This window comes from Gymnoscopelus braueri (assembly GCF_963280865.1).
Source record: "Gymnoscopelus braueri genome assembly, chromosome: 17".
In the NCBI taxonomy this organism is placed as follows: domain Eukaryota; kingdom Metazoa; phylum Chordata; class Actinopteri; order Myctophiformes; family Myctophidae; genus Gymnoscopelus; species Gymnoscopelus braueri.
In genome coordinates this window covers 4,520,869-4,592,957 of record NC_137617.1, presented here as the reverse complement: position 1 = coordinate 4,592,957, position 72,089 = coordinate 4,520,869, and the positions used below count along the sequence as shown (strand labels likewise).

Genomic DNA, 72,089 nt, shown 5'->3' with positions numbered 1-72,089 from the left:
CAGGTTGAGAACCACTTGAAACATGGGCATGTCGGCTTTTTGGTTGCCAGATTGTGGGAGAGGAATAAGCAACCAGGTCTGTGAAAACGAGCCCAAAAGAAGCGACTAGCCGACTATAGGCCACATGAGCACTTCAATAGCACTTCAATGAGCATGAAGTGGAACGGGGCCACATGAGCACTTAAATTTTCATCTGAAAATAGCCGATTTACAAGCTCACAACCGCAATCACAATGATTTATAAGCATCTTTACAGAACAACAAGCCCAGCGTGGCTTATAATAAGCAGACCTGGCAACTACACACAGCTGTTTGCCAGTACACACAGCAGATCGCGTGCATGTGACGTGCACACCCTTGTCTCAGCCGCGCTCACTCTGATGATTACAGGCAGACTTGTCAGAATGTGCTGCTGAGTGGTTCAGATTGTCCTCTTTTCGTCTTTAGTGACTAGATCACATCATTTTTCAACTTTTCTGTGGTCTAGATGGATGATATTCACTGACGATGTGCATAAGGAGTCAATCTAATGTGAAAGACGAAAAGGGGAGAATTCTCCTCTCTTGGCGAAAAGTGCATCCCCCGAGCGTGTGCACGTCCGAGCGTGTGCACATCTGAGCGCGTGCATGTGACGAGCACACGCTTGTTTCAGCTGCGCTCTGATCATTACAGGCAGACTTGTCAGAATGTGCTGCTGATCAAACCTTCGTTTTGATCGGAGCTGAGTGGTTCAGATTTTCCCCTTTTCGTCTTTAGTGGTTTGTAATAACTCATTTTATGTTATCACGTGACTAGATCACATAATTGTTCAACTTTTCTGTGGTCTAGATGGATGATATTCACTGACGATGTGCATAAGGAGTCAATCTAATGTAAAACACAAAAAAGACTAAAAGGGGAGAATTCTCCCCTTTGGCGGATAACGCCATTGAATGAAAAGGGGAGAATTCTCCCCTTTGGCGGTGAGTGTGTAAAGAGAGAGAAACAGGGACACTATGGCACCTGTACAAGTGTGGTCCAAGTATAAGTGCTACTTAGCTGACATCACTAACACAAAAAAAACAAGATCAACGGAGAACTTCCAAAAGAAGGTAATATTAACTGTTATTGTATCATATATAATTATACAATTGTTTATTCATTTAGATTAAAGAATGCCTATTCATAGATGTGCTGGGAAATGTTGTACAAAAGAACAATAACTAGAAAAAGTGCTCCTCGGAGCACAGGTCTCCGCCAGGTCAGGTAGGCTATTGTGGCCTCCTGGTGGCACTATAATAGGGCAATGTTTAAAGGGTGCCATTTGTTCTTAGGCCTTGCACGACAATCGGACACTGCATTCATTTGAGGCATTTTGTGCAAAAAAAATGTTTTGCTAAATTAAACCTGCTGGTGGCATTATAACAGGCCAATGTTAAAAGGGTCGCATTTGTTCCTCAACATAGTGTGAATGTGCGTGCAAAGTTTGACCGCAATCGGACGGTGCGTTCATGATTTGCGGAAGCCACTACTGCAAACTTTAGATGTCAATCTTAGCCAATGAGGATGGAATATGAAAAATCAAACACACGACTATAGAGATCATATGTACCGATTTGCGTGAAATTTGGATAAAATTGGAAGGAGTGATATAAAAAAAAATGTTATACATCTCCTCCTGGTGGTGCTATAAAAGGCAAATGTAAAAAATGCAGGGCAAAGGTTTTTCCTTGACCTCTAGGGAGTGCGCATACAAAGTTTTACACAGATCGGTGCAGTTATAGGTAAAAACATGAATCGGCCTGTTATAGCGCCACCATGAGGCTGATTAGAAAATTTTCAAGTGGCATTTCTTCCTCGGCATAGTGGAAATATGCGTGCAAAATTTCACGGAAATTGCATGCTGTGTTCATGATTTGAGGCATTTCGTTAAAACCGTACCGATTTGCGAGATTTTTGGACAAAATCTGTAGGAGTACTGTCAAAAAATATGTTTTGCACAAATCGTCCTCCTGGTCGCGCTATAAATGGCCCATGTGAAAAATTTGTGGCAGAAGTTCGGAATTGGCATCCAGGGAGTGTGTTTGCACAGTTTCACTGCGATCAAGCCAACGGTGGAGGAGATTAGCTGGTGACAGACGGACACACACACACGGACACACGGACACACGGACGGACGGACGGAGTGTAAAACATACTCTCTCGCCATGCCTTTCGGCCTGGCGGAGACAATAATCTATCTAAATGATGTATCGATGTTATAACATAGTAAACATTATGTCTTAAAATGTTCTTTTTCTTTTGTTTTTGTTAGACAAAATTCAGAGTACGTAAACTCTACAAGCAGTACATTCACAACAGTGATGTTGTAGTCCCTATAAGGACAAAACACAGAAGAGAAGTAAGTATAGCTATAGATTTAGATAGATTGAATCGCTACAGAATATTGTTTTTATGAATATGAAGAAAATATCTATCTCTATATGGTTAGGTTACACAAGGTGTTCTGGACATGCTTGCTAAGTTAATACATTTCTGCCTAGACAAATGCAATTCCCAAAATTAACATTTCTATGAAATGACTATGAAATTGTTGGTGATAACAACTGTATTGTAGTGTCAAAGTCCAATACGTTTTGGGCACTACTGGTTGCCGACGGCTAGGGTTTGTTTCGACGTGTGCTCAAAAGACTGTTGTCCAAACCGTCCGTAAAGTTCATACATAAACACTTTATTTCTTAGTAGCTTAGTCGTGCCAATCACTTTAGCATACCAATTCATAAATAAGATTAAACTTAAATGCACGGTGGCTAAACCAACAGCCCTGTTTACACAGTCAAAAAACTGTTTGCCTCCCATCAGCAACACCTGCCCTTGATTTCAGACCTGGTTAAATACCTTGGCAACCTTGGCCTTGACCGCACCCTGCGGTGACGTCATCAAATAGAAAACATGCTCAAATGGCTCTTACATGTATCTACAGCCTCTTGAGCTGACACTCACTTCAGAACATTGATAATGCATTAAACATTCTGTAGCCTAATTGATCCCTGCTCAGAAGTGTGTGTGTGTGTGTGTGTGTGTGTGTGTGTGTGTGTGTGTGTGTGTGTGTGTGTGTGTGTGTGTGTGTGTGTGTGTGTGACACCTATCTCCCAGTGTAGTTAGTTTATTATAATTATTATAATTTAGTTAATGTAATACATGCTTAAGATTAAGCGACTAACTTGATAAACATTATACCAAAATCAGACTGGTCCAGGCGATGGAGATGATGCTATGGTAGAAGGACAACAGACTACAGAGGGACAGGGTGCAAAAAAACCGAATCAAAGGTAAGATTACAATGACTCACCTGTCAGGTGTTATCAGTGCATTTTTATTTGATTTTTTTTATCGGTGCTTTAAGAACACACTCAGTCTGTAATGATCATTTGTTTTATAGTTTGTTGACTACTAACAATGTTTGTAATGGACAATACATATAATATATAATAAAATAGTTGTTGTAGCAATTACTGACAATCTGACTCACTGACATGATTAAGATTTCAACATTGAATCCTGCCTACCCTATCTGAGTACATGGTCACATTTCCTTACTTTAATACTTGCTTTAGATTAAGCGACTAACTTGATAACCATTTTATACCAACATGCAGACTGGGCCAGGCGATGGAGATGGACAACAGACTATACAGGGACAGGGGGCAGAAAAACCTAACCCAATTCTGTCACAGGTGAGACAACAATGACTCACCGGTCAGGTGTTAACTGTGCATATGCATTTATTTCCTTCATGTAACATGCTTTAGATTAAGCGACTAACTTGATAAACATTTTATAACATCAGACTGGGCCAGACGATGGAGATGATGCTATGGAAGGACACCATGGGCCAGGTGATGGAGATGATGCTATGGTAGAAGGACACCAGACTATGTGCAGGGACAGGGTGGAGAAAGACATCAACCAAATCTGCCACAGGTAATTGATTACAATGACTCACCTGTCATGTGTTTTCAGTGCATAGAGATTTTGTGTATTGCTTTCAATATTTGCATTAGATTAAGCGACTAACTTGATAAACATTTTATACCAACATCAGACTGGGCCAGGCGATGGAGATGATGCTATGGAAATACACGAGACTGGGACAGGTGATGGAGATGATGCTATGGTAGAAAGACACCATACTGTGCAGGGACATGGGGAAGAAGAAATACCCAACCAAAATTCACAGGTGAGATAAAATAATCTTTACGAAATATTTGTGAAATTACCAGGAGCTCTTAAATAATTAATTTCTTGTTTAGAATCCTAGGCTTGATGCTATTAGTGGTTTAAAAACTCTTCATTGTAAATACAACTTTTTCAATTAATGTTTTCATTTTTACTTCAGAGGGTCTTTCGTCAGTAGACTATTCACTGTTTAGGGCAAATTGAAATTGTATTTCTTGTTTTCCCAAAACTTGAAGCTATATATTTACAACACTGACTATGTTCTAATGAAATGTAATCTCAAATTCGCAACAGATCTGTTTGATCAATATATATAAGAACCTTGACAAATACCGTTGTTGCTGAAGAATATAGTTTTTGCTGAAAAATATAGTTTTTGCTGAAAAATATTTTTTTTGTCCAGAAAATATGGTGTAGGGCTAATGAAATAGATGTGAATATGCAAGAGTAAACACATTACCCTTTGACCATAATGTGACTGATTGACAATGTCATGACATTTTGATCCACTATTAGAACACCATATTGTATCTGTCATCATGCATGGTTGCATGATTGTTATTTTAGGGGGACTCTTTATTGTTGTACACACACACACACGCACACGCACACACGCACACGCACACGCACACACAGTTTACTGTTGACACACGATTAATCCTAATTCCTTTAGTTAAAATAAGTTATTCAGTCAGGCAAACAAAAACATAACTCATGTATTCAACTGTATGAAAGGTTGCGGAAATGGTTTAGTTTAAGTCATACTGTAGGTGCAGGCAGCTGGATTCCAAGTTCACAGTTATAATGCACAAAATGATATTAATATATAATCAATATATTTAGGAAATCATCAAAATTTAGCCAATGCTATTCGTCTTTTACTTTAATCATATAGTATAAAGTTTATTCCAGCTAGAAACCACTCTACTGTTAGTTGATACCGAATGTACTGTACTAACATGTTTAGAATGCTGACAAGAATATAATATTAACTTTAAAATGCACTATTGAAAACATTTTGGCATGATTATTAATCTAGATCTCCTGTTCTCTTTAGGATGGAAATGATGGAGATGATCTTTTGTACCCTGGAGCACCAATCACCAAAGGTTAAAGTCTGCTCCTTCTGATGTCCTATTTCCTGAGGCAACTTGACCGGGATTGCTCTGGATCATCTGCTACAGATCTTTAATGAACATTTTCCCGGATTGATGCCAGCCACCTCGTATCTCTTCCATAAATCGTATGGTCAATATGGAGAATATGAGCCACATTTTTACTGCCATCATTGTTCAAACTTTATTGGAACTAAGGAATGTGGTTTGACACAGTGTGCTCTATGTCAATCCGCATTTATCGTCACAGATCAAATCTATTCTCGAAACTCTCACAATCTCGAAGCATACATCAGTTCCAGGTGTCATATGTGACATACAATGTGGAGGAGAGTACAGGAAGCTGAAAGACAGTGGTGAAATTGGTGATGATGACATCAGTCTGCTCTGGAACTGTGATGGCATTCCAGTTTTTAAAAGCTCCACTTGCCAAATATGGCCTATTCAGTGCCAGATTATTGAGTTACAGCCTGCAGAACGTAAAAACTAAATTGTAAATGTATTTAAATACATTTAAAAATAATTGTACTTAAGGTAAGTACATTACTAATGTTGTAAATTGTACTTTTAAAAAGTATACTAAAATGATGATTATTATTTTCATTTTAGTGTACTTTTTAAAAGTAAAATGTTATAACATTTTTAATGTACTTACCTTAAGTAATTTTTGTTTTAATATATTGAATTACATTTTTAATATAGTCTAATTTAAGTGCACTTTTATCTAGCATACTAAAAGTGTATTACAAATAGTAGAACAATAAGTGTACTTTACATAGATACACTTATTTGTCACTAAAAATATATTTTTATTTAGTGTACTTTATTAAAGTACACTCTTAAAATACTTGTATTATACTTACATTTAAGTACACTAGCCTCAACTATATTTAAATACATTTCTAATAGAGTGTATATAAAGCACACTTTATTAAAGTATACAAAAGGTGTATTTAAAATGACTTGAAAGTAAGTGTACTATACTGTAGTACACTAAAATAGCAATTAAAATGTTCTACTATTTAGTATACTTTTTAAAAAGGCACTTATAAGTTAGTTGAAATGTACTTTCTATAAAGTACACTTTGAATAAGTACATTTAAATTATACTTTTAATATTGTAAAAAAAAAAAAGTATATTTATTTTTAGTACATTAAAGTTGAATTTTATTAGATCTAATTTAAAATATAGTTTTTAAAAGTATATCTTTAATATACTTTAGGGTGTGTGTGTTTAAGTACAAATGTTGGATAGTACATGTTTAATAGTTTTTGTAAACTTTAAGTATATTTTTAATGTATTAAAGTATGCTACTTTTTTACCTGGGTGTCTATTACAAAGTTTTTGAAAGAAAAACAAGATTGGAGGTGCCTGATATTAACACCAATACAGTATTGTTGACATCACTGTGGACCCCTTGGAGGAGGGGGGGGGGGGGTTCACCTTGCCTGGACAAACTCCGCAACAACGTCTGCCCTTCAAGTTCCCCTCGATTATGGATTAATACTTGATTGAAGACACCCAAGGTCATAATGTATTTTTTTTGCTGAATGGCTTTTCATTGATTGTCCCTACAAGAAGCTTTTTTTCACAGCTGCGTCAGCCACGACAACCACGTTAGCGTTAGCTACATGCTACGGTAAAAGTGTGTTAGCGTTGGCCACTAATCACTCAAATACAACGAACGCTATCACAGTAGTGGACATAAACATTGGTTACATTAGTAGCAGGCTGCAGTGACCTAAAAGTCTTGACAATATGAATGACAGGGCGATTTATTAGAGAAATGAGGGTGATTGTGCTGTCCAGCTCAGCTCGCCCAACTATCACGGAGCCCTGTTGTTGCTGCGTCTGACTGTAATGGCGACAGCAAGCTCTCTGCGATGCCATTGTCTGGAAACTGGCCTCAGGATGACACTACCAATGAGAGTGAGCGCTTTCGTTGTTGCTAAGATACGGTGTATGGCACATAGCGTCTCTGCCCCATAGCTTGTGGATATCTGTCACATGATTGGCGTAGCCTGCGTTGCCAGGTCTGCCTTTTGTATAAGCGATTTTGGTCTTATTTGGGCGCGCATCTGGGCTCGTTTGCATAGACCACGGCAGTGCTTGTTTCTTTCCCGTGGCAAAGGTGCTCAGTTTGGTGAAACGAACCATCCGGAAGTAAATTGTGAGATGAAATATATAGCACTTTATGATTATTAGAGAAGGACACACATGTGAAGGTGGAAAATTAAATGTAGGAGATTATATAGTTTTGCATGAGCGATTTTTGTAGCAAGTTGGGAGAGAATTGGGCCACTCCTGTGGGCGGGGGGTTGATTAGAAAAATTGGCGTTTGAAAAGGGGACAGCTCTCTGATTGAGGTGTGAGATGTTATCTGCTGCTATGCTATGGGGTGCTATCTTCCTTGTTAAGATTTGGAATATTGTTGCGACTTGCTGTTGTGCACTATGCAATATACTGTGAGAAGCGGGTGATGCCGTAACGCTCCTGTATAATGAAGTCTGTCAGTGTGTGTGTGTGCGCTCACTTGCTACGAATGACACTGACAAGTCAAAAGTTGACACGGAAACCAGTAGATTATGGTGCTTTTAAAGGCTGGGAGAGTGTTGTTACTGTTTTAGTATCGTTTGAGTTATAGTTTATATTTGGGAATGTGAGTAGCAGTAGGCTAGTGTGTGTGTTTGGAGGGGTACTGTGTGTGTGTGTGTGTGTGTGTGTGTGTGTGTGTGTGTGTGTGTGTGTGTGTGTGTGTGTGTGTGTGTGTGTGTGTGTGTGTGTGTGTGTGTGTGTGTGTGTGTGTGTGTGTGTGTGTGTGTGTGTGTGTGTGTAACGACGGGTCCCCGTTACTAGAACTAATTCATATTCAAACACAGCTCTGCATAGGTATTGTATAGGTAAAGAAAGACACAGATTGTACCAAATGCATTTATTGAAGTTATGGGAGGTGGGGGCAGTGTGTTTCACTCTGAAGGTGCGGAGGTGCTGATTTCATCATACACCTATGAAAGAACAGAAAGGCCACATTAGTAGGACTCCACAGTAGTAGCATACTTTGAAATTGACAAGTATAATGGGAAGGTGAATCTCTGATGTCTAAACTTACCTCTGTCTGTTCTCCCCCCTTCCCAGTGTGGTGTTCGGGCCAAGGAGTTCCCTCCGGCAACACACACCCTATTTATTAGTTCCGGGAGGGTGATACCAAGTGGGAAGTGGAGAGAGGGGAGATCGGCATCCACTGTAATTAATTGAACCATATATGGGGTGGGTATATTTAGAGGGCTCATTGGGAATTGTAAATATGTATTGAGGGTGCATATACAGTAGTCTAGTGTTTTAAGGACAATTGTATTGTATGTTTATAGGTGTGGGAATATTTTGGAGTTGCCTGGGGAATGGTAGGAGCTAGCCAGGTAATAGGGACCCACCTATAAAAGGCAGTCAGTCTATGGTATGTGAGATGAGTTGACAGGTTGTGCCAAATACTTGTCAATGAAATTTGTAAAAAAGATTTAAAAAATAAAGACTTCATGATTGAAGGTCGCTACTGGACTGGTCTCCACTGATTTGCTGCCTTGGCCGCTCGAGCAATCTTACAGTGTGTGTGTGTGTGTGTGTGTTTGTGTCTGTGTCTGTGTCTGTGTCTGTGTCTGTGTCTGTGTGCGTGTGCGTGTGCGTGTGTGTGCGTGTGCGTGCGTGTGTGTGCGTGTGTGGACCCCGTAAGAATATTCAGTATTTTGCCTGGAAGCACCTGTTAATCTCAAAGACAAAATTGAAGGCAAAAGTATTAATTGAATGAATTACACTTGCGCGCGCATACGGCCCACCCACTCCTGGCCAGGCCCAACCAATACTTCAGTTCTGGCTGCGCCACTGCCTCACAATCTCAGTCTCACTGCCACTGTCAGCCTCATATATGTATGTGTGCTGGATGGTCTAGTAGATGTGTGCTTTATGTCTACTAGACACACTGTCAATTCACATTACGTGAATAAAGGTAATTTAATCTTTGAACAGCAGTGAATTGCTATTGATTACATTCTAATTGAGTCCCCTTCGTTTCGCTCTTAATGCTCATCCCTTTAGTCAGTATGAGTAGAAGTGAAGACAGATCGACTCACAGGGTAAAAGGAATTTCAGGACAGAAATAGATTAACTTTGATTATTTAATTAGCTTTGATTTTAGCGTACCATGCTCCAGCACGTGATCCAGCCAGTATTTTTATGCTTCACAAACTAATGTATCTCTCATTTGTTGCCAGAATACTCCCACAGGTTTTGACACCTAGTATAATAAAACTGACACTTTGAGGACGAAGCCGAGGGCTGTTTTCAAAGCATCAGAGATATCCATTATGGTCTCATTAAAAATATGCTACAAATGCAAGGCAAACACACCTACTGGACAGCTGTAAATGTGCCTAGACAGAACAAATGTGTATATGAGACAACGAAATTGGAAAGACCCATATACTATTTGTCTCACTATCTGAAAATAGAAATAGAATAAACACAAATCTCTCCAGGCAGACATCACACCCCCAACAGTGAAGCTGACAGCAGATATATGCTTACTGCCTGTGGTGAAATTCAACATGGCTACAGCGATCTGTCCCATCTTACTATCACATAAGAGGATAAAGACGATAAAGTGATGGATGAAAGAATTGGCGACTGAAGAAGTGAAGATGAAGGCTGGGTGAGTCTCTGAATCTTAAAGAGAGACACGTCAAGGTGTAGAGCATCAGTTTCACTCAGCGCTCATCCCCAATGATGGCCAATAATGATGTTTTTCCACGCTCGCCAAATCATGCTGATGGGGAACAAAATAATCTTGCAAGTGACTAAGCAGCTGACTAACCTGACTCTGCCAGATGGGGGCGGTATTGAGTAACTAGTTTCTCAAGACAGCATACATCTGAGATCGCTCAAGGGGTTGCGCTAACGTCGAACCGCTCCCGTTGCGAACCAATCAGCGTGAGCTAAGGGCGGGATATGTGCGAAAACGGATGTGACGCCATATAAAGGCGGCTGTTGTGTTGTAGTTTTTTCACTCGTCAACATGGCCGCTACCATAATGTAGCCGACGTCTGGACAACCTCTCAACAGCTGGGAGCCAGGCCGGTGGCGTCAGCAAACCTTCAACAACAACAAGGGGCTAAACAAAGCCGTTTGAAGTTGTCCCACCACCATCCACTTCTGATAAGACAACAGAACAGGAAAGGGGGGGAGAAAGCCAGGCCAACCAAATGGCCACACACACACACACACACACACACACACACACACACACACACAGACAACTTCCCCCCTCTCTCTCTCTCACACTCTTTCTCCCTCTTTTTGAGCGCATCAATCATGAATCATGTTTTCACCACAAAGAAGACATTACACGTGACCTCATGGAGAGACATGTGGACAATAATGGACAATAATGTGAAAATGTAGTACTATGCTGTATTTCCAGATGCTTGGTGTGTAGAAGTGACCTGGGCATGAACCAAGGGGCCCATGGCTGATCTCGGTCATAAAATCCACTGAAGGGTCTGCTTCCCCCCCCTGTGACTCAGAGTCAGCAATCCCACAGCAGATAAAGAATTAGCATAGTAAGGACATTTGACCACATGAAAGGGTTTTAGGGTATATAGATCCCACACAGACCACACTCTTAGCTCAAAGCCGCCAAGGGATGAACCACCCCCTGGCTCTCCCATCACCAACCAACCAGCCTTCCTAGGGCTCTTCAACACGGAACCACCAAGGAGGAGGTCGAGGTCCAGGCCGCTGCAACCCGCAGCCGCGGCAGGAGCAGAGACTGATCAGAAGGTCTACGCTCCACTCATCTCCATCGCACACGCACCCGAGCCGTGAAGTGCGCCCTTCTCCAAGAGGACATCACCGCGGTCAACTCGGCGACCCGGCCTCCGCCACCGTCGACGCCAACTCAGTATTGCCTTTACACTGAGATTCCCGAACTCTGAGACCACTCGCTAGAACCAGTGCCAAGTTGGGCTTAGAGCGCGGCTGTGTACCTTTCTCCCGAACCCAGAGTCTCCGGACTCAGGCCCTCTCCGGGTCTAAAGGTGTGTTGAACCATTTTGATTTGTGCATTAATCTTAAGGCGACGTTACTGTGTTTACAAGAGAATATCTGTTATAGTCGAGCCTAGCTCAGAAGGTGTCACAATAATGCATTCCCAAAGCGATTCCTTCTTTTACTCTCTGTGACTTTTTCTCTCTGCTGTTTTCTTATCTCCCCACATTAACTACATACACAACATAAGTTTCTGTTTCCCAAGCGTTGCTTTATAAATACTTGTAACGATGAAGTCTGAATAAACCCAATTTTATTGTAACAAGGAAAGTAATGATGTTTGGTGTCTTTTGTCCAACCAGTTAAAGATTATCTCTCTCTGATTAAACTGACATTTATATAAACCTGTCCAAGAACTCACGTTACATTACAGTGACGTAAGTTTCAATAATAATATATATATATATATATATATCTATATGTATGTATTATTATATTGTAATTGATTCATAAATTATATTTATATGGTTTATGAGATAATTACGTCCTGTGTTCATATGCTGCGATATCATCCAGTGTGTGACTCACTACAATAAGCAACACCGATATGACGATTGATGCTGCAATAACAACAGTTATTTCTCAACTGGACAATATTTCTTCGTTGAAAGAAGAGCAAACAATAGCATTGAAGGCTTTTCTGCGTGGAAAAGATGTATTTGCTCTCCTCCCGACTGGCTTCGGCAAGAGTTTAATTTACCAACTAGCTCCACTGGTAGTGAAAGTACTGGGGGACGAAGCCGAAGCCTATATTGATCGTGGTTTCTCCTTTAACTGCACTCGTAGCAGATCAAATCAAAGAGGCTACGAATCTGGGACTCTATGCTGGGCAACTTGTAGATAATGCAGCACACGCCGCCATCCTCGACGGCCGATGTCAGCTGGTCTTTGGTGGCCCGGAATTGTGGTTACTGGAGGATAAATGGCGTGATATGCTTTCCTCAAAAGTGTATCGTGAAAACCTACTGGGCATTGTCGTCGATGAAGTTCACGTCGCATACAAATGGTAAGCTAAACGCCGTTAAATGGCTGTATAGTGTAATTGTTACACTACACATTACACTGTAATGTTAAACTGTAAAACAGAGCAGCGTGTTTATAAATACGGTTACAGTAGTTCCAAGACGAAGTGTTGTAACATTTGTTTTATTTAGGTCAAACATTCTATTATAAACAATAAGCTAACACACACAAACAGACCAAATGTTAAACACAGATCTTACTGTAACTGTATTGCTGTAATGCAACTATGCACGTTACTGTTGCTGCTACCTAGACTCAATGTAGGATTTATTTTTCTTTCAACCAGGGGACTGGGAGCAAACGGGAAGCCTGCCTTCAGAGAAGCCTTTTCCAGGCTGAATGAACTAAGATCCCTAGTCAAAGAAGGTGAGTTTTGAAACACAGTAATGCTACATGATTAAATACATGATTAATTAATATCAATACAGAAAAGGGGCATTGATTGTGTTTGGAAGGGGGGCTGCATTGTGCTGCTACCTGAGGGGGGGGGGGGGTGATGTTGGGGGGGCTGTTTCTTTTGTGTGTGCATTGGGCTGGCAACCTGGTTGGGTTAATCCCCCTATTTTTAATGTTAGGGGGAGGGGTGTGTTGTGCTGGCAACTTGGGGAGGCTAACCCCACTCTTTAGCCAGGTTAGGGGGAGGGGTGTATACACTACAGAAGCAGGTCATAGAAGTTGGTGCTGTCCAAGTGTAGTTATTTGTCATGTAAAGAAAATGCAGTATGATATCTGGAAATGTCAGTCTTTACCTGAAGCTACCCGATAACATAAATAACCTAATTATTTTGCCTTTATAACGCTCTAGAAAGTGTAGCCTACAGGAATTCTTCATTAATGCTTGTTTGCTGATACATGTGCACTTATTGTCTTTCAGGTTTACCTGTGTTAGCGTTGACAGCATCTGCTGATAACAAGAACAGAGGCCGTGTGACCAGGATGCTGAATATGGAGGAGGCAACTCTCGTGACTGTTAGCCCAAACCGGAGAAACATCAGGCTGGGACTGAGTCGGGTTCCTGCCGATAACTTGAACTGTATGGACTGGGTAGTAAAGGAGGTCAAAGATAAGGGTCTATCAATGTCTCCCATCATAATCTATTGCAGAACACTGAAGTCAGTTGGCAGAGTGTTCACCTATCTTAAAGCAGAATTGGGAGAAGATGCTTGGGTTAACAGAGACCGGGATCAGAAGTCTGAGAACCACCTTTTAGGAATCTTCCACAGAAACACACTGTCAAAGTACAAAGACAGAGTTTTGGCCTCCTTTAGTGGAGAGGGAGAGGGGAGCTGCAGAGTGGCTGTTGCAACCATAGCTCTTGGGATGGGCTTGAATTTCCCTAATGTTTCTCATGTTGTAATGTATGGTTTGCCAGAGGATGTTGAAGACATTGTTCAACAAGCTGGAAGGGCTGGCAGAAATGGGTTACAGTCACATGCAATTTTGCTTGCTATAAAAAAAACTGAAAGGGCTGCTCCAGAAGTGAAAGAACTGATACACACTGGCACTAAGAGCTGCTTTAGAAAAGCACTGTACAGTCATTTTGAAAACCAGCCCACAAGTGTAGAGCCAGGGCATGTCTGCTGCAGCTATTGCCACTCTGTATGTTCATGTGCAGGTGAAAATTGTGACGAGCCTATCCCCAAACATGAGGTAATAGAACAAGATGTTGGCATGCAAGGGAAATGTAGAGTGGTAACACAAGAGGACAAATCTCTTATCCGGGAAATGTTAGAGGAGTATATGAGTTGTTTAGAAAAAGACACAGCACATGTCTACACTAGCAAGTCAGCATGTACTGGTTTCAGTGCTGAGCTCATAGATGCAGTAGTAGAACGCTGCACACACATATTTGACTTGTCTTACATTCTTAGAAACCTTCCAGTATTCAGAAAAAAACGAGAGAAATTCTGCTAATCATCAATGAAGTCTTTGGTGACATTGAGGATGTAGAGCCTTCTTCTCAAGAGGATAGCTTCACTGAGCCAGACATCGATTATACAGGGTATTTTGATGAAGATGATGAGGACTTTGAGATGGGAACACAGCACAGCAGCTCAGAGTCGTCTGACGAATAAGCAGTTGACCATTAAAGGCCCTTATAAGACTCAGATTGGTTGTCAACTAAAGCTGTGGAATATTTAGTTGACTGAATGCTCATGATTAAAATTGTTTTGTATGTAATTTGAACATAAGTGATTAAAAGTTTGTCGCTGCAAAAAATCTGTTGTTTATTTTCCAGGTATGCAAATATATCACTTTTAGATTGATAATAACCTTTTATCACAAGACTGGTACTGTATGTCCCTGCTTTCCCCCATGTTCAAATTGATTGTTTCAAATCATTAGGCTAGAGGCATTGATCAGTTTGCCATTTTACACATGGGATTCAACTTTGATACTGTAGAAACATGTTATGACGTAGTTTTAGAAAGTAAACATGAACAAGTGAGGCAAATGAAAATATTTATTTATAAAAAACTAAATGCCATAGTTGCGCATATTCAGGTAGGGGAAAATCCCAACAATATATATATAACAGGATTATAAAAACACAACATGCGTAGCCTATATTCAATAGGATCCCAACTAGTCATATCCTTTTCAAGTACCCTTCGTTAAAAAGTGCAAATTCGATATACATATTTTCTTACATCCTGCAATGTGTGTGAAAGTAATGAGAAAAATAAAGATGCCATGTAATGACAGGCTGTGGCTGCTGGGTTGAAGGACAGCTAGAACTCTAGGCCAAGAGCATTCGGTGGCATCTGTACTGATGTGCCGTGGCAGACCTGTCACTCTTGGTTCAATAAAACCCTAAAGTCTAGTTTATAGACGACATACACAGAAATTACCGTTCACATGCGCAAGGCATCTTTATTGACAAACAAGGGAGATTCCCTCTATACTATGTGAATAAAAGAACAGCAAATTAATATTAAAACAATACGACCTGATATATCACGAAGGCAATTCGCTCCACATCTAAGTCTGCATGCAAACAAGCGTTCGGTTGAGCGCCTGGAGAATTCTCAAGTTCTTATCTATTACATTCAGTATATCAACGCTGTGGCTATCAAGGCCTGTCTTCTGACTGCACTCTATAAAGTAAAGGTTGACGGCCCAAGGTTCCACAATGGACCATCAACCCCTCCTTGGGTACGAATTTAGTACCCACAACAACACAAGATTAAAATCTAAACAGTACTTTATAGCAATTATCATCTAGCATAACATATTGCATGTTTTAAAAAAATCAGGTCCCATTTTTCCTATTTGAGTCATGTGAGCCGAGGAAAACCCTTTTCTTTGAAGGGGAAACTCTGAACTAGGCTGGGGCAGTCCCAAACCTACCATCTGGACATGAGCTCTTAATGGGGACAATCACACAACATTTGTCATTTGATTCCAATAAGTGTATTACTAAACTTAGGGTCCCTCAGTGGGGCACTCCCACTGAGTTTTCCTTTAGAAGCAAGTATTCTAACATGTGTATTATTATTTTCTCTTGTAAAATGTATGCATTTTTGTTTCTTCTTCTCCAATTCCTCTGGTTGAGGTGGTCACTTTTCCGAGCCCGGAGGAGGAGGTTCCGACAGAGCCCAAGACTAGGCCCCCCCCCTCCCCCAACCCATCCAGTGCCATTAACAAATGTACTTGGCACTGAATGAGCTAAGAGACGGAGGTCCCACTCCTGAGCCCCCGGGTCCGTACCCTCCTGGGGCCTGAGACCGGAGCCCCCCGTATTATACACAGGGGCCCCAACCCCCAAGCGCCAGTCAGATCCGTACCCTCCTTGAGGTCAAAAGTCGGGGCGTAGATATCGTGCAGGGGTGTTCTTCGTCAAGTTCAGCATGGGGGCCCAGGTGGCAATAATGTTTCTGTGGTGTTGATGGGATTCCTCTGTATCTGCTCTCTTATCACTTGTCATGTGCGAAGGGCAACACAGCCTATATTTAATGTGCCTAAAGCTGCCAGGGAGGTCGCTACGATCAGATTACGTCCCCCAACAGTACTGCGGCTGCAGAGGGAGAGAAAAGGGGGGGGGGGGGAGACACAAGGGTGCAGGTGTGAGGGAAAAAGAGAAAAACCAATAAAATGGTCATGTTTGTCAATGGAAGACAAAGGCTTTATTCAAGCTGAATATGTTATTAGATGAGGGTAAGTCTATCCACTGAGGTAGTACGGGATTAGTGAATAAAGTGTAAACACGTTTTACTGTTATGATTACATGGATGTTGACATCAAAACTGAACCTTTGATGCAAATATTGTTCAGACGGCATAGTGAAAACAAGGCAACACACAGGGCAGTATGAATAGTGTTGAAATATGAATTGCATACCCCATAGCTGAGTGGTTACTGAGCCCGCCTGGGAAGCCAGAGCCCTTGGTTGACCCAGCCGTAGAGCCGTTACTGCTGTGAAGCTGCAGAGTTGTGCTGGATTGGAGCAGACACTCTTGGGGGAACCATTATGGACGTCGCTACTGCGTATGATTCCAGGCCAGGCAATGTGTCGATGTGTGTTTCCTTGAGCAAGACTCTTAACCCCTAATTGCTCCTAGTTGTTCTAGGATGTGTAAAAAGCAGAGGATGAATTTCACCTTTGTGCATATATATACATATAATTATGTGACAAAAATAACACCCCAATGGAGTGGGGACTATACCAGTATTCAATTTTATCTATGCGTGCAAGAGGTGAAACGTTATTTTCGGGATGTTGAAGGAGACTTAGCTCTTGTGTGTTCTTGCCTTGGTAGGACAGGAGAATCATTTTTGCACAGGGCTCAGCGCAGGCCAGCTCTGGACCAGGGGGTGATGACATCGAGGTGCAGCGTGGGTCCTGTGAAGTGTCGGTTTTGAAAAGGTGGAGCAAAACATTTGGAAAATAGTTAACAAGGCTGTTTGATTCAGAATATGTACAGTATATATAAAAAGAGAACACTTTCATTTTTTTTTTACCCCAACTTGTTCATGTTGGAAAACTGTTCCATGATCTCTCTGGTAGAAAGTTGGTTTTGAAAAGGTGGAGCGGGAGGGAGAGAAAATGAATTCTCTGTTCGCGGTGGTGTCTGCGTCACACACTTTATGTAATCTTAAGTAAGTCTCTGAGTCTGTGAACCTTATGCTGTCATTGTTCAAATAGGGACACCCTTCCACTCCTTCAACTTCGACCTCATCCAACCCCACACCTCGCTGTGCTTCACTTTTGAAAGCAGGTTTCTGTTGAACTTGGGGAAGGCTGTGAACTGTCTGCCTGGTTGGTTTTTGAACAGCTCGGCCTCTCTGAGAACCTCAACAAGTGCTATAATGTCGTCAGTCTGGTCACGGGCATGATGGATGCCGCTGGACTTTGAAACGTCCAGCTCAGTGTCTGTGATGTCCATCATGTCCTTCAGAACCCCAATGGACTTGCTGATCCTGTCTGCTGCTTTCTCTGTCATGTTTGGGCCTGTGCGCTTCAGGAACGATTTCAAGAAATTGTTAAGGTGTTCCAGATGCAAATCAAGAGAAATATTCTTGCCCATCCCTCCGCTCCCATTCCAGAACCTGTTCCAGGTCAGACTGTGTGCTAGGCGAGGGGAGAGAGTGGCGTTGACCTGCACGGTCAGCAGGAGTGTACTGTAGGAGTATTGGGTATGGCCATAGGCCTTGTAGAATAGCAATGCTACAGAGTACATCCTCAGTAACCTCTCTCCATCTCCCTCCTTCACTGCATCCTGCATGTTGGACAGCATGAAGCCAAAGCTGAGTCTTGCTTCTGTGTGCTGTTGTTTGTGGTCCACGGAACTAGGCATGACTGGATCTGGCACACCCACTGTAGGTACAGTTAAGCCGTGAATTTTATGCTCGTGGTTCTCCCTGGCCTTGCTGTACTTGTATGTTTTGGGACAACTTGGCATGCGGCATTGGAGCTCCTTCCCCGGTGGAGGACGATCACTGGCACATTGTCTGATACCTTTCACAGTGTCTGAGATGTCATTAAACATGACAAACCGGTCCACAATTTGGGTCACGGCTTTATGCAACCAGGTCCTTTTCACATCTGGTGACCCAGACCTGATGTCCTTGGGGATGAAGTCCTCTGGCACATCTGTTGAGACATATTTAAAAGAACAAGAATTACTATAACGTAGTCGTGGAAGCAATAGAAAAGACAAAAGAGCCATGACATTTAAACTACAATTCCAAAAAGAAATTGAGATGCCCAGGAAATTTGCATCAGCCAAGTGCTGGTGAAATGGGTAAGTTGACGATAGATTTCAAACACAAAAATGATAAAATCTACTATTATAAAATCTAGTGTCTGGCGAATAGGAGTTCTATCTGACATGTGTTCACATAAAAAAAGAATAGATATCCTAGTCAAACATTTTCACATTCATAATTGAAATGTTTTGAAAGAATATATAATAATGTGGACAACTACTATGTGACCATAATTAGTGACAATCAATTGTGTACCTGTGACATTGTTCAGTCCAAAGTGCTCCATTGTGGCAGCCAGGAAAAGAGCAGCAGTGTCCTTTTGCACCATCTCTTTATATGCGTTGAACGCAGCATGTGGACCTTTTTTTGCATTGCTGCAACTGCAAAAATATGAGAAGTAAAAAAAGAGGAAGGAGGCAAAGAATAATAACTGCTGATGATGATGATATGTAGGGGACCACCAGACAAAATCGTGGTGGCAGGAGTTACTTAACAGGACACACATATATTAGTAAAGTATTACATAATAATACAAGAATTAGTTAATTACTTGTATACCGCTTTGCAAGAATTCAAAGCCGCTATACAGTACAAAATAAGGAGACAATGTTAGTCAAACAGTCGACAAAACATGAGACGGACAGACAGACATCAGTGGATGGGAGAGGAGTTAGACTTGGGGGTATAGAAAAGGCAAGTTTAGGTGGATCTGGGGGACTGGGAGGGTAAGATGGGTTAAAAGTTGTCAGTGAAGTAGGTGAGGGGCTTTATAGTCGATTGAAAGGTTGAAATCACATGAACACAAACACACATAAACATATACAGACAATACAAACACAAACCCGGGTCATCGCTCATCAAGTCAGAAATCATCAGTCGTCAGTTGTCAGTAGTCAGCCCCCCCCCCCCTCCCCCCAGCAGTACCAAGCCTGAATTCATGTTGGCTGGACTGGATTTCCCCTGGCGGTAGAACAGAGCACAGTAAGTCGTAATGATGAAGTACCAAGCCGGAATTCATGGTGGCTGGAGTTCATCAGTGACAAGAACATCGCTGCAAAAGATTTGGAAAATAGTTAACAAGGCTCTTAGAATCAGAATATGTATACGGTATATAAAAACAGAACAGAAGACTTTGAACATTTCTTTTTTACCTCAACCTGTTCATATTTGAAAACAGTGTCCCATGATCTCTGGCTGAATCCTCCTTGTAAAAGACCAGATGATAGATCTAAAATCCAAATCATTTTGTAGTACAGTAAGCAAACAATTTCATTTAGGAGGAAATTATTTTCATGATAATTAGCATGATAGCATAGATAAGTCAAGTTAGTCCAAACTTTGTTTTCAGGGGAAGTGGTACAGTAATTGGCTGCTAGTCCATACTGTTGTGAATAAACAGTTTGAGGTCAAACATTGAGTGAGTTCACCCACCTCAAACAGGTTCCGGATTGCATGCCAATCCTCAAACTTGAAGACAAGGCCTTCCAGTCTGTCTTCCCTGCTCTCTCCTTCTGCAAAGGACAACTGGATGTTCCGACTGTTCCCCTCTGTCAGTCTGTCTCCACCTACAAACACACTTTCCAGTCCATGTGGGTCCTTTGGCACATACCTACATGACACATCAAATAGACTTACTAGCTTTATCAAAACCCTTCCCTTCAGATGCATATGCAAGTAAAAATATATATTTTCCTTAGTTCAAAACTAAATAAGGCCTGTGGGGCACATGCAGCATGTAATAAAGCCCCTGCACTCAACAATATTGGTGTCTATGACATGCAAAGTTGGGCAATTGTGCGATGTCAATCCGGTAATTCCATGATGTGATTGCGATGACTAGTGTTAGAAGAAAATCACTAATTTGGCAAGTTCAAGTGTCACTTTTTGATAAGCAATGGCCGCTGAAATGCACAAACACTGACTCTTTTTTTTGCATGCCGTGGAATTGACAAACTGCACGAATACAAACATTGTGTTTCATACATTCCAAGACAAGCCATACTTACTCATTCTGGAGGTGCTGTAAAACGTCAACCAAGTCCCCAGTTTTGTTCTCATCTTTGAACAGAAGTCCAAGAGGATGCTATGAAGGAAGAATATATGGATTATAATAGCATAATGTTTTTAGTTTATAACCTATGCCAGTAAACAAGTTATTACTTGCTCAACTTAAAAAGTTAACTCAATGGTACAACTGACAGTTGTAGTGTACGTAATTTAATACTTACGTGAGTGGAGGCCTCTGACATTGTGTCTGAATATTGGTGAGGGATGTGACTAGCCACTACAGAAGATAATGGCTTGAAAGCCTCCAGGTACTTGGTCAGAATGCGGCTCCCTAGGACAACAAACTCTCGTCGCATATGGGCTTGGATCTCAGGACCAGGAAGGGAGTTCCCAATGTCATAGTCCATAATTGGCTGAGTTGGCTTGTCCCTGCTGAGATGGGTTATGGACACTCTGTCTTCTACAGCCATGTGGTGAACCCAGTGGATAGATTTGTTCGCTTGGCTAGTAGACTGCTGGTGTGGGCGGATGAAGAAATCCAGATTGTCAAATATGATGGAATATGTGGATGGTGGTGTTGGTTGTGATGGTCCTAGCGGCAAGACACTGCCGGATAGATTTGTGCCATCGCCAGTCCCTTGATCAGTCTGTGAAGTGCCGCTGGGGAGTACAGCACCTCCCTGTGCATCGATGGTGTTCTCCATGGTGCTTTGGGTGGTTTCATCTGTATAACACACACACACACACACACACACAGACAAAAAATGTTAACACATAAAAGGACTCATAAAATTAAAGGTTAAAACACTAATGCAGCGACAAAATAAACAACGATCAACAAAAAGAATGGCCCTTCTAACCTGACACGACAGACAGATCAAAGCTGAGGATAGCTTCATCAAGCTTCTGGATCGCTGTGTCACTCAGTGGGCTGATTTCAGGAGTTCCATCTGCAGCCATAGCACCTCCACCTTCAGCAGTGTCTGTGAGGCTGACTTGATCAACTCTGTCGGCAGTGTCTGGGTTCCCGAAGATTTCACTGGCTACTTGCAGTATGTGAAATTCTTCGCCGCAGGTGTTTGCCAATTCGGTAAGCTTTTTCACAGCGTTGGTGTGTGTTGTGGTTATACCCAGTTTGCTAAGCCTTTTAAAAACTGCCTTCTTTGCCCCTCCATACTGTAGAACACTGTCCACATAATAAGCAAAGGCTGATAATCGTGGTTCCCTTCCTCTCAGAGCTATTGCAGCAGCAGCACAGGTGACATGGGGAGACTGTTTGGTGAGTTGATTAAATATAGAAAATATGAATGGTGACATAGACTGGAGATCTGACAGCAACTTGGCGAATGAAAATTCCTTCAAATCATCTGCCAATGACCACCACAACATAAAACCCTGGGATGGACTACACATTTTTTTGCTCTCATCCTCTATTAATTGTAGGACATTGTTCTTAAGTTCTCCAAACAGTTCTTGGTGTCTGACAATCAGATTGGCTGCTGTTGTCCAATTTTCCTTGGTGAGGTGTTCGACAATCCCTGCGGTGTTGTTGTCACACACTATTGTTCTACCCCTGATAGTAACCTGAAAGAAAAACAAAGGGGTTTATTATTAAATAATCATAAGTGTGACTATGCATTTTTAAATATAATGGATCATGATTATTGGCCTAATACGTGCTCACTTAAAAGGAATTATAATCCTTTTTTGTTACTCTTAATGCACTGAGACAGAAAACTGCTACAAACCATGACAACAAAGCTGAACAGAGGCAAACATAAATATTTGCTACTATGCACAGATATATAGATATATATATATACAGTACAGTATATAAAAATCCAGTATCAGTATATAAACTGTGCAAATAAGACAATATTGCAGCATGCAAAGATGCTGGAATAAATATGCAATTTATTTGTGTTCAATTAGTTTAAATTATACACAAAAGAGGTAGGTGGTAAGTTAAGGTAAGTCCCACTGTGTATTAGAATGTCGATTGGTTAGGGAGAATGGCTGTTTGGTGTTACAGGTTTATTTCACATGTATTGTTTCTGACACCATGTGACTCATTTAAGTCTGTTTATCCAACACCCTTCCCTAACATCTGCCTGTTTAACAACCACCCTCCCCCCTCTGTAGGTAAGGTTGGAGGGAGGATGGGCTGTGAGATGTTAAGGGAGATTAGACCCTGCCAGATAACAAAGATAAATGATGTCACATTATAGTAGTACGAGCCAAATATTATCTCCATGGAGAGGGAATATTAGCTAATGACAGCCTGCCTAGTCACATTTCCTTTGAAAAGTCATTAACCAGTGTAGTATATTTTAAAAGTTGTGAGTTACCAGGCCTGCTTGGAAGAGATTTGTGAAGTAAGTGAGAACAGACAGTGAAGCAGGATTTGGGGGACAGCCCCCCAGCCTGCTGTAAAATGAGACCCTTTCTAATTTCTTGCCCTGAGCCAAGTGTGCTTATCAGATCAACAGAAGAAAGGCCCTTTGTCCCTATTGTCAAGATAGAACAGACTTCCAGCCTTCTAGAGCAGTGGTTCTCAACCTGTGGGTCGGGACCCCCAGGGCTGTCCCCACATGATTTTGGGGGGGTCCCCAAACGACAGTGCAAGTGACAATTTATAACTTTCAAGACTTTTTAATACCTATTTTTGTTTTACCATTACTGCATCAAAAGTATTCAACAAACTATACTATAAAAACTGGTCAAACATTGGCCAAATTGTCAAATTATATAAGAAAGACGCAAAACATTGAAAATAGCCGATCTACAAGATCACAAGTTATGAGCTTGTAGATCAGCTATTTTCACAATATTTATCTGGGGGGTCCCCAGTTCAAATATGATTATTTTGGGGGGTCACGGCCTGAAAAGGTTGAGAAGCACTGTTCTATAGAGTCATACATTTTAAGATGGTTCTATTTTTAAATGAACGGATACAGAATGAGATGAGAATATGAATACATGAAAACCCAGTGTATTAGTGTACACTGGATACTCAGCAGATGTATACAATTTTAACTGGCAATGCAGCTGGATTAGCGCAAGTTGGCAGCATTAGGTTAGACACAATTAGAAATAGTTTCACAATATGAACTGACCTCCAATAGGCTTCGCCGTACGGGCATCCCAGTTGTTGGTTTAGACAGCCGACGAGATGGGGTCGTTGTCGGGGAGTCAGCTGGAGCAGTCGTTGTAGGGGTGCGAGATGGAGTGAGAGCTTTTTTACTCTTCCGTGGTGTTTTAGAAGGCGTAGGTTCCCTGTACCGTTTATCTGTCCTCGCGGATCCAGATGCCTCAGGTGACGTCGGTGTTTCTACTGTAGCGGTAGCCGTTTCTAGAGGTCTTCTGTCCTTGTCCTCTTTTTCCCAGCGCCTTAAAATGGAAAAATCGTCTTCCATTCTTTGAAGCAAGCGAAGACATGACCTACACATCCGACACGATACGGAGGGGTCTTTAAACAGTGTTAAACCTAACGCTATCAGGCGTTCGTTAATACTTGTTTCGTCAGGCTTAGTAGGCCTATCAAATATCTTCCTTGTATTCGTTAAAATACCTTTTATGCGCAGATTCGTGTTACAAAAACGGCAAAAATCTCCGAGCTCCATGATAACTTTTTTTTGGCAACTTCTTGAGAGTTCTTGTTGTGGTGGGTGAAATACTGGACTACGATGTTGACTTCCTGGTGTCGCGCCTACCATACGTCACGTAGACACGTCAATATGATTGGTTGTGTTTGCACGCCCACACGGTGATAGACAGACGGTCCCATCCAATCATCTACCAAGTATCTTGAAAAAAAGGAACAGCCCCTTCATCGAATTGGCTCCCGAGAGCCCAGATCCAAATAAGCTGAGAAACAAATGTGACGAAAGCTTCTTTGGATCTGGAAGCGTCAGGTTAGCAGCTGACAGCATTGTCAACACAACCAGTGGTGTTGCTGACTCACATGGTACTTGCTATATTTTCACTTCCAGATGCATGTTCGGCTGACATGGACTAAAAATGTGGGGAACTAAGGAAAGAAACATTATTCTGGATTTTGTTTTAAAGGTAGTGATGTATATTTCTGGTCGAAAGAGTGGCTGTATTAGTCTCCTGGAGAAGGGTTCAAGAAGGGAAGCTCCAGTCCAAGGTTTTCAGTTAGGTATCATTTTATTCCACCCAACAGGCAAACTGTCAGGTTAAGGTCTGATTCTGCAGCGCGCAGTCATCACATACAAGCATGTCATTTTATACTCTGTCTACCTTCTGCTCACAAGGGGAGGGGTCAGGTAGCTAAACCCAGCCCCTAATCCCAGTGGGCCTATCACATCAAATACAGGAATACTTGAGGAGTCGTGGCCGAGCCCCCCCCCCGCTTTCTGATTTGCATGAGTTTACAAAGTACCAACTTGTATTATGTCCAATTATCAAACTTTACTTTTGCACAAAACCTTGTTTAGTAACCCTTGTTCAAAATCTCTTAAGCTTTATAATAAGACCACACACATTATACATTCACAATTGCATGAGTGATTTAGACAGAAAGAGATGATTAAATAGCCTGACCTTATTCCTTAGATTCAAGAAGAAAAGTTACGTACAATTAGCTGGTTTCTCCTCCAACCACTTTTCACCACGGTTCATTCTTGTGTATTTACTACAAAATAAGCATTTAGTGTGAAATCAGAATAATTACAAGACTTCAATCTGAGTCTGCATGACTTTCTAGAAACAGAGATTTCTTGGAGAGAGAGAGAAAGAACAGCTGCATTCACCTTAGCCCTCTCCCTTGCATAAAGACAATAGTACTGTAATCAGCTCAAACCAAAACAAAAGAATGGCTCTGTTGGCCTCCAGGGGGGCGAGCTTCAAACAGTCTGTATACAATAGGACAATAGGTCTCCCTTGTAGGTGTAAACACAAGTTTCTTTGGTTAATCAAATCAAGGCGCTGTCTCTGTACCTTCACCTGCGAGTGTCAACACCGGAATTCTAAAGATTTACTCCTCTAAAACAAGACACAAAGGGTCTACCAGACAGCCTGTTCCATCTTTACATGTCAATGCAGAGACATGCATCTGGTATTCTCGGGGGTTTGACAATCCTGGGTATTTTCCACAAGCTCAGATCCGCCTAATTCTGTATCCCAGTTATGGAATATGATTAATTATATGGAACTTATGTTTGAACGGATACTTCAGTAGCACTTGTACTGATACAATGACTAGTTAATAAAACATCAACTGATGCACAAACTTGGACACATCATCAGTGTTGTTTCCTGGAGTCACCGGGTGTTTCGGGTCTTGCAACAGACACCTTCCTCCAGGCGACCCGACCGGGGCTGATCAGACCCCGGCCTGTGTCCAAGTGGCATGCTACTGCCCCCACTGTCTCTTAGGGGTTAGAGACAGTGCTGATTAGGGATTAGGGTTAGCCTGTATCTGGGTGGAGAATGGATGTTTTTGAAAGAATGGGTTGATACAAAACTACAAATAGAAGAATTAAGATAGTAGTGTGATGAAAAGTGCTGAAACATGGTACGTTGACGCTGACAAACTTTCACATCATTGTGTGTGTTACAGGACATTTGAACAACTCAAGTCTGACAACTTGTCACATTTAACACCAATCTGTCATCAGTTGTGGGTTTTTAGTCCTAGAGGTGCTGGGCACATCATAAGAGTCTGTGAAGACTGGGAATCATACAGCTTCACACATTATAAGACTCAAAAAGTATTCTGCAGCAGAAGTTTTACCATATCCCTCCCTTTTCTTGCAATAAACATCATGTCCATGTACAGTATTTGACTAGAGTTTAACTTTTTGGGGCAATTGATAGTACACTGGTAGAATTAATTCACTGTTCAATTGAAATTGTCTTTATTGACAATGCTGTTGCAGATTGATTTTCACTATTGTGTCCTACTGTTACACTCAGCAATGTTTTCATTATTTAACTAGAAAAAGTGCTCCTCGGAGCCAGGTCAGGTAGGTTATTATGGCCTCATGGTGGCGCTATAATAGGCTAATGTGAAAAGGGTGCCATTTCTTCTTAGGCCTTGCATGGCAATCGGACACTGCATTCATGGGTTGAGGCATTTTGTTCCAAACATGTGGTATGCTAAATTAGACCTGCTGGTAGCGCTATAACAGGCCAATGTGAAAAGGGTGGCATTTCTGCCTCGGCCTCGTGGGATTGTGCGTGCAAAATTTCATGGAAATCGCACACTGCATTCATGATTTGAGGAATTTTGATCAAAACAGACCTATCCTGCAAACTCCGGAAGCCAATGTTAGCCAGGTAGGATGGCATATGAAATATCGGACACATCCATCTTGATCACACGACTATAGAGATAATGTGTACCAATTTGCGTGATTTTTGGACAGAATCTGAAGGAGTAAGAGCAAAAAATTTGTTTGACAAAACTCAGCCTCCTGGTGGCGCTTTAAAAGGCATAATGTGAAAAATGCAGGGCAAAAGTTTTTCCTTGGCCTCTAAGGAGTGTGCGTGCAAAGTTTCACGCAGATCGGTGCAGTTATAGCTAAAACGTGAATAGGCCTGTTATAGCGCCACCATGAGGCTGATTTGAAAGTTTTCAAGTGGCATTTATTCCTGGGCCAAGTGGGAATCTCTGTGGAACATTTTACGGAAATTGCATGCTGCGTTCATGATTTGAAACATTTTGTTCAAAATTAACCAATCCTGCAAACTTTGGATGCCAATCTTAGCCAATCAGGATGGAATATGGAAAATCGGACAGATCTCTGTTGATCACATGGCTATAAAGATACTGTGTACCGATGTGTGTGTTTTTTGGAGAAAATCTGTAGGAGTAATATCAAAACATTTGTTTTGCAAAAGTCGGCCTCATGGTGGCGCTATGACAGGCTGATCTGAAAAATGTGGGGCAGAGGTTCTGCTGTGGCATCCAGGGATTGTGTGTGCGCAGTTTCACAGCGACCGGGCCAATGGTGGCGGAGACACGGACGGACGGACAGGAGGCAAAACATACTCTCTCGCCATGCCTTTCGGCCTGACGGAGACAATGATTGCTCACAGTCTCCCGTCATTTTTTAAGGCTCTTGTTAAAGTCTGTCTTTACACTCATTTGATTGCCTTGTGGGTTAACTCCTTGCTGGTGATATTTTCCAGTCCTCTCTCTGGACACTAAAACAGTGGCTTATGTCAAGGACCCCCAAATTGAATGTATTTTGCCACGGGACAGATCTGAACAGATTGTGTGCCAGGGATCCTCAGAAGAGATTTGGGTTTAAACACTCTAAATCCTTCAAAATGTTTCACGCTCTTTCACGATGATGTTTTTTAATCTACAAGCTCACAATGCATGGCATCATGATGTGTGAGCTTGCAGATCAGCTAAATAGCCTAAGTAATTTATACCAAGGGACTCCCTGGAACCCCTTCATGTGTGAAGTTGTTCCATTCAGCTCATTGGATAATGTACAGGTCCACAGTGAGAATGATGAACAGTAACCTCATTCATTTATAAAAAATATATATTTGAAAACTAAATTATTAAATAATAGTGCACTAACTGGCGGCACAGCCAGACACCAACTTACTGTGATTTTATCATGAATACCGTGAAAATTCTTCATACAAGAAATGAGAAAACTAATAATTAAGAATCAATCAAGAAGGGTTTATTTGTCACTCACTTGGTACAATAAGTGTAATATTGATCATGTTCAGCAAAGACAGTGATAACACAACAATGCAATATAACAACTAGGTGTAGCCTATTGAAGTGAAAAAATACCATTATATATAAGGAAACAATAGCCAATACGTAGTTACAAAAGCAGGTATGCTAAACCTATTTAAGACAGGTATGGTATCTATAACAGCAATCAAGAATATACAAGAAGTCAAAAGGCATACACATATAAAACAATGTGTACTGTCTTCAACACCAGACACCACCATACCTGTAATGTTATAATCATTACTTTGAAAACTACATGCACTACAATGTATGTTAACACATTATTAAATAGTGGTCTTTAAGAGACAAGAAGGTGGCTGCACACACTGGTAGCCAAAGTGCCAATATTTTATTATAGGACGCAAAGAACAGAGACCTTTGTTTTTTTGCGTCCTATAATACAATATTGGCTACCACTGTGCAGCCACCTTCTTGTCTCTTGAAGACCACTATTTAGTTTATTCTGCTGTGGGCCACCACCTCAAGAACTTGAGTGTGAGTAGCATTCTCGTGCACAGTGTTAAAACATTAGTATCACTAGTAACACTAGTATCTACACATCTATAACGGCAATGCTAATATACTAGTAGCAGGTTCATAACAGCTCAGCGGTCTTAATAAACAACTGCTTAAAAGAACAACAATGGGTCATCATGTTGCATGTTTCTGATCCTTTCTAAAGAAGTGCTTGTCACACAGTTCACAAAATGTTATCTTTGATGTGTGCACGCATTTTAGGCTGCTTAAGCGTGTAAAATTAATTCCACATTGACCAAAATTAGGATTTTAATCCTGTGTGAATTCTCTGGTGTCTATTTAACGAAGATTGTGTCGTAAAGTTGCCCCCACACAGTTATGGTCTTTCCAGTGTGAATTCTTCGGTGTCGTTTGAGGCTGCCCATTTGAGAAAAGTGTTGTCCACACTGGTCACATCCATAGGGTTTCTCTCCAGTGTGAATTCTCTGGTGTCTTTCCAGGCTGCCCATTCGAGAGAAGTGTTGTCCACACTGATCACATCCATAGGATTTCTCTCCAGTGTGAATTTTCTCGTGTGTTTTAAGGTTGAACATCGTAGAAAAGTGTTGTCCACACTGTTCACAGCTATAGGGTTTCTCTCCAGTGTGAATTATTTGGTGTCGTTTAAGGCTGGATATTTGAGAGAAGTGTTGTCCACACTGGTCACATCCATAGGGTTTCTCTCCAGTGTGCCTTCTCTGGTGTATTTTAAGGGTGGATATATTAGAGAAGTGTTGTCCACACTGATCACAGCAGCGTTGTTTTGGTTTAGCCAAGCTTCTTTGTTCATTCACTGCTGGTAGCACAGGAAAGCCAGACTGATGATTCAACACTGGTTTGCAGAAAGACAAAGGAAATATGGTTGAGATGTGGGAATATAGTACAAATGTACTTATTTACATTAAGCTGTTCCCTAGAAATTTGGAAGTTAACCAACCATGGTAATATATATATACAAGCTACAAGCTGAGTAGAAACCACAGGACCAAGGAGCCAAAGCAGCAATAAAGAGCAGAAATAATCTACAGCAAAGCTACAGGTCAAATTCAATTGAAACACAAATTATAGGTTTGAGACACAAAGTATAAGATTGAGACAAGTGAGACTGCTTAATTTAAAACTTGAAAAGTAAAGTAATAAAAGTACAACAGAGCAGGGTAATTAAAACTAGAAAGGAGGTAGAGAAAGTAACATACCATTTTCTTTGGGTCCCTCCTGTTCAGCAGAACTGTCCCTGGTTGGGTTGAGAGAGTTCATCTTCCACTGAATTCTGGAGTCCACAGTCAGATCTGATAAGAAATGATTGATATCCTGGAGGAGTTGTGGATAAATTACAACTACAAACTCTTCTTATACTAGAGAGCCTGGGGCGGAGCCAGTAACTGCTTTGAATGATTGGACAAAGAGAACAATACAAGCATCTCTCCACCAATCACACCCCAACATACTTCTACATGCTCCACCTTCTAGACATTTTGTTACAAGAGAACCAAGAGCATCCATGTGTGGATGAATTGATTTGTAATCTTCATGTAATTCAAATATGTCTTAATTCATATACGATGTATATAAAATACATGAATATGACACCCTGTATTTATAAATGCATATAGTATGAAATGCATGTAAAGTAAACAGACAATCAGTATCTTCAGACTTCAACAATGTTGTATTCACTTAATAATGAATATATGAGTGAATATGAAATAATTCTCTCGTCTGAGTCAGGTCTTAAGATGGGATGTACAATGTTCTGCTTATTAACCCTTGTGTCAAGATGAGAGGTCAAGGTGCAACAGCTGAGAAATTGGATGTTTTATGATCAAGGTTCAAATTTGCATGTGTGTGTCAAAGTTGTTTTCATTGAAGTATATTTGAGTTTGTTCTAAACCCTGGTGGTGGTGGGCTGCTTTGTGAATATAAAGTGATTAATTTAGTTACCATAAACACATTACATAAATAGTTCACCTAAAACTAAGTTCACCTTTTTCAGTAACAGTCATCACTGCTAACCATTTCTCATGTCCTGCTTTCATTTACATTTCAATCTTGCTATTCAAGCAGAGCCATTAAGATAGATATGCCATTAAAGTTCCTAGTTTACACGATTGCTCCAAATTCCTTAAGAACAATACAACCTGTTATGGTGAAGGAATAACTGCTTGCTATATTCTGTTCATAGTCTTCATTGTACATCACAGCATCTTCATTTATGTGGCAAACATCTTGTGTTCTCTAGAATTACGAGAGGTCTTTAGAAATATCTCCCTCACCCACTTCACACCTACACTGCAACATTCCTTTTGTCCTGTGAATGATTTCTTAGCTGTCTTTAGAAAATGACCTATATCCATGCAAATGTGATCATTGATTACAGTTAGATGTGTCACTATCTCACCAGGTGGCCCTGGTGTGTGAACAACTGACAGGAATGATTTGACCCCAAATCAAGGAAGGGGAGACATCTGAGAGCTTCATGCTCAAACACAATAAACCGCACAGTAAGCTGCATCTTGACTTTAAATGTTTATTTCAAACAAGTCAAAAGACACAGTCTACATAAACAGTCCATTGTGAGTGTATAGAGGGTCCACTGTTATAGTTTTGAAGTAGTCACCGTATAGTAGTGGTAGTACTAGTAGCTATCACTAATCATTCCATTGTTCAAGTTCAGTATTACTCTATGGCCAAGTTCTTGACCACAGCAATTAATCACGCATAACGGTCACTACAGTGGACAGCTATTAAAATGTCATTTTCTATTATAAGAATAGGTTTTGATGTCAGAGTTGCATACTAGCCTATACAGGGGACGCTAGAGCATCACCTCAATACTGCCATCCAGTGGCCAGGTGTTGTAACTGCAACATAATTTTTTCAACATCCAAGATGGCTGACAGAAATGTAAACAAGCCCAACAGCTCAGGAATATCTATCCATTCCTTCTAAAGTAGGAGACCCCTGCAGGTAAAAAAAATATTATTACATCAAGTAACATCTAATAAGCACTATAGTTGTGAAAAATTCCAAGTATTGATTTTATATTGGGAGGAAATTATGATTGATCATCTGTCCACTAAATTGGACTGCATGCATCACTGGCTCTATTTCAACTACAATTCATACTTTTGCTGCCACAGTTTGCTCTTGAAAATGCTTCATCTGCAGTTACCTTTCTGGATATAAATCAATGTATTCATGTTATTAGAAAGTAACCTGCATTGTTTGTATCAAAAATAATATTTTATGCATATTTTTTTACATTATAGGAGTACATTTGTGTCTATTTATATGTTGTAGAGGTCATGTGCAGCTTATTATAGACCTAGGCCTACAGGATAGTGGAGTAACTATTATATGACTAAAGTGAGGATGATGATAGTGGCCAGTGGTGATCAGTGGCTGCCAGAAAAAGAAGGATAAGCAAATATGATTAGCAGTGACAGTGAAGCTGTATGATGATGATGATAATAATATAATAATAATAATACGGGTAATAATAATAATAATAATAATAATAATAATAATAACCTATTTGAACCTACAAGGGAAATTCAGTTTTGACCCAAGTGGTCAGACTTCAGCAAAAACCTAACTGTGTGATGGGTGATGGTTGATTGAAGTAGTCTCACCTGGCCTGAGTCAAACTAATTGGACTCACAGTGCCCAACTCTGAGTCCAATTAGTCCAATTAGTTTGACTCAGGCCAGGTCAGCCATCCCCCATCCCACACAAACAAAAACAATCCCCATGGAGCTATTTGAATTGATTACAGTTGTAATAAAACTGTTGCAGTAGGTTATCAGCAGTCATTACTGTTGGAACACATAACATGTTGCCTATCCAATCATTTTGGCATATAATCCTTTTTGCTAAAATGCACAGAGAAAGAAATTGTGTGTGTGTGTGTGTGTGTGTGTGTGTGTGTGTGTGTGTGTGTGTGTGTGTGTGTGTGTGTGTGTGTGTGTGTGTGTGTGTGTGTGTGTGTGTGTGTGTGTGTGTGTGTGTTTGCATCATCAGGCTATTATTGTGGGTAGCCTACTTGTGTTGTTGTGGAGTGGAGCTCTTGCTATAACAAAGTATAGGCATATAGTAGTGTCATTACTGTAACCTGGTATCTGGAATGTGATGCTGTTGCTGCAGGGTGAACTATATAGGTAGCTTATAGTATAATAGATTTCTTAGCCCCCCACCCAAAATCACCACCAACCGCCACCATTATTTTGATGAACATTTTCTACAAAAATAACAGAGGACATTGTGAGTAACTCTCCCAACACTCTCTTTCAGATGTATTTCAGTAATACAGTCTCTTCAGTTTTACTGACCTATATCCTGTACTATATCGCTTCACCAAGTCCATCTTGTATGAACATTGTGAAACACATTGCCGTGTCCAAGGCACCCCTGAGACCAGGTTTGCCCCTGGAAACCACTGGCCCCAGCATACAGACACAAAACAATGCAAACAGATGCCATGATGTTGCATGCACAGGAACATCCAAGTACATCTGCATAAAATGCTTGCAGGCTTTGTGCCCTAGGTGCTTAGTCAATTTAGTTTGACTCAGGCCAGGTGCGACTACTTCAATCTAGCCTGCACTAGTCTGGCCATGCCAGGCTAACTTCAATCAGCCATCACCCATCACACAGTTTGGTTTTCACTAGACAGTAAGCACTCATGTTGGTGTTCAATTTAGAGTTATTTTGGTTTTCACTTGACAGTAGAAACACTATTATTTTTTTGTGTTTGTTGAGCCGAGGAGTCAAGAGAAAGTTAATAAATAGTATTAGAATATGTTAGAAATGTGAAAAATGTAGTTTTACAGCATTACAAATATATTTGATTTGATATTATTAGATTTTTATAATTGTATTCATTGGTTGTATTTTATCCTTATTCTTTTCAGTTAAAAACACAAATGCATGCTGTCCTCCTGAGTGGACAGGTCAATAACTCCTTAAAAAAATGTTGTTTAAAAAAAGATTAAGTGCAGTTGTTATATTTATGTCTAAAGACACATAAAAACACTTAGTAACATTTTTTTTTCTCAGGTTATCATAATTCATGCGTGAAAGGGTTAAGGCATGGACTCCATCAATAGCATAGTGAAGATGTACAAGGTCACTGTGCTTTCCTTCTTTCCCCCTAAGACACTTGAGATTTGAGAACTAAATATAAAATATAATCCATAAATTATCCCATAAACATACAAGTCTATCCGTGTCTTATTGATGGTCATGTATAGTTTTTGGGCGGTGTAGCCGCCCCTATAAGTGGGGTTGGGACACCTCATTAGTATTAGTTTCCTGCACTGTGATTGGCCCACTTGGCCCACTTTCCTGTACTGTGATTGGCTGACTCTATTTGCTGACTCTATTCAGCACTGTGATTGGCTAGCGAGACACATGATGACATTAATAACCTATAAATAGGATTATGCACTTCCAAAAAATGATTTTTTTTGGAAGTGAGCTTCCATCACTATGATGACCACTGTGATGACCACACCGCCCACTTCACACTGGGTGGTGAAACCGCCCCTATAAGTGAGATTTGGAAAAATGTACAAATATCTTGGGCAGTGAAACCGCCCCTAAAAGTGAGGTTTGGAAATTCGTACAATTATCCTGCGCTGTGATTGGCCAATCACAATCTATTCAGGACTGTGATTGGCCAGTGTCACATGACACATGTGCATAGCCCTATGCAACCATAACTTAAAAAAAACCATACATTTGTTTTTTTTAAAGTTATGGTTTTGTCCATCATAAAGAGTGTTTCAATAAATGTATTTATCTTTTGTACATGATTGATCGACTCCATTCAGTATTGTGATTAGCTAGCAAGACACATGCTGTGATTGGCTAGTGATACATATGACGAAACTAATCTTAAAACCACTGTGATGTAACACTAGTATATTACTTAGATACTGTCCATTTCGTGAGAACAGTAAAGTAGAAGTCAAAGATCACTATGGCTGAAATGAGAAAAGGGAAAACCGATATTGAGAAGAAAATAGAAAGTCTTCCTAGAAGTGGCTCTTTAAGATCAAAGCATATATCAGAAAAGGTTAAAGATGGAATTGTGACAAAGCATAGATCTGTCCAAGGTTACAGAAGAATTTCAGGCAAACCTAAGATTTCTAAGAACACAGTTACCAACATAATCCATAAATGTAAGAGACGTTGGTGAGAAACGTAAAGAAGAACCCAAAAAAGGAAAAGCAAAAGGATAAAATGATAATGGTAAGATCAAAGGGTATTCCAGAAGAGCTCAAAGACAGAATTGTGGCAAAGCACAGATCTGGCCAAACTTACAAAATAATTGCCGCTGCAGTTAAGATTTCCTGGAACACAGTAGCCAAGATAATCGGTAAATGGAAGATGTTTGAGAAAAGCAAGAATGCTATCAAGAATGCAAACAATGTTATTGCCAAAAAGATTTTGTTTCAAAAGATATTTAGACTTCCCACTTCATTAATGCCAGCTACACAAGACAGACTTATTACTATTCCCATAGAAGACAATGATGTAATGAACACTCTGCACACTCTTCCGAGAACTCCATCTCAGGCAGGAATAACTACCATTGATGTCAAGATGTTAAGTGGCTCTTTCAGATCAAAGCATATATATTGGTTGACTCCATTCAGTATTGTGGTTAGCTAGGAAGACACCGCCCACTTCACACAGGGTGTGATTTTTAATAAACAGATGATGAATCATTAAAATTGCATTATATAGTTCCGTCCCTCAGTCACATTCAACCATGTTACACAAGTCATTCCCCCCTCTGTAAAAAGTATGAACTGTCCATTTAGTGACATTAAAACTAGTGGCATTCTTCAAGTCTTCTGAACAAGATGCTACAGAAAGAGGAGAGTTCCCACCTTCTTTTACAACTATGTATAGTCATTCATGCTCTCATAGTGTGGTTGAGGCTTAAAGGTTCTATGACATTCATTTTCCTTTTTCTTTATTTTTAATGTTTTTTGGGGGGTTTTATGACCTCAATTACACCCCAAAAAACTGAACTTTGAACATTCAGTGGATTTTCTGTGGTCTGGGGTCTTCTGAATAATTAGGCTGAAAAGTAATCTGAGATTGGCCCTTGGATAGTGAAGACACAGGCCATTAATCCCGCCCACTCTCCTCCTCGCCCCTCCCCTATCCTTTCCTTGGGGGGGGGGGGGGGGGGGGGGGGCGGAGCAGAGGTGATTATTGACAGGCAAAATCCCTGAATAGCGACACCCGCAGGCAAAGATTTATTTTTTCATTGCAGTTGAAAATGCTTTAGAAATGTGAGAGAAAAACACCTGCAATGAGTGGAATTTTCAGTTAAAACTTTTTATACACGTTTGAAGGACCATGACAAAGACTTTTAATGTGTTGTAAAACTGCTTGTCATGAAACCTTTAACAGCTCAACTCTATTACATGAAATAAAGGTAGAACACTATTATTTGTGAAAAATATGTTTTCATCAATATAATCTGATTTATTAATCTCATGCAAGTCCTGCTGTCATTTACATGTGAAATAAACGACTAGTAGTGTCCTAATTTATAACAGTACATATTTTTTTCTACAGAATGTATCCCCCCCAACTGCCTGCACAAATAAAAAATAAGTTGCTATGTGAATGCATGAAGGTTTAATGCAAAGATGTGCTGCCTTATGGACACTGTAGCCCCCCTTAAGTTATCTTAAGCCTTTCGTACATTGATTCACCCACCCTGGGTTAACGACGTGACTGGAAGGACATGTAGATGTGCTGAACGTAAATGGAAAGCTTATAAATTATGGAGCAGTTTTGCTGCCATGAAATAGCTTGTGTTGTATACTTGTAAAGTAAACACATATATTTCTCACATCTCATTGCTGCAAACCCTCAACACACCAAATTACTATTCCCTCCCATTTCCAATGAAGTCATTTCTATTGAGAGATGTGAGACATTCCGGTCCTTCTTTATAGACTGTAGCATCAGAGACCACATCATGGTCTTTATTGTTTTATAATTATTACTTTGAAAACTCTTGATACAAATAAGAAAGTACTACAAAATAATAAAGAATCGGTAAGGTGAGGTTTATTTGTCACTCATGTACAAGAACTACACATTTGGTGGGACAAGTTCCACAAAGACAATTTGCAATTTGACACGGTCTAAGTTGAAGTTGTAGTTAAAAAACATACACTGATACAATGACTAGTTAATAAAACATCAACTGATGCACAAACTTGGACACATCATCAGTGTTGTTTCCTGGAGTCACCGGGTGTTTCGGGTCTTGCAACAGACACCTTCCTCCAGGCGACCCGACCGGGGCTGATCAGACCCCGGCCTGTGTCCAAGTGGCACACTGTCCCCACTGTCTCTTAGGGGTTAGAGACAGTGCTGATTAGGGATTAGGGTTAGCCTGTATCTGGGTGGAGAATGGATGTTTTTGAAAGAATGGGTTGATACAAAACTACAAATATAAGAATTAAGATAGTAGTGTGATGAAAAGTGCTGAAACATGGTACGTTGACGCTGACAAACTTTCACATCATTGTGTGTGTTACAGGATATTTGAACAACTCAAGTCTGACAACTTGTCACATTTAACACCAATCTGTCATCAGTTGTGGGTTTTTAGTCCTAGAGGTGCTGGGCACATCATAAGAGTCTGTGAAGACTGGGAATCATACAGCTTCACACATTATAAGACTCAAAAAGTATTCTGCAGCAGAAGTTTTACCATATCCCTCCCTTTTCTTGCAATAAACATCATGTCCATGTACAGTATTTGACTAGAGTTTAACTTTTTGGGGCAATTGATAGTACACTGGTAGAATTAATTCACTGTTCAATTGAAATTGTCTTTATTGACAACGCTGTTGCAGATTGATTTTCACTATTGTGTCCTACTGTTACACTCAGCAATGTTTTCATTATTTAACTAGAAAAAGTGCTCCTCGGAGCCAGGTCAGGTAGGTTATTATGGCATGGTATATCATGGTGGCGCTATAATAGGCTAATGTGAAAAGGGTGCCATTTCTTCTTAGGCCTTGCACGGCAATCGGACACTGCATTCATGGGTTGAGGAATTTTGTTCCAAACATGTGGTATGCTAAATTAGACCTGCTGGTAGCGCTATAACAGGCCAATGTGAAAAGGGTGGCATTTCTGCCTCGGCCTCGTGGGATTGTGCGTGCAAAATTTCATGGAAATCGCACACTGCATTCATGATTTGAGGAATTTTGATCAAAACAGACCTATCCTGCAAACTTTGGAAGCCAATGTTAGCCAGGTAGGATGGCATATGAAATATCGGACACATCCATCTTGATCACACGACTATAGAGATAATGTGTACCAATTTGCGTGATTTTTGGACAGAATCTGAAGGAGTAAGAGCAAAAAATGTGTTTGACAAAAGTCAGCCTCCTGGTGGCGCTCTAAAAGGCATAATGTGAAAAATGCAGGGCAAAAGTTTTTCCTTGGCCTCTAAGGAGTGTGCGTGCAAAGTTTCACGCAGATCGGTGCAGTTATAGCTAAAACGTGAATAGGCCTGTTATAGCGCCACCATGAGGCTGATTTGAAAGTTTTCAAGTGGCATTTCTTCCTGGGCCAAGTGGGAATCTCTGTGGAACATTTTACGGAAATTGCATGCTGCGTTCATGATTTGAAGCATTTTGTTCAAAATTAACCAATCCTGCAAACTTTGGAAGCCAATCTTAGCCAATCAGGATGGAATATGGAAAATCGTACTCTCTCGCCATGCCTTTCGGCCTGACGGAGACAATGATTGCTCACAGTCTCCCGTCATTTTTTAAGGCTCTTGTTAAAGTCTGTCTTTACACTCATTTGATTGCCTTGTGGGTTAACTCCTTGCTGGTGATATTTTCCAGTCCTCTCTCTGGACACTAAAACAGTGATGATTCATGTCAAGGACCCCCAAATTGAATGTATTTTGCCACGGGACAGATCTGAACAGATTGTGTGCCAGGGATCCCCAGAAGAGATTTGGGTTTAAACACTCTAAAGCCTTCAAAATGTTTCACGCTCTTTCACGATGATGTTTTTTAATCTACAAGCTCACAATGCATGGCATCATGATGTGTGAGCTTGTAGATCAGCTAAATAGCCTAAGTAATTTATACCAAGGGACTCCCTGGAACCCCTTCATGTGTGAAGTTGTTCCATTCAGCTCATTGGATAATGTACAGGTCCACAGTGAGAATGATGAACAGTAACCTCATTCATTTATAAAAAAAATATATTTGAAAACTAAATTATTAAATAATAGTGCACTAACTGGCGGCACAGCCAGACACCAACTTACTGTGATTTTATCATGAATACCGTGAAAATTCTTCATATAAGAAATGAGAAAACTAATAATTAAGAATCAATCAAGAAGGGTTTATTTGTCACTCACTTGGTACAATAAGTGTAATATTGATCATGTTCAGCAAAGACAGTGATAACACAACAATGCAATATAACAACTAGGTGTAGCCTATTGAAGTGAAAAAATACCATTATATATAAGGAAACAATAGCCAATACATAGTTACAAAAGCAGGTATGCTAAACCTATTTAAGACAGGTATGGTATCTATAACAGCAATCAAGAATATACAAGAAGTCAAAAGGCATACACGTATAAAACAATGTGTACTGTCTTCAACACCAGACACCACCATACCTGTAATGTTATAATCATTACTTTGAAAACTACATGCACTACAATGTGTGTTAACACATTATTAAATAGTGGTCTTTAAGAGACAAGAAGGTGGCTGCACACACTGGTAGCCAAAGTGCCAATATTTTATTATAGGACGCAAAGAACAGAGACCTTTGTTTTTTTTGCGTCCTATAATAAAATATTGGCTACCACTGTGCAGCCACCTTCTTGTCTCTTGAAGACCACTATTTAGTTTATTCTGCTGTGGGCCACCACTACAAGGACTTTAGTGTGAGTAGCATTCTCGTGCACAGTGTTAAAACATTAGTATCACTAGTAACACTAGTATCTACACATCTATACCGGCAATGCTAATATACTAGTAGCAGGTTCATAACAGCTCAGCGGTCTTAATAAACAACTGCTTAACACATCGGGTGCCAAACACGGTCTGAACCGTGTTTGCGCAGAGTAGCGGTCCGGTGCCGAACACGGTCCAGACCGTGAAATATGTCTTTTTGTTTTTTTCGTTTTTCTCCACACGGGCGGGGCTAGAGCAGCTCTGGGAGTACCCATTGTGATCTTGAGAAGGATAGGCCAGATAGATCACCGGAAAAACAAAAACATGGCTCCCATCCACTTCCTGTCTATTTCCTTCTTTAAAACACCTATATCTCCGAATCCGTTTCCGGTGGGGAAAACCGGTCATGCGCGATGCGCGATCCCCCCCCATTGTAACTCGCGAGTGAAATGTTATCGTTCCAGGCTGTAGCCAGGGTCATCGCGCAACATGAATGGATGTTTTTTTTTACATGGATTTGCTCCTCGTGGAGTCTAGAGCTTTAAACAGCAAAGCGCAGTCAATGGGGAGAATGCTGGCACCCAACGTAAGTTGTTATGAAAAAATGCTGGCACCCAAAGAACAACAATGGGTCATCATGTTGCATGTTTCTGATCCTTTCTAAAGAAGTGCTTGTCACACAGTTCACAAAATGTTATCTTTGATGTGTGCACGCATTTTAGGCTGCTTAAGCGTGTAAAATTAATTCCACATTGACCAAAATTAGGATTTTAATCCTGTGTGAATTCTCTGGTGTCTATTTAACGAAGATTGTGTCGTAAAGTTGCCCCCACACAGTTATGGTCTTTCCAGTGTGAATTCTTCGGTGTCGTTTGAGGCTGCCCATTTGAGAAAAGTGTTGTCCACACTGGTCACATCCATAGGGTTTCTCTCCAGTGTGAATTCTCTGGTGTCTTTCCAGGCTGCCCATTCGAGAGAAGTGTTGTCCACACTGATCACATCCATAGGATTTCTCTCCAGTGTGAATTTTCTCGTGTGTTTTAAGGTTGAACGTCGTAGAAAAGTGTTGTCCACACTGTTCACAGCTATAGGGTTTCTCTCCAGTGTGAATTATTTGGTGTCGTTTAAGGCTGGATATTTGAGAGAAGTGTTGTCCACACTGGTCACATCCATAGGGTTTCTCTCCAGTGTGCCTTCTCTGGTGTATTTTAAGGGTGGATATATTAGAGAAGTGTTGTCCACACTGATCACAGCAGTGTTGTTTTGGTTTAGCCAAGCTTCTTTGTTCATTCACTGCTGGTAGCACAGGAAAGCCAGACTGATGATTCAACACTGGTTTGCAGAAAGACGGAGAAGGAAATATGGTTGAGATGTGGGAATATAGTACAAATGTACTTATTTACATTAAGCTGTTCCCTAGAAATTTGGAAGTTAACCAACCATGGTAATATATATAGAAGCTACAAGCTGAGTAGAAACCACAGGACCAAGGAGCCAAAGCAGCAATAAAGAGCAGAAATAATCTACAGCAAAGCTACAGGTCAAATTCAATTGAAACACAAATTATAGGTTTGAGACACAAAGTATAAGATTGAGACAAGTGAGACTGCTTAATTTAAAACTTGAAAAGTAAAGTAATAAAAGTACAACAGAGCAGGGTAATTAAAACTAGAAAGGAGGTAGAGAAAGTAACATACCATTTTCTTTGGGTCCCTCCTGTTCAGCAGAACTGTCCCTGGTTGGGTTGAGAGAGTTCATCTTCCACTGAATTCTGGAGTCCACAGTCAGATCTGATAAGAAATGATTGATATCCTGGAGGAGTTGTGGATAAATTACAACTACAAACTCTTCTTATACTAGAGAGCCTGGGGCGGAGCCAGTAACTGCTTTGAATGATTGGACAAATAGAACAATACAAGCATCTCTCCACCAATCACACCCCAACATACTTCTACATGCTCCATCCATGCAACCTTCTAGACATTTTGTTACAAGAGAACCAAGAGCATCCATGTGTGGATGAATTGATTTGTAATCTTCATGTAATTCAAATATGTCTTAATTCATATACGACGTATATAAAATACATGAATATGACACCCTGTATTTATAAATGCATATAGTATGAAATGCATGTAAAGTAAACAGACAATCAGTATCTTCAGACTTCAACAATGTTGTATTAACTTAATAATGAATATATGAGTGAATATGAAATAATTCTCTCATCTGAGTCAGGTCTTAAGATGGGATGTACAATGTTCTGCTTATTAACCCTTGTGTCAAGATGAGAGGTCAAGGTGCAACAGCTGACAAATTGGATGTTTTATGATCAAGGTTCAAATTTGCATGTGTGTGTCAAAGTTGTTTTCATTGAAGTATATTTAAGTTTTGTTCTAAACCCTGGTGGTGGTGGGCTGCTTTGTGAATATAAAGTGATTAATTTAGTTACCATAAACACATTACATAAATAGTTCACCTAAAACTAAGTTCACCTTTTTCAGTAACAGTCATCACTGCTAACCATTTCTCATGTCCTGCTTTCATTTACATTTACAATAAATGGATGATGTCTCTCTCATCTCAATCTTGCTATTCAAGCAGAGCCATTAAGAAAGATATGCCATTAAAGTTCCTAGTTTACACGATTGCTCCAAATTCCTTAAGAACAATACAACCTGTTATGGTGAAGGAATAACTGCTTGCTATATTCTGTTCATAGTCTTCATTGTACATCACAGCATCTTCATTTATGTGGCAAACATCTTGTGTTCTCTAGAATTACGAGGTCTTTAGAAATATCTCCCTCGCCCACTTCACACCTACACTGCAACATTCCTTTTGTCCTGTGAATGATTTCTTAGCTGTCTTTAGAAAATGACCTATATCCATGCAAATGTGATCATTGATTACAGTTAGATGTGTCACTATCTCACCAGGTGGCCCTGGTGTGTGAACAACTGACAGGAATGATTTGACCCCAAATCAAGGAAGGGGAGACATCTGAGAGCTTCATGCTCAAACACAATAAACCGCACAGTAAGCTGCATCTTGACTTTAAATGTTTATTTCAAACAAGTCAAAAGACACAGTCTACATAAACAGTCCATTGTGAGTGTATAGAGGGTCCACTGTTATAGTTTTGAAGTAGTCACTGTATAGTAGTGGTAGTACTAGTAGCTATCACTAATCATTCCATTGTTCAAGTTCAGTATTACTCTATGGCCAAGTTCTTGACCACAGCAATTAAGGCATGGACTCCATCAATAGCATAGTGAAGATGTACAATTTATTTGGCACATAGGAATTTCACTTCATGAACTTTGAAGGCTCAAAAAGTAATGGGAGACCACTGCACAACCTATCTCTGACTTTGAAAGGTAACATATAAGCCGCTATCATTGCTATTTTGCATGTCCTGCTGTCATTTACAAGTTGAATAAAGCATAATGATAAGCCAACGTTTAATGCAACCCATACTGTTCAAATCATGGACCTGCCTGGATCCCATTCAAGGTCACTGTGCTTTCCTTCTTTCCCCCTAAGACACTTGAGATTTGAGAACTAAATATAAAATATAATCCATAAATTATCCCATTAACATACAAGTCTATCCGTGTCTTATTGATGGTCATGTATAGGTCATGTAAACTTGAAGAGTAAAGTAACGCAAGTACGGAATTAAATTAAAACTAGAAAGGCGGTAGAGAAAGTAACATACCATTTTATTTTGGTCCCTCCTGTTCAGCAGAACTGTCCCTGGTTGGGTTGAGAGAGTTCATCTTCCACTGAATTCTGGAGTCCACAGTCGGATCTGATCAGAAATGATTGATATCCTGGAGGAGTTGTGGATAAATTACAACTACAAACTCTTCTTATACTAGAGAGCCTGGGGTGGAACCAGTAACTGCTTGGAATGATTGGACAAAGAGAACAATACAACCTGATCTCTCCACCAATCACAACCCAACATATTTCTACATGCTCCGCCCCTCCCACCTCCCCCAGACATGTTCCATCCATGCAACCTTCTAGACACTTTTGACTTTCTGTTACAAGAGAACCAATATTGTCCATTTGTGGATGAATTGATTTGTAATACTTAAGTATTCAAATATGTCTTAATTCCTATAAGATGAATATAAAATATATGAATATGACACTCAGTATTTATAAATGTATATATTATGAAATGCATGTACAGTAAATAGACAATCAGTATCTTCAGACTTCAACAATGTTTTATTCACTCATAAATATATGACTGAATATGAAATCATTCTCTCATCAGAGTCTTAAGATGGAATGTACAATGTTCTGCTTATTAACCCTTGTGTCATGGTGAGAGGTCAAAGTGCAACAGCTGACGAAATTAGATCATTTATTATCAAAGTTCACATTTGCATTTTTCTGTTTTCATTGAAGTATATTTAAGTTGTTTTTCCGTGTTCTAAACCCCCCACGATTGCTCCAAATTCCTTCAGAACAATACAACCTGGTGTGGTTAAGGGATAACTGCTTGCTATATTCTGTTCATAGTCTTCATTGTACATCACAGCATCTTCCTTTATTTGGCAAACATCTTGTGTTCTCTAGAATTACAAGGTATTTAGAAATATATCCCTCACCCACTTCACACCTGCACTGCAACATTCCTTTAGTCCTGTGAATGATCGCTTAGCTGTCTTTAAAAATTGACCTATATCCATGCAAATGTAGCCATTTATTACAAATAGATGTGTCATTGTCTCACCAGGTGGCCCTGGTGTGTGTCAATGGGACTGTTCACCAGTTGCATTCTGGGTGATCACAAGTGGACATCCCTTCATACAGATGTAAATGCACTCAAAGAGGACAACAATCCTCTCAGAGGGGGTAAGAACGGTGAACATGTTTGACATCTCTTTCTTTGAACTGATCAAAGATATGATCGTGACGAGTCAGGCTTCAAAAATACAGCAAATTAAATTTACAAATGATCTGCAGATCATTCTTTCCACATGATCAATTTTCAAGTAGGTCTACTAGAATTATCTTTCATGTTTAGCAAATGATTTTATGAATGATTCGTAAAGCAAATATAAACCATTTGCAGACGTTATTGTGTGCCTTGTTCTATAAATATTACTTTGAAAACTCTTGATACAAATATGAAAGTACTACAACATAATAAAGAATCAATAAGGTGAGGTTCATTTGTCACTCAGACACAATAACTAAACATTTGGTGGGACAAGTTCCACAAAGACTGCTAATGCAATTTGCAACGGTTTAAGTTGTAGTTTAAAAAGAAAAACACTGTTTTTTTTCACAGAAGTTTTATTTTGTATTACAACCAACATTTCATTCCTCTGCACATTCATATTGTCACCCTATCTAAGATGAACATCCATATTACTTTACATACAGTTTACCAAGTCTTAATAAACAATAATAGAAAATGAAGCTCTCGTCATACTGTTCACATCAGATTTATCTTTCATGTGTATGTGCTCATGACGTTTTAGGTGGCTTGACTGAGTAAAACCTTGTCCACACTGACCACTGTGTGCAGCCACCTTCTTGTATCTGGAAGACCACTATTGAGTTTATTCTGCCTTGGGCCACCACTACAAGGACTTTGGTGTGAGTAGCATTCTCGTGCACAGTTTTAACACAATAGTAACACACCAGTGTCCACACATCTATAATAACAGCAATGCTAATTTACATGTAATAGGTTCATGACAGCTCAGCAGACTTAATACAAAACTGCTTAAAATAACAACAATGGGTCATCATGTTGCATGTTTCTGTTTCTAATGAAGTGCTTGTCACACTGTTCACAATATTTTTTCATTGATGTGTGCGTGCATGACACTTTAGGCTGCTTAACCGAGTAAAATTAAATCCACATCATGATTTCAATCATTTGTGAATTATCTGGTGTCTATTTAACGAAGAAGAAAGTTGCTCCCATAGGGTTTCTCTCCAATGTGAATTCTCTGGTGTGTTTTAAGGTTGGCCATAAGAGAGAAGGGTTGTCCACACTGGTCACATCCATAAGGTTTATCTCCAGTGTGAATTATCTGGTGTTTTTTCTAAGGTTGGACATCAGAGAGAACTGTTGTCCACACTGATCACACCCATAGGGTTTCTCTCCAGTGTGAATTATCTGATGTATTTTAAGTTTGGACATGTAACTGAAGTGTTGTCCAAACTGATCACATGAGTGTCGTTTTGGTATAGCCAAGCTTCTTTGTTCATTCACTGCTGGTAGCACAGGGAAGCCAGACTGATGATTCAACACTGGATTGCGGAAAGACAAAGGAAATATGGTTGAGAGTTGGGAATAGAGCACAAGTGTACAACTTAATTACATTAATCGGTTCCGTAGAAAATTGGAAGTTAACCACCAGCCAACAATGGTAATATAATATAACACATTATATATGAACCTATCTCTATCCAATGAATATTGCTACGGAAATATGCCATGGGACATAGAATCTATAACATTAATATATGGAAAGGTAGTTTTATTTGTATAGCACATTTAAACAAGGCAATTCAATGTGCTTTATACACAAAACCAGCAAAGGAAACACAATTATAACATAAAACAAAAGAAGTACAAAATAACTAAAACAATTATAGTGCAGAAGAGGAATAATTATAACTCAACCAAAGGCATGGGAAACAAAAATGTATTTTGAAAGTATTTAAGAACTGGAGTGATACTCGAACAGCAGTGTTCTGAATCAACTGCAGTCTGATTGATTGTTTTAGGGAGACCTGTAAAGACACTGTTACAGTAGTCAAGTCTGTGGACTACACCAGGTACAAATGACTTTTTGTTGCACTCCCTCATGGAGCTACATGCGGATTATACTAGGGTCAGTCCACTCTAGGTGGACACGCACTGACCTTTTGCACCTTAATCCCTTGTATAACGCACTGACTTTTTTGGGTCTTTTTTATTGTGCTCCTTTTCCTCTAAGCACCTTAACGTCCATTGTCTATCATGCACAGTATAGTATAACATGCACAGTATACAATACATTGCTGCTATGCTCAGGCACCTTAGTTTAGTTTTTTTTAGTTTTTTTTATTATCTCAGGTAATTTGTAAATATGTAGATAACTTGTCTGGCCTTCTGTTGCTCTCTTGTTTTGATCTCCTTCCCACCTGCCCCCCACCCTCTTCTTCCCCCCCCCTCTTCTTTCTATGGAAACTAACGTTGCGATGGGAACGATGTACAAAAAAGAATTTCACCCACTTTTTTACCTTGTAAACCTGTGATGTGACAATAAAACTGATTCTGATTCTGATTCTGATTCTGTCTACTGAAGATGAATGCATGGACATGTTTTTCTAGATCCTGCTGAGACATACGTTCTTTATCTGTGATATATATTTGAGGTGATAGTAGGCTGACTTTGTGATTGTGTTAATGTGGTTGTTTAGATTCAGGTCAGAGTCCATGACTACACTCAGGTTTATGCAACCTTCTATACATACAGTGATACCAAAATAATCAATCTATGACATGGAATTGCTTCTTCAATATATGAACATATCTCTATCCAAAGAATATATGCATGGATGTACATGTGATATATAATATCAATAATGTGGAATACATGTACAGTGTCCACATGATTCAACAATGAGTATCTGAGTAATATAGAAACAAATATCAACACCATATTAAAGTAGGAGTCAGTAGAAATCCAAAAGTACAGACACTGTCAGAGTCAAAGCAGGAGTCTGTAATCATAAATAATATATAGTTTAGATCTTAAGATGGGATGTACAATGTTCTCATTGTACATCCCCCCAAGGGTCATTATTAACCCTTGGGGAGGAGACCAGGTCCACGTAATATCTAGCCTCAATCTCCAGGCTTTTATTTTTTTCTAACATGGACAGTGAAAGTCTAACCTACAGAAGCCTAGACTAGACTAGACTAACTTATATAACTTGACTACAAGTGAAGATGTACATTGTTGATGTCTCTTTGAAACATGGAAACATTACTTCATGAAAAGGGAAGGAAATCTTGAAAAGTACTGAGGGACCACTTCACAAACTATCTTTGACTGTGTAAAGGCCACTGCTATTCATTATGCATGCCCTGCTGTCATTTACATGTTAAACTACTCTATGTCTTCATGTGTGAGTCTCTCTCTCTTGTTATTCAAGCAGAGCCATTCAAGTTGTTTATAGAAACCTCCTCTTTTAGAACAATACAACATGGTGTGGTGAAGGGCAAGTGCTTGCTATATTGGGCTTATACATAAAAACATAAACCTCCTATCTCCATATGTTTAATTAAAAAATTAACGCCCTGCTTGATCATACTACAGCATCACACAAAAGTAGCAGATATGCCCGCTTGAAACGCGACATGTTTCGAGTTAAATTTGTAGTATTAAATGTACAACCAACCATCTATCTAATATAATCTACAAAAACACATCTACAGGTCAAATTACTGTGAAACAAATAATTAGATTGAGAATAAAAGGTATATTAAGATTTGTTTATTTCTATCTGCAGTTCCACATAAAGCATAGTAAGCTCTGTAATGAAGGATACACAACATAATATAGATAGATATTCCATCTATATTCTAATAATGTATCTGAACACTCTTGACTCAATTACAAAGAAATACTACTAAAAATTTCATGAACAGTATGTTTAGAATTAATCAACAAATAAACATGTTATTACCCATCCTATTGTTCACATATCTAGAATCAACATGCTCATATACATGTAATGTGTGTATGACTGTTAAGCCATCTTAATAAACCATTGTTTAAACAGACTATAATGGATCATCATGTTACACTTGGTTATGTGGATGTGCTGATGTTTCTCGTCCTCTATAATGAAGCTGTTGTCTTACTGTTCACACTAATCAGATGTATCTTTCATATGTGTACGCTCATGACGTTTTCGGTTGCTTGAAGTAGTAAAACTCCGTACACACTGACCACAAGGAAACTGTTTAAATCCAGTGTGTACAACCTTGTGACATTTTAAATCATTTGAATGACTAAAAGCTTTTCCACATTGATCACACCCATAGGGTTTATCTCCTGTGTGAATTATCTGGTGTTTTTTAAGGCTGGACTTGTCAGAGAAGTGTTTTCCACACTGATCACATCCATAGGGTTTCTCTCCAGTGTGAATTATCTGGTGTGCTTTAAGGGTGGACATCCTAGAAAAGTGTTGACCACACTGATCACATCCATAGGGTTTCTCTCCAGTGTGAATTCTCTGATGTATTTTAAGGTTGGACATCATAGAGAAGTGTTTACCACACTGAACACACCCATAAGGTTTCTCTCCAGTGTGAATTAATTGGTGTGTTTTAAGGATGGACATTAGAGAGAAGTGTTGTCCACACTGGTCACAGCCATAGGGTTTCTCTCCAGTGTGAATTCTCTGGTGTGCTTTAAGGTGGACCATTTGATCGAAGTGTTGCCCACACTGATCACATCCATAGGGTTTCTCTCCAGTGTGAATTTGCTTATGTCTTTTAAGGTTGGACATCATAGAGAAGTGTTGTCCACACTGATCACATCCATAGGGTTTCTCCCCAGTGTGAATTAACTGGTGTGTTTTAAGGATGGACATTAGAGAGAAGTGTTGTCCACATTGATCACATCCATAGGGTTTCTCTCCAGTGTGAATTCTCTGGTGTGTTTTAAGGTTGCCCATTCGAGAGAACTGTTGTCCACACTGGTCACATCCATAGGGTTTCTCTCCAGTGTGAATTGTCTGATGTCTTTTAAGTTTGGACATGTAACTGAAGTGTTGTCCACACTGATCACAGACGTGTTGTTTTGGTCTAGCCAAGACTCTTTGTTCATTCACTGCTGGTAGCACAGGGAAGCCAGACTGATGATTCAACACTGGATTGCAGAAAGACAAAGGAAATATGGTTGAGAGGTGGGATTGTAGTACAAATGTACCTATTTACATTAAACTGTTCCCTAGAAAGGTTAACCAACCATGGTAATATATATATATATATATATATATATATATATATATATTCAAGCTACAAGCTGAGACAACAAAGGAGCCAAAGCAGCAATAAAGAGCATAAATAATCTATCAAATTCAAATGAAAAACAAAGTATAGATTTGAGACAAAAGAATATAAGATTGAGACAAGAAGGGAGACTGCTTAATTTAAAACTTGAAGAGTAAAGTAATGCAAGTACGGAATTAAAACTAGAAAGGAGGTAGATAAAGTAACATACCATTTTCTTTGGGTCCCTCCTGTTCAGCAGAACTGTCCCTGGTTGGGTTGAGAGAGTTCATCTTTCACTGAATTCTGGAGTCCACAGTCAGATCTGATCAGAAATGATTGATATCCTGGAGGAGTTGTGGATAAATTACAACTACAAACTCTTCTTATACTAGAGAGCCTGGGGTGCAACCAGTAACTGCTTGGAATGATTGGACAAAGAGAACAATACAACCTGATCTCTCCACCAATCACAACCCAACATACTTCTACATGCTCCGCCCCTCCCCCAAACATGTTCCATCCATGCAACCTTCTAGACACTTTTGACTTTCTGTTACAAGAGAACCAATATTGTCCAAAATGTATGAATATGACACTCAGTATTTATAAATGTATATGAAATGCATGTACAGTAAATAGACTGCTAATGCAATTTGCAACGGTTTAAGTTGTAGTTTAAAAAGAAAAACACTTTTAATTTAAAATTGTACATTTAATCCATTGAGTATTACAACCAACATTTCATTCATCTGCACATTCATATTGTCACCCTATCTAAGATGAACATCCATATGACTTTACATACAGTTTACCAAGTCTTAATAAACAATAATAAAAAATGAAGCTCTCGTCATACTGTTCACATCAGATTTATCTTTCATGTGTATGTGTATGTGCTCATGACGTTTTAGGTGGCTTGACTGAGTAAAACCTTTTCCACACTGACCACTGTGTGCAGCCACCTTCTTGTATCTGGAAGACCACTATTGAGTTTATTCTGCCTTGGGCCACCACTACAAGGACTTTGGTGTGAGTAGCATTCTCGTGCACAGTTTTAACACAATAGTAACACACCAGTGTCCACACATCTATAACAGCAATGCTAATATACATGTAATAGGTTCATGACAGCTCAGCAGACTTAATAAAAAACTGCTTAAAATAACAACAATGGGTCATCATGTTGCATGTTTCTAATGAAGTGCTTGTCACACTGTTCACAATATTTTTTCATTGATGTGTGCGTGCATGACACTTTAGGCTGCTTAACCGAGTAAAATTAAATCCACATCATGATTTCAATCATTTGTGAATTATCTGGTGTCTATTTAACGAAGAAGAAAGTTGCTCCCATAGGGTTTCTCTCCAGTGTGAATTATCTGGTGTTTTTTCTAAGGTTGGACATCAGAGAGAACTGTTGTCCACACTGATCACACCCATAGGGTTTCTCTCCAGTGTGAATTATCTGATGTATTTTAAGTTTGGACATGTAACTGAAGTGTTGTCCAAACTGATCACATGAGTGTCGTTTTGGTATAGCCAAGCTTCTTTGTTCATTCACTGCTGGTAGCACAGGGAAGCCAGACTGATGATTCAACACTGGATTGCGGAAAGACAAAGGAAATATGGTTGAGAGTTGGGAATAGAGCACAAGTGTACAACTTAATTACATTAATCGGTTCCGTAGAAAATTGGAAGTTAACCACCAGCCAACAATGGTAATATAATATAACACATTATATATGAACCTATCTCTATCCAATGAATATTGCTACGGAAATATGCCATGGGACATAGAATCTATAACATTAATATATGGAAAGGTAGTTTTATTTGTATAGCACATTTAAACAAGGCAATTCAATGTGCTTTATACACAAAACCAGCAAAGGAAACACAATTATAACATAAAACAAAAGAAGTACAAAATAACTAAAACAATTATAGTGCAGAAGAGGAATAATTATAACTCAACCAAAGGCATGGGAAACAAAAATGTATTTTGAAAGTATTTAAGAACTGGAGTGATATGCTCCACTTTCTTGGTAAGGACTCGAACAGCAGTGTTCTGAATCAACTGCAGTCTGATTGATTGTTTTAGGGAGACCTGTAAAGACACTGTTACAGTAGTCAAGTCTACTGAAGATGAATGCATGGACATGTTTTTCTAGATCCTGCTCAGACATACGTTCTTTATCTGTGATATATATTTGAGGTGATAGTAGGCTGACTTTGTGATTGTGTTAATGTGGTTGTTTAGATTCAGGTCAGAGTCCATGACTACACTCAGGTTTATGCAACCTTCTATGCATACAGTGATACCAAAATAATCAATCTATGACATGGAATTGCTTCTTCAATATATGAACATATCTCTATCCAAAGAATATATGCATGGATGTACATGTGATATATAATATCAATAATGTGGAATACATGTACAGTGTCCACATGATTCAACAATGAGTATCTGAGTAATATGGAAACAAATATCAACACCATATTAAAGTAGGAGTCAGTAGAAATCCAAAAGTACAGACACTGTCAGAGTCAAAGCAGGAGTCTGTAATCCTAAATAATATATAGTTTAGATCTTAAGATGGGATGTACAATGTTCTCATTGTACATCCCCCGCAAGGGTCATTATTAACCCTTGGGGAGGAGACCAGGTCCACGTAATATCTAGCCTCAATCTCCAGGCTTTTATTTTTTATTTTTTTCTAACATGGACAGTGAAAGTCTAACCTACAGAAGCCTAGACTAGACTAGACTAACTTATATAACTTGACTACAAGTGAAAGATGTACATTGTTGATGTCTCTTTGAAACATGGAAACATTACTTCATGAAAAGGGAAGGAAATCTTGAAAAGTACTGAGGGACCACTTCACAAACTATCTTTGACTGTGTAAAGGCCACTGCTATTCATTATGCATGCCCTGCTGTCATTTACATGTTAAACTACTCTATGTCTTCATGTGTGAAAGAGAGTCTCTCTCTCTTGTTATTCAAGCAGAGCCATTCAAGTTGTTTATAGAAACCTCCTCTTTTAGAACAATACAACATGGTGTGGTGAAGGGCAAGTGCTTGCTATATTGGGCTTATACATAAAAACATAAACCTCCTATCTCCATATGTTTAATTAAAAAATTAACGCCCTGCTTGATCATACTACAGCATCACACAAAAGTAGCAGATATGCCCGCTTGAAACGCGACGCGAAGCGACATGTTTCGAGTTAAATTTGTAGTATTAAATGTACAACCAACCATCTATCTAATATAATCTACAAAAACACATCTACAGGTCAAATTACTGTGAAACAAATAATTAGATTGAGAATAAAAGGTATATTAAGATTTGTTTATTTCTATCTGCAGTTCCACATAAAGCATAGTAAGCTCTGTAATGAAGGATACACAACATAATATAGATAGATATTCCACCTATATTCTAATAATGTATCTGAACACTCTTGACTCAATTACAAAGAAATACTACTAAAAATTTCATGAACAGTATGTTTAGAATTAATCAACAAATAAACATGTTATTACCCATCCTATTGTTCACATATCTAGAATCAACATGCTCATATTGTGTATGACTGTTAAGCCATCTTAATAAACCATTGTTTAAACAGACTATAATGGATCATCATGTTACACTTGGTTATGTGGATGTGCTGATGTTTCTCGTCCTCTATAATGAAGCTGTTGTCTTACTGTTCACACTAATCAGATGTATCTTTCATATGTGTACGCTCATGACGTTTTCGGTTGCTTGAAGTAGTAAAACTCCGTACACACTGACCACAAGGAAACTGTTTAAATCCAGTGTGTACAACCTTATGACATTTTAAATCATTTGAATGACTAAAAGCTTTTCCACATTGATCACACCCATAGGGTTTATCTCCTGTGTGAATTATCTGGTGTTTTTTAAGGCTGGACTTGTCAGAGAAGTGTTTTCCACACTGATCACATCCATAGGGTTTCTCTCCAGTGTGAATTATCTGGTGTGCTTTAAGGGTGGACATCCTAGAAAAGTGTTGACCACACTGATCACATCCATAGGGTTTCTCTCCAGTGTGAATTCTCTGATGTATTTTAAGGTTGGACATCATAGAGAAGTGTTTACCACACTGAACACACCCATAAGGTTTCTCTCCAGTGTGAATTAATTGGTGTGTTTTAAGGATGGACATTAGAGAGAAGTGTTGTCCACACTGGTCACAGCCATAGGGTTTCTCTCCAGTGTGAATTCTCTGGTGTGTTTTAAGGATGGACATTAGAGAGAAGTGTTGTCCACACTGGTCACAGCCATAGGGTTTCTCTCCAGTGTGAATTCTCTGGTGTGCTTTAAGGTGGACCATTTGATCGAAGTGTTGCCCACACTGATCACATCCATAGGGTTTCTCTCCAGTGTGAATTTGCTTATGTCTTTTAAGGTTGGACATCATAGAGAAGTGTTTTCCACACTGATCACATCCATAGGGTTTCTCCCCAGTGTGAATTAACTGGTGTGTTTTAAGGATGGACATTAGAGAGAAGTGTTGTCCACATTGATCACATCCATAGGGTTTCTCTCCAGTGTGAATTCTCTGGTGTGTTTTAAGGTTGCCCATTCGAGAGAACTGTTGTCCACACTGGTCACATCCATAGGGTTTCTCTCCAGTGTGAATTGTCTGATGTCTTTTAAGTTTGGACATGTAACTGAAGTGTTGTCCACACTGATCACAGACGTGTTGTTTTGGTCTAGCCAAGACTCTTTGTTCATTCACTGCTGGTAGCACAGGGAAGCCAGACTGATGATTCAACACTGGATTGCAGAAAGACAAAGGAAATATGGTTGAGAGGTGGGATTGTAGTACAAATGTACCTATTTACATTAAACTGTTCCCTAGAAAGGTTAACCAACCATGGTAATATATATATATATATATATATATATATATATATATTCAAGCTACAAGCTGAGACAACAAAGGAGCCAAAGCAGCAATAAAGAGCATAAATAATCTATCAAATTCAAATGAAAAACAAAGTATAGATTTGAGACAAAAGAATATAAGATTGAGACAAGAAGGGAGACTGCTTAATTTAAAACTTGAAGAGTAAAGTAATGCAAGTACGGAATTAAAACTAGAAAGGAGGTAGATAAAGTAACATACCATTTTCTTTGGGTCCCTCCTGTTCAGCAGAACTGTCCCTGGTTGGGTTGAGAGAGTTCATCTTTCACTGAATTCTGGAGTCCACAGTCAGATCTGATCAGAAATGATTGATATCCTGGAGGAGTTGTGGATAAATTACAACTACAAACTCTTCTTATACTAGAGAGCCTGGGGTGCAACCAGTAACTGCTTGGAATGATTGGACAAAGAGAACAATACAACCTGATCTCTCCACCAATCACAACCCAACATACTTCTACATGCTCCGCCCCTCCCCCAAACATGTTCCATCCATGCAACCTTCTAGACACTTTTGACTTTCTGTTACAAGAGAACCAATATTGTCCAAAATGTATGAATATGACACTCAGTATTTATAAATGTATATGAAATGCATGTACAGTAAATAGACTGCTAATGCAATTTGCAACGGTTTAAGTTGTAGTTTAAAAAGAAAAACACTTTTAATTTAAAATTGTACATTTAATCCATTGAGTATTACAACCAACATTTCATTCATCTGCACATTCATATTGTCACCCTATCTAAGATGAACATCCATATGACTTTACATACAGTTTACCAAGTCTTAATAAACAATAATAAAAAATGAAGCTCTCGTCATACTGTTCACATCAGATTTATCTTTCATGTGTATGTGTATGTGCTCATGACGTTTTAGGTGGCTTGACTGAGTAAAACCTTTTCCACACTGACCACTGTGTGCAGCCACCTTCTTGTATCTGGAAGACCACTATTGAGTTTATTCTGCCTTGGGCCACCACTACAAGGACTTTGGTGTGAGTAGCATTCTCGTGCACAGTTTTAACACAATAGTAACACACCAGTGTCCACACATCTATAACAGCAATGCTAATATACATGTAATAGGTTCATGACAGCTCAGCAGACTTAATAAAAAACTGCTTAAAATAACAACAATGGGTCATCATGTTGCATGTTTCTAATGAAGTGCTTGTCACACTGTTCACAATATTTTTTCATTGATGTGTGCGTGCATGACACTTTAGGCTGCTTAACCGAGTAAAATTAAATCCACATCATGATTTCAATCATTTGTGAATTATCTGGTGTCTATTTAACGAAGAAGAAAGTTGCTCCCATAGGGTTTCTCTCCAGTGTGAATTATCTGGTGTTTTTTCTAAGGTTGGACATCAGAGAGAACTGTTGTCCACACTGATCACACCCATAGGGTTTCTCTCCAGTGTGAATTATCTGATGTATTTTAAGTTTGGACATGTAACTGAAGTGTTGTCCAAACTGATCACATGAGTGTCGTTTTGGTATAGCCAAGCTTCTTTGTTCATTCACTGCTGGTAGCACAGGGAAGCCAGACTGATGATTCAACACTGGATTGCGGAAAGACAAAGGAAATATGGTTGAGAGTTGGGAATAGAGCACAAGTGTACAACTTAATTACATTAATCGGTTCCGTAGAAAATTGGAAGTTAACCACCAGCCAACAATGGTAATATAATATAACACATTATATATGAACCTATCTCTATCCAATGAATATTGCTACGGAAATATGCCATGGGACATAGAATCTATAACATTAATATATGGAAAGGTAGTTTTATTTGTATAGCACATTTAAACAAGGCAATTCAATGTGCTTTATACACAAAACCAGCAAAGGAAACACAATTATAACATAAAACAAAAGAAGTACAAAATAACTAAAACAATTATAGTGCAGAAGAGGAATAATTATAACTCAACCAAAGGCATGGGAAACAAAAATGTATTTTGAAAGTATTTAAGAACTGGAGTGATATGCTCCACTTTCTTGGTAAGGACTCGAACAGCAGTGTTCTGAATCAACTGCAGTCTGGTTGATTGTTTTAGGGAGACCTGTAAAGACACTGTTACAGTAGTCAAGTCTACTGAAGATGAATGCATGGACATGTTTTTCTAGATCCTGCTCAGACATACGTTCTTTATCTGTGATATATATTTGAGGTGATAGTAGGCTGACTTTGTGATTGTGTTAATGTGGTTGTTTAGATTCAGGTCAGAGTCCATGACTACACTCAGGTTTATGCAACCTTCTATGCATACAGTGATACCAAAATAATCAATCTATGACATGGAATTGCTTCTTCAATATATGAACATATCTCTATCCAAAGAATATATGCATGGATGTACATGTGATATATAATATCAATAATGTGGAATACATGTACAGTGTCCACATGATTCAACAATGAGTATCTGAGTAATATGGAAACAAATATCAACACCATATTAAAGTAGGAGTCAGTAGAAATCCAAAAGTACAGACACTGTCAGAGTCAAAGCAGGAGTCTGTAATCCTAAATAATATATAGTTTAGATCTTAAGATGGGATGTACAATGTTCTCATTGTACATCCCCCGCAAGGGTCATTATTAACCCTTGGGGAGGAGACCAGGTCCACGTAATATCTAGCCTCAATCTCCAGGCTTTTATTTTTTTATTTTTTTCTAACATGGACAGTGAAAGTCTAACCTACAGAAGCCTAGACTAGACTAGACTAACTTATATAACTTGACTACAAGTGAAAGATGTACATTGTTGATGTCTCTTTGAAACATGGAAACATTACTTCATGAAAAGGGATGGAAATCTTGAAAAGTACTGAGGGACCACTTCACAAACTATCTTTGACTGTGTAAAGGCCACTGCTATTCATTATGCATGCCCTGCTGTCATTTACATGTTAAACTACTCTATGTCTTCATGTGTGAAAGAGAGTCTCTCTCTCTTGTTATTCAAGCAGAGCCATTCAAGTTGTTTATAGAAACCTCCTCTTTTAGAACAATACAACATGGTGTGGTGAAGGGCAAGTGCTTGCTATATTGGGCTTATACATAAAAACATAAACCTCCTATCTCCATATGTTTAATTAAAAAATTAACGCCCTGCTTGATCATACTACAGCATCACACAAAAGTAGCAGATATGCCCGCTTGAAACGCGACGCGAAGCGACATGTTTCGAGTTAAATTTGTAGTATTAAATGTACAACCAACCATCTATCTAATATAATCTACAAAAACACATCTACAGGTCAAATTACTGTGAAACAAATAATTAGATTGAGAATAAAAGGTATATTAAGATTTGTTTATTTCTATCTGCAGTTCCACATAAAGCATAGTAAGCTCTGTAATGAAGGATACACAACATAATATAGATAGATATTCCACCTATATTCTAATAATGTATCTGAACACTCTTGACTCAATTACAAAGAAATACTACTAAAAATTTCATGAACAGTATGTTTAGAATTAATCAACAAATAAACATGTTATTACCCATCCTATTGTTCACATATCTAGAATCAACATGCTCATATACATGTAATGTGTGTATGACTGTTAAGCCATCTTAATAAACCATTGTTTAAACAGACTATAATGGATCATCATGTTACACTTGGTTATGTGGATGTGCTGATGTTTCTCGTCCTCTATAATGAAGCTTACTGTTCACACTAATCAGATGTATCTTTCATATGTGTACGCTCATGACGTTTTCGGTTGCTTGAAGTAGTAAAACTCCGTACACACTGACCACAAGGAAACTGTTTAAATCCAGTGTGTACAACCTTATGACATTTTAAATCATTTGAATGACTAAAAGCTTTTCCACATTGATCACACCCATAGGGTTTATCTCCTGTGTGAATTATCTGGTGTTTTTTAAGGCTGGACTTGTCAGAGAAGTGTTTTCCACACTGATCACATCCATAGGGTTTCTCTCCAGTGTGAATTATCTGGTGTGCTTTAAGGGTGGACATCCTAGAAAAGTGTTGACCACACTGATCACATCCATAGGGTTTCTCTCCAGTGTGAATTCTCTGATGTATTTTAAGGTTGGACATCATAGAGAAGTGTTTACCACACTGAACACACCCATAAGGTTTCTCTCCAGTGTGAATTAATTGGTGTGTTTTAAGGATGGACATTAGAGAGAAGTGTTGTCCACACTGGTCACAGCCATAGGGTTTCTCTCCAGTGTGAATTCTCTGGTGTGTTTTAAGGATGGACATTAGAGAGAAGTGTTGTCCACACTGGTCACAGCCATAGGGTTTCTCTCCAGTGTGAATTCTCTGGTGTGCTTTAAGGTGGACCATTTGATCGAAGTGTTGCCCACACTGATCACATCCATAGGGTTTCTCTCCAGTGTGAATTTGCTTATGTCTTTTAAGGTTGGACATCATAGAGAAGTGTTGTCCACACTGATCACATCCATAGGGTTTCTCCCCAGTGTGAATTAACTGGTGTGTTTTAAGGATGGACATTAGAGAGAAGTGTTGTCCACATTGATCACATCCATAGGGTTTCTCTCCAGTGTGAATTCTCTGGTGTGTTTTAAGGTTGCCCATTCGAGAGAACTGTTGTCCACACTGGTCACATCCATAGGGTTTCTCTCCAGTGTGAATTGTCTGATGTCTTTTAAGTTTGGACATGTAACTGAAGTGTTGTCCACACTGATCACAGACGTGTTGTTTTGGTCTAGCCAAGACTCTTTGTTCATTCACTGCTGGTAGCACAGGGAAGCCAGACTGATGATTCAACACTGGATTGCAGAAAGACAAAGGAAATATGGTTGAGAGGTGGGATTGTAGTACAAATGTACCTATTTACATTAAACTGTTCCCTAGAAAGGTTAACCAACCATGGTAATATATATATATATATATATATATATATATATATATTCAAGCTACAAGCTGAGACAACAAAGGAGCCAAAGCAGCAATAAAGAGCATAAATAATCTATCAAATTCAAATGAAAAACAAAGTATAGATTTGAGACAAAAGAATATAAGATTGAGACAAGAAGGGAGACTGCTTAATTTAAAACTTGAAGAGTAAAGTAATGCAAGTACGGAATTAAAACTAGAAAGGAGGTAGATAAAGTAACATACCATTTTCTTTGGGTCCCTCCTGTTCAGCAGAACTGTCCCTGGTTGGGTTGAGAGAGTTCATCTTTCACTGAATTCTGGAGTCCACAGTCAGATCTGATCAGAAATGATTGATATCCTGGAGGAGTTGTGGATAAATTACAACTACAAACTCTTCTTATACTAGAGAGCCTGGGGTGCAACCAGTAACTGCTTGGAATGATTGGACAAAGAGAACAATACAACCTGATCTCTCCACCAATCACAACCCAACATACTTCTACATGCTCCGCCCCTCCCCCAAACATGTTCCATCCATGCAACCTTCTAGACACTTTTGACTTTCTGTTACAAGAGAACCAATATTGTCCAAAATGTATGAATATGACACTCAGTATTTATAAATGTATATGAAATGCATGTACAGTAAATAGACTGCTAATGCAATTTGCAACGGTTTAAGTTGTAGTTTAAAAAGAAAAACACTTTTAATTTAAAATTGTACATTTAATCCATTGAGTATTACAACCAACATTTCATTCATCTGCACATTCATATTGTCACCCTATCTAAGATGAACATCCATATGACTTTACATACAGTTTACCAAGTCTTAATAAACAATAATAAAAAATGAAGCTCTCGTCATACTGTTCACATCAGATTTATCTTTCATGTGTATGTGTATGTGCTCATGACGTTTTAGGTGGCTTGACTGAGTAAAACCTTTTCCACACTGACCACTGTGTGCAGCCACCTTCTTGTATCTGGAAGACCACTATTGAGTTTATTCTGCCTTGGGCCACCACTACAAGGACTTTGGTGTGAGTAGCATTCTCGTGCACAGTTTTAACACAATAGTAACACACCAGTGTCCACACATCTATAACAGCAATGCTAATATACATGTAATAGGTTCATGACAGCTCAGCAGACTTAATAAAAAACTGCTTAAAATAACAACAATGGGTCATCATGTTGCATGTTTCTAATGAAGTGCTTGTCACACTGTTCACAATATTTTTTCATTGATGTGTGCGTGCATGACACTTTAGGCTGCTTAACCGAGTAAAATTAAATCCACATCATGATTTCAATCATTTGTGAATTATCTGGTGTCTATTTAACGAAGAAGAAAGTTGCTCCCATAGGGTTTCTCTCCAATGTGAATTATCTGGTGTTTTTTCTAAGGTTGGACATCAGAGAGAACTGTTGTCCACACTGATCACACCCATAGGGTTTCTCTCCAGTGTGAATTATCTGATGTATTTTAAGTTTGGACATGTAACTGAAGTGTTGTCCAAACTGATCACATGAGTGTCGTTTTGGTATAGCCAAGCTTCTTTGTTCATTCACTGCTGGTAGCACAGGGAAGCCAGACTGATGATTCAACACTGGATTGCGGAAAGACAAAGGAAATATGGTTGAGAGTTGGGAATAGAGCACAAGTGTACAACTTAATTACATTAATCGGTTCCGTAGAAAATTGGAAGTTAACCACCAGCCAACAATGGTAATATAATATAACACATTATATATGAACCTATCTCTATCCAATGAATATTGCTACGGAAATATGCCATGGGACATAGAATCTATAACATTAATATATGGAAAGGTAGTTTTATTTGTATAGCACATTTAAACAAGGCAATTCAATGTGCTTTATACACAAAACCAGCAAAGGAAACACAATTATAACATAAAACAAAAGAAGTACAAAATAACTAAAACAATTATAGTGCAGAAGAGGAATAATTATAACTCAACCAAAGGCATGGGAAACAAAAATGTATTTTGAAAGTATTTAAGAACTGGAGTGATATGCTCCACTTTCTTGGTAAGGACTCGAACAGCAGTGTTCTGAATCAACTGCAGTCTGATTGATTGTTTTAGGGAGACCTGTAAAGACACTGTTACAGTAGTCAAGTCTACTGAAGATGAATGCATGGACATGTTTTTCTAGATCCTGCTCAGACATACGTTCTTTATCTGTGATATATATTTGAGGTGATAGTAGGCTGACTTTGTGATTGTGTTAATGTGGTTGTTTAGATTCAGGTCAGAGTCCATGACTACACTCAGGTTTATGCAACCTTCTATGCATACAGTGATACCAAAATAATCAATCTATGACATGGAATTGCTTCTTCAATATATGAACATATCTCTATCCAAAGAATATATGCATGGATGTACATGTGATATATAATATCAATAATGTGGAATACATGTACAGTGTCCACATGATTCAACAATGAGTATCTGAGTAATATGGAAACAAATATCAACACCATATTAAAGTAGGAGTCAGTAGAAATCCAAAAGTACAGACACTGTCAGAGTCAAAGCAGGAGTCTGTAATCCTAAATAATATATAGTTTAGATCTTAAGATGGGATGTACAATGTTCTCATTGTACATCCCCCGCAAGGGTCATTATTAACCCTTGGGGAGGAGACCAGGTCCACGTAATATCTAGCCTCAATCTCCAGGCTTTTATTTTTTATTTTTTTCTAACATGGACAGTGAAAGTCTAACCTACAGAAGCCTAGACTAGACTAGACTAACTTATATAACTTGACTACAAGTGAAAGATGTACATTGTTGATGTCTCTTTGAAACATGGAAACATTACTTCATGAAAAGGGAAGGAAATCTTGAAAAGTACTGAGGGACCACTTCACAAACTATCTTTGACTGTGTAAAGGCCACTGCTATTCATTATGCATGCCCTGCTGTCATTTACATGTTAAACTACTCTATGTCTTCATGTGTGAAAGAGAGTCTCTCTCTCTTGTTATTCAAGCAGAGCCATTCAAGTTGTTTATAGAAACCTCCTCTTTTAGAACAATACAACATGGTGTGGTGAAGGGCAAGTGCTTGCTATATTGGGCTTATACATAAAAACATAAACCTCCTATCTCCATATGTTTAATTAAAAAATTAACGCCCTGCTTGATCATACTACAGCATCACACAAAAGTAGCAGATATGCCCGCTTGAAACGCGACGCGAAGCGACATGTTTCGAGTTAAATTTGTAGTATTAAATGTACAACCAACCATCTATCTAATATAATCTACAAAAACACATCTACAGGTCAAATTACTGTGAAACAAATAATTAGATTGAGAATAAAAGGTATATTAAGATTTGTTTATTTCTATCTGCAGTTCCACATAAAGCATAGTAAGCTCTGTAATGAAGGATACACAACATAATATAGATAGATATTCCACCTATATTCTAATAATGTATCTGAACACTCTTGACTCAATTACAAAGAAATACTACTAAAAATTTCATGAACAGTATGTTTAGAATTAATCAACAAATAAACATGTTATTACCCATCCTATTGTTCACATATCTAGAATCAACATGCTCATATACATGTAATGTGTGTATGACTGTTAAGCCATCTTAATAAACCATTGTTTAAACAGACTATAATGGATCATCATGTTACACTTGGTTATGTGGATGTGCTGATGTTTCTCGTCCTCTATAATGAAGCTGTTGTCTTACTGTTCACACTAATCAGATGTATCTTTCATATGTGTACGCTCATGACGTTTTCGGTTGCTTGAAGTAGTAAAACTCCGTACACACTGACCACAAGGAAACTGTTTAAATCCAGTGTGTACAACCTTATGACATTTTAAATCATTTGAATGACTAAAAGCTTTTCCACATTGATCACACCCATAGGGTTTATCTCCAGTGTGAATTATCTGGTGTGCTTTAAGGGTGGACATCCTAGAAAAGTGTTGACCACACTGATCACATCCATAGGGTTTCTCTCCAGTGTGAATTCTCTGATGTATTTTAAGGTTGGACATCATAGAGAAGTGTTTACCACACTGAACACACCCATAAGGTTTCTCTCCAGTGTGAATTAATTGGTGTGTTTTAAGGATGGACATTAGAGAGAAGTGTTGTCCACACTGGTCACAGCCATAGGGTTTCTCTCCAGTGTGAATTCTCTGGTGTGCTTTAAGGTGGACCATTTGATCGAAGTGTTGCCCACACTGATCACATCCATAGGGTTTCTCTCCAGTGTGAATTCGCTTATGTCTTTTAAGGTTGGACATCATAGAGAAGTGTTGTCCACACTGATCACATCCATAGGGTTTCTCCCCAGTGTGAATTAACTGGTGTGTTTTAAGGATGGACATTAGAGAGAAGTGTTGTCCACATTGATCACATCCATAGGGTTTCTCTCCAGTGTGAATTCTCTGGTGTGTTTTAAGGTTGCACATTCGAGAGAACTGTTGTCCACACTGGTCACATCCATAGGGTTTCTCTCCAGTGTGAATTGTCTGATGTCTTTTAAGTTTGGACATGTAACTGAAGTGTTGTCCACACTGATCACAGACGTGTTGTTTTGGTCTAGCCAAGACTCTTTGTTCATTCACTGCTGGTAGCACAGGGAAGCCAGACTGATGATTCAACACTGGATTGCAGAAAGACAAAGGAAATATGGTTGAGAGGTGGGATTGTAGTACAAATGTACCTATTTACATTAAACTGTTCCCTAGAAAAGTTAACCAACCATGGTAATATATATATATATATATATTCAAGCTACAAGCTGAGACAACAAAGGAGCCAAAGCAGCAATAAAGAGCATAAATAATCTATCAAATTCAAATGAAAAACAAAGTATAGATTTGAGACAAAAGAATATAAGATTGAGACAAGAAGGGAGACTGCTTAATTTAAAACTTGAAGAGTAAAGTAATGCAAGTACGGAATTAAAACTAGAAAAGGAGGTAGATAAAGTAACATACCATTTTCTTTGGGTCCCTCCTGTTCAGCAGAACTGTCCCTGGTTGGGTTGAGAGAGTTCATCTTTCACTGAATTCTGGAGTCCACAGTCAGATCTGATCAGAAATGATTGATATCCTGGAGGAGTTGTGGATAAATTACAACTACAAACTCTTCTTATACTAGAGAGCCTGGGGTGCAACCAGTAACTGCTTGGAATGATTGGACAAAGAGAACAATACAACCTGATCTCTCCACCAATCACAACCCAACATACTTCTACATGCTCCGCCCCTCCCCCAGACATGTTCCATCCATGCAACCTTCTAGACACTTTTGACTTTCTGTTACAAGAGAACCAATATTGTCCAAAATGTATGAATATGACACTCAGTATTTATAAATGTATATGAAATGCATGTACAGTAAATAGACTGCTAATGCAATTTGCAACGGTTTAAGTTGTAGTTTAAAAAGAAAAACACTTTTAATTTAAAATTGTACATTTAATCCATTGAGTATTACAACCAACATTTCATTCATCTGCACATTCATATTGTCACCCTATCTAAGATGAACATCCATATGACTTTACATACAGTTTACCAAGTCTTAATAAACAATAATAAAAAATGAAGCTCTCGTCATACTGTTCACATCAGATTTATCTTTCATGTGTATGTGTATGTGCTCATGACGTTTTAGGTGGCTTGACTGAGTAAAACCTTTTCCACACTGACCACTGTGTGCAGCCACCTTCTTGTATCTGGAAGACCACTATTGAGTTTATTCTGCCTTGGGCCACCACTACAAGGACTTTGGTGTGAGTAGCATTCTCGTGCACAGTTTTAACACAATAGTAACACACCAGTGTCCACACATCTATAACAGCAATGCTAATATACATGTAATAGGTTCATGACAGCTCAGCAGACTTAATAAAAAACTGCTTAAAATAACAACAATGGGTCATCATGTTGCATGTTTCTAATGAAGTGCTTGTCACACTGTTCACAATATTTTTTCATTGATGTGTGCGTGCATGACACTTTAGGCTGCTTAACCGAGTAAAATTAAATCCACATCATGATTTCAATCATTTGTGAATTATCTGGTGTCTATTTAACGAAGAAGAAAGTTGCTCCCATAGGGTTTCTCTCCAGTGTGAATTATCTGGTGTTTTTTCTAAGGTTGGACATCAGAGAGAACTGTTGTCCACACTGATCACACCCATAGGGTTTCACTCCAGTGTGAATTATCTGATGTATTTTAAGTTTGGACATGTAACTGAAGTGTTGTCCAAACTGATCACATGAGTGTCGTTTTGGTATAGCCAAGCTTCTTTGTTCATTCACTGCTGGTAGCACAGGGAAGCCAGACTGATGATTCAACACTGGATTGCGGAAAGACAAAGGAAATATGGTTGAGAGTTGGGAATAGAGCACAAGTGTACAACTTAATTACATTAATCGGTTCCGTAGAAAATTGGAAGTTAACCACCAGCCAACAATGGTAATATAATATAACACATTATATATGAACCTATCTCTATCCAATGAATATTGCTACGGAAATATGCCATGGGACATAGAATCTATAACATTAATATATGGAAAGGTAGTTTTATTTGTATAGCACATTTAAACAAGGCAATTCAATGTGCTTTATACACAAAACCAGCAAAGGAAACACAATTATAACATAAAACAAAAGAAGTACAAAATAACTAAAACAATTATAGTGCAGAAGAGGAATAATTATAACTCAACCAAAGGCATGGGAAACAAAAATGTATTTTGAAAGTATTTAAGAACTGGAGTGATATGCTCCACTTTCTTGGTAAGGACTCGAACAGCAGTGTTCTGAATCAACTGCAGTCTGATTGATTGTTTTAGGGAGACCTGTAAAGACACTGTTACAGTAGTCAAGTCTACTGAAGATGAATGCATGGACATGTTTTTCTAGATCCTGCTCAGACATATGTTCTTTATCTGTGATATATATTTGAGGTGATAGTAGGCTGACTTTGTGATTGTGTTAATGTGGTTGTTTAGATTCAGGTCAGAGTCCATGACTACACTCAGGTTTATGCAACCTTCTATGCATACAGTGATACCAAAATAATCAATCTATGACATGGAATTGCTTCTTCAATATATGAACATATCTCTATCCAAAGAATATATGCATGGATGTACATGTGATATATAATATCAATAATGTGGAATACATGTACAGTGTCCACATGATTCAACAATGAGTATCTGAGTAATATAGAAACAAATATCAACACCATATTAAAGTAGGAGTCAGTAGAAATCCAAAAGTACAGACACTGTCAGAGTCAAAGCAGGAGTCTGTAATCCTAAATAATATATAGTTTAGATCTTAAGATGGGATGTACAATGTTCTCATTGTACATCCCCCGCAAGGGTCATTATTAACCCTTGGGGAGGAGACCAGGTCCACGTAATATCTAGCCTCAATCTCCAGGCTTTTATTTTTTATTTTTTTCTAACATGGACAGTGAAAGTCTAACCTACAGAAGCCTAGACTAGACTAGACTAACTTATATAACTTGACTACAAGTGAAAGATGTACATTGTTGATGTCTCTTTGAAACATGGAAACATTACTTCATGAAAAGGGAACGAAATCTTGAAAAGTACTGAGGGACCACTTCACAAACTATCTTTGACTGTGTAAAGGTCACTGCTATTCATTATGCATGCCCTGCTGTCATTTACATGTTAAACTACTCTATGTCTTCACACTCTATGTCTTCATGTGTGAAAGAGAGTCTCTCTCTCTTGTTATTCAAGCAGAGCCATTCAAGTTGTTTATAGAAACCTCCTCTTTTAGAACAATACAACATGGTGTGGTGAAGGGCAAGTGCTTGCTATATTGGGCTTATACATAAAAACATAAACCTCCTATCTCCATATGTTTAATTAAAAAATTAACGCCCTGCTTGATCATACTACAGCATCACACAAAAGTAGCAGATATGCCCGCTTGAAACGCGACGCGAAGCGACATGTTTCGAGTTAAATTTGTAGTATTAAATGTACAACCAACCATCTATCTAATATAATCTACAAAAACACATCTACAGGTCAAATTACTGTGAAACAAATAATTAGATTGAGAATAAAAGGTATATTAAGATTTGTTTATTTCTATCTGCAGTTCCACATAAAGCATAGTAAGCTCTGTAATGAAGGATACACAACATAATATAGATAGATATTCCATCTATATTCTAATAATTTATCTGAACACTCTTGACTCAATTACAAAGAAATACTACTAAAAATTTCATGAACAGTATGTTTAGAATTAATCAACAAATAAACATGTTATTACCCATCCTATTGTTCACATTATCTAGAATCAACATGCTCATATACATGTAATGTGTGTATGACTGTTAAGCCATCTTAATAAACCATTGTTTAAACCAGGGGTCTTCAACCTTTTCAGGCCAGCGACCCCCAAACTGATGGGGAGACGGAGCAGGGACCCCCTACCTCGTAGGGTAGGGGGGGCTACCACATATATTGTATATTTATGTATACAATTGTATTTTATATTGCCTGCTCCTATACGCACCTGCCCCAGTAGGTGTGCAAAATAAAAATTCTCTACAAAATATGTATAAACATACCATGTTATTGTGCATTGTGCCTCCATTTATCTGTTTGCTATGGATTCATGTTATGTTTAAAGACAATTTGACATTTTGGGGGGAAAAATGAAAAAAAAAAAGTTTTTTTTTTTCAAACAAAAATATTGTTTAATCAAACAACAATTTCGCGGACCCCCTGCAGTACCTCCGCGGACCCCCTAGGGGTCGCGGACCCCCTGTTGAAGACCTCTGGTTTAAACAGACTATAATGGATCATCATGTTACACTTGGTTATGTGGATGTGCTGATGTTTCTCGTCCTCTATAATGAAGCTGTTGTCTTACTGTTCACACTAATCAGATGTATCTTTCATATGTGTACGCTCATGACGTTTTCGGTTGCTTGAAGTAGTAAAACTCCGTACACACTGACCACAAGGAAACTGTTTAAATCCAGTGTGTACAACCTTGTGACATTTTAAATCATTTGAATGACTAAAAGCTTTTCCACATTGATCACACCCATAGGGTTTATCTCCTGTGTGAATTATCTGGTGTTTTTTAAGGCTGGACTTGTCAGAGAAGTGTTTTCCACACTGATCACATCCATAGGGTTTCTCTCCAGTGTGAATGCTCTGGTGGCTTTTAAGGTGGGCCATTATAGAGAAGTGTTGTCCACACTGATCACACCCATAGGGTTTCTCTCCAGTGTGAATTATCTGGTGGCTTTCAAGGTGGGCCATTTGAGAGAAGTGTTGTCCACACTGATCACATCCATAGGGTTTCTCTCCAGTGTGAATTCTCTGGTGGCTTTTAAGGCTTGACATTATAGAGAAGCGTTTTCCACACTGATCACATTCAAATGGTTTCTCTCCAGTGTGAATTCTCTGGTGTATTTTAAGTTTCTGCTTAGCCAAGCTTCTTTGTTCATTCACCTCTGGTAGGACAGGGAAGCCAGATTGACAGGCAAAATCCCTCAATAGCGACACCCGCAGGCAAAGATTTCTTTTTTCATTGCAGTTGCAAATGCTTTAGAAATGTGAGAGAAAAACACCTGCAATGGCTCACTAGAGTGGAATTTTCAATTACAACTTTTTATACACGTTTGAAGGACCATGACAAAGACTTTTAATATGTTGTAAAACTGCATGTCATGAAACCTTTAACAGCTCAACTATATTACATGAAATAAAGGTAGAACACTATTATTTGTGAAAAATATGTTTTCATCAATATGTGACTGCTACTGGTGAGACCTTCCCCAAGTCGCCAGGTGAGAAAGACTAGATAATCACGAATTAAATTTGATTTTTTTTTTTGTGTTTTTAGTTTTTTTTCATATTAACACAGTTCTAATGTTGAAGAAGGTTTGTATTCTATCAGAAAGCCGTTTAGTAGTCATTAAATGGTTACAATTAGATTGTGAACAAGCCTCTGTTTGTAACAGAGTTTCTGTGTGTATTTTGGGGGTTGAACATTCATGTCCAGCATTTGCATAGAGGTTTCGATTGGCCTGGCTATAGGCTTTGTTCTCCAGTTTCACGCACCAGAGTACCGTAGCAGCGTTTCATTCATGTTGCTACAGTATCTTTGTTTATTCATTCATTTTTACAGTAATGTTACACTCTGCAGAAATCCAAAATAGCCGACCTACAAGCTCACAAGGTGTTGTGTTGTGAGCTTGTAGATCTGCTATTTTCATGAAACCTGAAACCTTTTGTATGTCGCACTTTGGCGTTGATTTTAGCGTTTGCTTTGCGAATGGTTTGCATCATTTTAATCACAAGGCCCGTACCTTTAAAATGGTATATAGATTGACTATGTAGATGACACACACACTAGTCTAGTGTTTGTTTGTCTGAAAAAATGCAAATAAAGGCTTGTTTCGCCGCTGCGGCCGTGTGTTTCCACAGCACCACCAAATCGTCTAAAATATTCTAAACCCACTATAGCAATCTGGTAATATCAGGCTACATATCACTTAAATGTCAGAGCTTAACTCGGCATGTAAATATGATATAAATGAGTTAATGTGAAGTGGAATCGAAAATGACAGTGGAGGACTCGACGAGCGTTAGCCGAATGTGGCTAATAGTTAGCTTGTATGAGGTTACTAACACTGTTTTTAGCCAAACGCGGTAATGTCCGCTCTGCATTAGTTATCGACGCAAGTCGCGTTATTACTCTCGTAATTTTCATGTATTGTACATCCCAAAATAAAATTTATTAACCATGTTATGGTGCTGTAATGACTTTATATTTGCGCAACATAATACTGTGTCTTTTTCAAAGGGCTTCCGCATTTTCTTCTTCGTTGGTGTAAACACTGACACGGTTGCCAGATTCTTGAGAGAGAAATAAGCAACCAGTTCAATGAAAACAAGCCCAAAGATTTAAGCGACTATTAGGCTATATGAGCACTTTAAACCTATATGCATCGGCTATTTGAAAATAGACGATTTGGAAATAGCCGATCTACAAGCTCACAACAAAATAGTAATTACAAATAAAAAGCAGCTACCAATATTTGCAAGCAATTTACAGAAAACGAGGTCGCTTATAATTAGTATACATGGCAACACTAGTTAGAAACAGATCTGCTATGAAAATAGCAGATCTACAAGCTCACAATGCGTTGCCGCATTGTGAGCTATTTTGTATTTTGATTGAATACTTTATGTAGAAAATACATTAATGAAACCAAATGGACCCATTTGGTTATTTTTTTCATGTAAGCCAGTAGTGAAAAGGGCAAACTTGCAGTTATGCATTAACAACTCAAGCCCTGTTTCAAACAGTGAAATTAAAAGACAAGTTGTGAGCTAATTAGTATACATGGCAACACTAGTATGTGAAAAAAAATCTATTATGATTATTAATATGCCTATTTTTTACAACACACCTCTATGGGGGTCCCTGGCACTAAATAGAGCTGACTGAAAGGTGTCAATGGGGGAGTGATTAGAGGGGTGGCTAGGCTGAATAAATTACCCATTGTTCACGCCCATTACCTGGAGCTCAGAGGTGCTCGAAGTGACAATTCTTTAGAAGGGATTATCTCAATTTGCACTATTATAGATAACCAGTTTCAAATGAGCACATCTTCTGAAAAATGCCCACTTGCGGCAGAGATGTCCACGAGTCTCTGAGCTCGAGTCCGAGTCAAGTCTCAAGTCTTTGAGGGTTGAGTCGAGTCGAGTCCGAGTCAAGTCTTAAGTCTTTGAGGCACGAGTCGAGTCAAGTCTCAAGTCTTTGAGGGTTGAGTCGAGTCGAGTCCGAGTCAAGTCTTTGAGGGTCGAGTCCGAGTTTTTTTTTTTTTTTTTAATTGGGGGGGGGGGGGGGGATTCTATTCTTAATTTATTTAATTATGTATTTATATGATGTAGCCTAAGGCTGAAATACAGTTATTATGCACACACACACTCACACACATTGATTCACAGATTAGAGATTTTATGTATTTTCCCCACAATTTATTTTCATTCAAATGAAATGTGATTGAACTTGCACTAATAATGACTTTAGTTGATTTTTCACTCTTTAAAATATAGTATTTCTTAATTATTAATAATTACAGCTTGTAGATTGGCTATTTTCACGATTTTAAATTGTTTTTAAATAATAATAAAAAAGGAACATACAAGATTTCCACCCGAC

The 72,089-nt window shown here is 39.0% G+C and overlaps 2 protein-coding genes and 1 long non-coding RNA gene across 5 annotated transcripts; 1 reads left to right on the top strand and 2 right to left on the bottom strand.

Moving 5' to 3' along the window:
• Nucleotides 1-12,340: 12,340 nt before the first annotated feature.
• LOC308104403 (putative ATP-dependent DNA helicase Q1) lies at nucleotides 12,341-14,528 on the top strand (the record flags this gene model as incomplete). Its single annotated transcript, XM_080454811.1, has 4 exons — nucleotides 12,341-12,436; nucleotides 12,740-12,819; nucleotides 13,328-13,806; nucleotides 14,325-14,528. The coding sequence occupies exons 1-4, from the start codon at nucleotides 12,363-12,365 to the stop codon at nucleotides 14,526-14,528; spliced, it is 837 nt and encodes a 278-aa protein (XP_080310937.1). The 5' UTR covers nucleotides 12,341-12,362.
• A 1,193-nt stretch (nucleotides 14,529-15,721) lies between these two features.
• On the bottom strand, nucleotides 15,722-17,262 carry LOC308104666. Its single transcript, XR_013934840.1, has 3 exons — nucleotides 17,206-17,262; nucleotides 16,795-17,020; nucleotides 15,722-16,471 (listed from the first exon to the last, which is right to left on the bottom strand). It is a non-coding gene; the product is annotated as an uncharacterized lncRNA (long non-coding RNA).
• Nucleotides 17,263-17,521: 259 nt separating this feature from the next.
• On the bottom strand, nucleotides 17,522-19,843 carry LOC308104717 (uncharacterized protein). 3 transcript variants are annotated; one of them, XM_080455217.1, is made up of 4 exons: nucleotides 19,815-19,843; nucleotides 19,667-19,714; nucleotides 18,919-19,043; nucleotides 17,522-18,547 (listed from the first exon to the last, which is right to left on the bottom strand). In XM_080455217.1, exons 3-4 carry the CDS (start codon nucleotides 18,989-18,991, stop codon nucleotides 17,592-17,594), a joined length of 1,029 nt encoding a protein of 342 aa, XP_080311343.1. In that variant the 5' UTR covers nucleotides 18,992-19,043; nucleotides 19,667-19,714; nucleotides 19,815-19,843; the 3' UTR covers nucleotides 17,522-17,591. The 3 variants fall into 3 exon arrangements, with proteins under 3 accessions (XP_080311343.1, XP_080311342.1, XP_080311344.1); XM_080455216.1 differs by lacking the exon at nucleotides 19,815-19,843 and having other exon boundaries at nucleotides 19,588-19,714; XM_080455218.1 differs by lacking the exons at nucleotides 19,667-19,714; nucleotides 19,815-19,843 and adding an exon at nucleotides 19,506-19,571.
• Between the last annotated feature and the right edge of the window lie 52,246 nt (nucleotides 19,844-72,089).

Excerpts from the sequence above, each read along its gene's own strand:
- LOC308104717 (XM_080455217.1), bottom strand. The coding sequence starts at position 18,991 with ATGGTGCAAAAGGACACTGCTGCTCTTTTCCTGGCTGCCACAATGGAG. Across the intron at positions 18,548-18,918 it reads TGGACTGAACAATGTCACAG|ATGTGCCAGAGGACTTCATC; the intron begins GTACACAATTGA and ends ATGTCTCAACAG.